General features: G+C 53.2%; 15 protein-coding genes across 15 annotated transcripts in view; 11 read left to right on the top strand and 4 right to left on the bottom strand.

Moving 5' to 3' along the window:
* Positions 1-11, bottom strand: part of AYL99_11999 (hypothetical protein) — a gene marked incomplete at both ends in the record, with an annotated part of 354 nt that extends 343 nt beyond the window's left edge. The window contains one exon of the mRNA XM_018843503.1: positions 1-11. This exon is cut by the window's left edge and continues 343 nt beyond it. Within this exon, the coding sequence (XP_018687180.1) occupies positions 1-11 (11 nt within the window).
* Positions 12-4469: 4458 nt separating this feature from the next.
* Positions 4470-5063, top strand: AYL99_11998 (hypothetical protein; the record flags this gene model as incomplete). Its single annotated transcript, XM_018843502.1, has 2 exons — positions 4470-4555; positions 4793-5063. 2 exons carry the CDS (start codon positions 4470-4472, stop codon positions 5061-5063), a joined length of 357 nt encoding a protein of 118 aa, XP_018687179.1.
* Positions 5064-9564: 4501 nt separating this feature from the next.
* Positions 9565-10781, top strand: AYL99_11997 (hypothetical protein; the record flags this gene model as incomplete). Its single annotated transcript, XM_018843501.1, has 5 exons — positions 9565-9684; positions 9742-9902; positions 9968-10019; positions 10094-10449; positions 10508-10781. The coding sequence occupies 5 exons, from the start codon at positions 9565-9567 to the stop codon at positions 10779-10781; spliced, it is 963 nt and encodes a 320-aa protein (XP_018687178.1).
* A 1597-nt stretch (positions 10782-12378) lies between these two features.
* On the top strand, positions 12379-13197 carry AYL99_11996 (hypothetical protein; the record flags this gene model as incomplete). The annotated part of the gene is made up of 2 exons (XM_018843500.1): positions 12379-12447; positions 12502-13197. The coding sequence occupies 2 exons, from the start codon at positions 12379-12381 to the stop codon at positions 13195-13197; spliced, it is 765 nt and encodes a 254-aa protein (XP_018687177.1).
* A 945-nt stretch (positions 13198-14142) lies between these two features.
* AYL99_11995 (hypothetical protein) lies at positions 14143-14487 on the top strand (the record flags this gene model as incomplete). The annotated part of the gene is made up of 1 exon (XM_018843499.1): positions 14143-14487. One exon carries the CDS (start codon positions 14143-14145, stop codon positions 14485-14487), a length of 345 nt encoding a protein of 114 aa, XP_018687176.1.
* An 8906-nt stretch (positions 14488-23393) lies between these two features.
* On the top strand, positions 23394-23717 carry AYL99_11994 (hypothetical protein; the record flags this gene model as incomplete). The annotated part of the gene is made up of 1 exon (XM_018843498.1): positions 23394-23717. The coding sequence occupies one exon, from the start codon at positions 23394-23396 to the stop codon at positions 23715-23717; it is 324 nt and encodes a 107-aa protein (XP_018687175.1).
* A 4814-nt stretch (positions 23718-28531) lies between these two features.
* AYL99_11993 (hypothetical protein) lies at positions 28532-28993 on the top strand (the record flags this gene model as incomplete). Its single annotated transcript, XM_018843497.1, has 1 exon — positions 28532-28993. The coding sequence occupies one exon, from the start codon at positions 28532-28534 to the stop codon at positions 28991-28993; it is 462 nt and encodes a 153-aa protein (XP_018687174.1).
* Positions 28994-33939: 4946 nt separating this feature from the next.
* AYL99_11992 (hypothetical protein) lies at positions 33940-35949 on the top strand (the record flags this gene model as incomplete). Its single annotated transcript, XM_018843496.1, has 1 exon — positions 33940-35949. The coding sequence occupies one exon, from the start codon at positions 33940-33942 to the stop codon at positions 35947-35949; it is 2010 nt and encodes a 669-aa protein (XP_018687173.1).
* A 2014-nt stretch (positions 35950-37963) lies between these two features.
* On the bottom strand, positions 37964-39140 carry AYL99_11991 (hypothetical protein; the record flags this gene model as incomplete). Its single annotated transcript, XM_018843495.1, has 6 exons — positions 37964-38428; positions 38493-38632; positions 38696-38777; positions 38826-38911; positions 38958-39076; positions 39133-39140. 6 exons carry the CDS (start codon positions 39138-39140, stop codon positions 37964-37966), a joined length of 900 nt encoding a protein of 299 aa, XP_018687172.1.
* A 1570-nt stretch (positions 39141-40710) lies between these two features.
* On the bottom strand, positions 40711-43693 carry AYL99_11990 (hypothetical protein; the record flags this gene model as incomplete). Its single annotated transcript, XM_018843494.1, has 2 exons — positions 40711-41035; positions 43455-43693. The coding sequence occupies 2 exons, from the start codon at positions 43691-43693 to the stop codon at positions 40711-40713; spliced, it is 564 nt and encodes a 187-aa protein (XP_018687171.1).
* A 4001-nt stretch (positions 43694-47694) lies between these two features.
* Positions 47695-49606, top strand: AYL99_11989 (hypothetical protein; the record flags this gene model as incomplete). The annotated part of the gene is made up of 3 exons (XM_018843493.1): positions 47695-47736; positions 48886-49175; positions 49210-49606. The coding sequence occupies 3 exons, from the start codon at positions 47695-47697 to the stop codon at positions 49604-49606; spliced, it is 729 nt and encodes a 242-aa protein (XP_018687170.1).
* Positions 49607-55582: 5976 nt separating this feature from the next.
* On the top strand, positions 55583-56044 carry AYL99_11988 (hypothetical protein; the record flags this gene model as incomplete). The annotated part of the gene is made up of 1 exon (XM_018843492.1): positions 55583-56044. One exon carries the CDS (start codon positions 55583-55585, stop codon positions 56042-56044), a length of 462 nt encoding a protein of 153 aa, XP_018687169.1.
* A 69-nt stretch (positions 56045-56113) lies between these two features.
* Positions 56114-56476, top strand: AYL99_11987 (hypothetical protein; the record flags this gene model as incomplete). The annotated part of the gene is made up of 2 exons (XM_018843491.1): positions 56114-56273; positions 56364-56476. 2 exons carry the CDS (start codon positions 56114-56116, stop codon positions 56474-56476), a joined length of 273 nt encoding a protein of 90 aa, XP_018687168.1.
* A 1788-nt stretch (positions 56477-58264) lies between these two features.
* Positions 58265-58582, bottom strand: AYL99_11986 (hypothetical protein; the record flags this gene model as incomplete). The annotated part of the gene is made up of 1 exon (XM_018843490.1): positions 58265-58582. One exon carries the CDS (start codon positions 58580-58582, stop codon positions 58265-58267), a length of 318 nt encoding a protein of 105 aa, XP_018687167.1.
* Positions 58583-61697: 3115 nt separating this feature from the next.
* Positions 61698-63301, top strand: AYL99_11985 (hypothetical protein; the record flags this gene model as incomplete). Its single annotated transcript, XM_018843489.1, has 3 exons — positions 61698-61947; positions 61998-62462; positions 62514-63301. The coding sequence occupies 3 exons, from the start codon at positions 61698-61700 to the stop codon at positions 63299-63301; spliced, it is 1503 nt and encodes a 500-aa protein (XP_018687166.1).
* Positions 63302-68860: the final 5559 nt, after the last annotated feature.

Genomic DNA, 68860 nt, shown 5'->3' with positions numbered 1-68860 from the left:
GATTTGGACATGCCTGGGAGGCTGGATTAATACCAAGACCACCTCCCATTTTGAAGATCCGTCACAAAGCTCGACATTTGCCCGCATACTGCTTTGCGTACAGATGCAGGCTATTTCGATCCCGGTAAACGCTGGGCGTGTTCCGGTTCAATTCGGACACCAGATGAGTTCAAGACGAAAGCAAGCTCCGTGTAGGCGCCATTGTGTGGTCACCAGGCATGGGGAAATTGACAAAGTCAGCCAGAAAGTTGCACTCCGACAGTGAAAATCGACTGGGAGAGAGACCCAAGAAAAAGCTGCTCCGACGTCGTCTCGCCGGGGAGGCTAAACTGGACATACCTGAACACCCCTCTCATCTCTAGCATGCAACAGACGGCATATTCTTCATCCTGATATCATCTTGCAAGGCGAAATAGACGATTCTGGTGCGTGTCTAAATCTACTCAAGCGGAGCAGGGTTATCCCGTTAGCCTTGTATCAACAGTCAAACATTACCTGTCGGCTTCTTCCTCGACAGTGGTCACGCTGTCGAAGCCGGACAGCCGACAAATTGGAGTTGAGGTCAGGACTTGTGAGACGAGTGTCGACTTCCCGTCTTTGATACATCCAAACGGTCAACAAGATTCGGGCCTTTTCCACGATCGATAAGAAAGACCCCAGTCTCTTGATCGGTGACTTCTTCCATCATGACCCACACCAGTCCACGAGTCGACCGGTTCATACTGTCGACCACGCCTTTCGCCTTCTACGTTGTCCACCTGGGAATCAAGATCGGGTACCAGTTCACCGTCCCATGTTTGCCCTCATCGGCCGGATGCTTTTCGTCATGGGTCCAATCGGGATGTGAGCCCAGCTCCAGTCTCACCTCATCACGCTGGAACAGTCGCCCACAAACCAAGCCCAGCGCCAGTCCTTGAATACTTGCAAAAGTGGTATTGGACATGAACCCGCTGCTTATACACAACTGAATCTGCAGATCTGGGACCATGGTAGAGACTCGTTGGGCCACATATTGGCCGACTTCCAATGCCGAGAGACATTTGGTGCAATTTGTTGCGTTTGTTGCAAGGATGGAGTTGACTTTGCTTATCGCATTGGCCACAATTGCACTCCCGTAGGTGACCGAGAAGAGGGGAGTTGGATAGAAGACGGGATCTTCACTTCAACATAGTTTATAGGTGAAAGGCGGTTCCAGCAAGTTAATAGTCTCATCTATTTTGACCTCGTGGTCTGTTTACCGGTAAATTATATCATAGTGGCCCCGTTAATCAGGCTGAAAGGAAACATCCGAATGGTTGCCACCGTGATGACTGTTCTTTGTCGTCCAGGTGCGGCGGTCGGGTGCCATGTAGTCTGTACCATGCAAAGTGCGTTGCTTCAAGCCCTGACAATTGTAATGGAGCCACCTCTTTACTTCGTAGTTGTCGTCCAGGAAAACCCGCAAACAAGCATTGACTATGGCGATGATGATCCTACGGTCGACGGGATTGTATGCAGCAGCAGTCTCTCACAAGATTGGTGCAAGGAGGTGAGGAGATGGCTGGAGAGTGGAAATGGATATCTCTATTTGAGGCTCGTGGTCATTCACACGTTTTCCAGCCAGAAACTCCAAACAAGGATGATATTATCATCCATTTGCAGCTGCCAGGGCCTTCCTCCTTCTCGGATCCGATGCGGCTGCGGCGTCTGAGGCGGCAGTCATGGTGTTCCCGTCACGCAGATCAGCGACGGCCAGTAAGTTCACCAATGCTTGTCCACCACGCCTGATCCTACCTGCAGTCCTTACTAACCATTCGTAGGGGGCACACGGCGAGGCAGCCGGATCACCAAGGTTGGTTCGGTGGGGAGCAGGGAGGCAGGGAGGGGACAATGTTTGTCGATGGTCCGATCGTCTGCGTGCTTGATCAACGACACTGAATTCACCTTGATCGAGGAGCATGTAGCGCAAGACGACTTTCAGCAGCTGCTTCCTTTAGGTGGCCATGGGGGTGATCATACATATGGTCCTGAGCGCCGTCCTGGGGATTGTCTGCTGGGAACCAGGAACGTCACCACACCGTCCACAAAGTGTAGTATGAGTATTGTAGCCAAACAGGTAGGTTCTGCAGGTAATCAGAGAGAACTGTGCTCGCCTGATCGCGGACAATAACTGCCCTGCCCACTGGGTCTTACCACCCCGACTTTGACCACGAGTCTGACCCGAGTCTGTGATGGCGCAAATCCACCTTTTCTGCCCAACGCCGGTAAGGCCATCAAGGGTGAGGATTGCCTCGAGGAGAGAGCTTTGAGGAGAGAAGATCATCTCTAGGGCCACCTGTAGAGTAGCCTTTAGAGCCATCTCAAGGATATAGGATCACCTCCGAAGCCGTCGGGTCACCTCCAGAGGCGCCTCGACAGGGTCTGTGTTGCCACGATTCTACCTTTTCTTGTCCAACGCTAGCAGGCCTCCAAGGGCCAAAGGAGAGGGAGGAGGTAGAGATTGATCGGAGGAATCGAGAAGGTATCCGACTGACCAGACGCGATTTCAGAGTCCTGCAATCCATCAGTTTCACAGTTCCACATCTTGGAATAGAGGCTATTCACAGATAATTTGAACATCACAGAACGATGGCATTGAGGCCGTTTGACGAACAGGTTGATGGCGTTGAGGTGAACTTGTTGGAAGTCCAGTTCTTGGGCGGCGGCATGGGAAGCGTCATTGTCAGTGCGCGGAGGAATCAGGACCCGAATAATCCCCCGAAAATCCCCTAAAAACCCCAAAGTCACGTCATCTGTCTTTATCACAAGCGTGTCTTTCCGTTCACGTTTGCCGGTAAAACCATCTCAGCTCGCGCTTCGCTAGATTATGCTTTGCGGCACCAAGATGAGAAAAGTCTACCAGCGTCTTTCCCTTGTTTCTGATCTTCCTTTCCTATCGTCATCTCGTTCGTGGCAATCGGCGTCTATGTTATCCCGACTGCAGGCAGGTCCCCGAACTGGATCCTGCGGTACGACTCGGGCACAATGGCGTTGGAGACCTTCATCAAAGCCACCTCGTCTAGCTGTGTTCGGTCTCGCCCTTGACCTGGATGTCCTTCGCCATACACTGGCACTGACATTGGTACTGGCTCGGGTGGCACTGGTTCTGGTACTGGTATTTTCACGGGCCTTGAGATCGGCACGGACCCTCGCTCTGGCACGGGCATGGGCCCTGGTTCTGGTTCTGACTCTGGCTCTGGCTCTAGATTTGGCGCGGGCCCTGGCACGGACCCTCATTCTGGTATTGGTATTTGCACAGGCCTTTGTATTTGCATGGGCGCTCGCTCTGGCACTGGTATTGGTATTGGCACGGACCATCACCCTGGCACGGACACGGGCTCTGGTTCTGGCTCTAGCTCTGGCAGGGACCTTTGGTCTGGCCCTGGCACTGGTATTAGCACTAGCATTGGTATTGGCACGGGCCCTGATTTTGGCACGGACCATCACTCTGGCATGGACACGGGCCCTTGGTCTGGCCGTCGCTCTGGTATTTGGTGTTCACACGGACCCTCGCTCTGGCCCTGGCACCCGCATCAGCACGGGCACGGACCCTGGCTCTGGTACAGCAAGCCACCGTCAGCGACGGGGTGGCTTTGGTGAAGGTCTACGACTCCATTGTGTCCGAGTCGTACAGCAGGATCAAGTTCCGGGACTTGCGTGCTGTCGAGAGCCAGGAGGGAATGCTGCTCTCGTAGATGGTGTGGTGGAATCACAGCAACGACGTCCCGGTGACTACTGCGATGTCGTGGTGGAAGCTGTCCAAACACACCGACGGGCAGCAGTGCATATACGTGATCGAGAGCATTCATGGCCGGGAAGATGGGGCGGAGGCAATGGCGCACCTCATCTCGCAGCTGATGATGTCCAGAAGGCATTCAGCTTCTTCCGATCGCGTATTCTCTGTTCCATGTTTCCAAATACTCTTCTCCCCAGCCGGGTCTGCTCAGACGTGTCCCATTCTTGTTCGTCCCGTCTTCCCTTCCACCAGGTGAGTGAATCAGTGGAAGCCTCCCAGAGCCGCCGCCTTCAGAAGGGAGAGGTAAATGCCTTTTTTCTTGGAGGGCCTTGCTTTGGCTGTGGCCGCTGTACTGTACCTTTGCTGCAGGAGACGCATTCGACACCATAACAGGCCCAAGCAGGGCGACAATGTCGTAGTCGAGTCCACCAAGTTGGCGGCCAACCTCCTCGCATTCAGGCCAGCCGATCACCCCGAAAAGCTCAACGAAGCCCCGGTCGCGGCATTATGGCCCAAAGAACCTGTCCCCATGGTCGCTGACACCAAAGACCAGATGTTCATGTCAATTTACGACGGTATCCTACTGCTGTGGCGCTGGTGCTCATTGCCAAAATCGGGCTGGTCACTGGGGCGTAGAAACTCGACCGCCAGCACTGTGGTGACGAGATCGACCTGGTCAGCAAGCTGACCACTTTCTTGATTGAATACAACGGCCATGACGACGGCCTTCACCATCGTCTTCGTTACCATCATATCGACCCTGGTGCAGCGGTACCCGCTGTGGAACGCGCAGACGGGAACGTTCGTCTCGGACCTCGAGCAGCTCCAAAGCAGCATAAGTCTCCCCTCGGGATCCTAGACCGTCAGGAGGAGGTCGGGTGTGGTGAGACCAAGCGTGGCCACGATACGGCGGTACCCCCATGTGCCTGACTCCACGGCTTTTCGTGCAATCAGGTCGGCGTGTACCTTGATCGCTGAGAATTCTTCCGAATGGCAAAGACCATCGAGACTGGTGGCGATGGTTTGACTTGACACTAGGGCGGATTCGCGATATGGCGAAAAGGTAAAAGCCGACCAAGAAAGTCATCGTTGCAGGGAGGTGGACGAAGCTGTACACCCGGTTGATCAACCGCATCGTGTTGGGGGCATTGGAGGAAGCATTGCAGAATGGGCAGCTCCCAACGCCGGTCTGCCTTCTCACTCCTCACCGTCCCCCAAAGTGAAAAAGAGTCTGCATGACGAGGAAATGGTCGAGACCTCGATAGACGGGCCGAAGAACACAAGCTCTGTGCGCACCAAAGAGGTATAACGGTGAGCGTAGGGCAGGCACTTTGATACGCCTCAGATGTAGTCAGAAGTGGTGATCAACGAAGGTAGCCATCGACAAACTGAACACTGACTCTCTCTTCCTTTCCCAGATTCTATCTTCAAGTGCCTCTTCATCTCGTTTCCATTTCCCGAGACAAATCCCTTCAAATCCACAGAATCTCCCCTTTGCATCGACACCGCCTTCCATGGTCGTCCAATTCAAAAGTACGGCATGGTTCCATCCCAAGCGTCGATCGGATATGGAAAGCTCACTGTGTAGCCATTGGGGGTGAACTTGCCGATCCAGCTGTGGATCATGACCACGCCTCTCCAGCCGCCTCTTCCAACTTTCCCTCCCAAGATTCGGCCAATGCATCCCTGTTTCTCCTCTAGAGGTAATTTCAGTCCGACGCCCAGCCCGACGTTAATGAGAAGCATCAAGCCCAAGCTGTTGACAAAACTCGGGTGAAGGTTCGGGTGGCGGAATTGTCGTCCCTTGTGCATTCATTCCGAGAAACACGCCACGGTTGCGATGACCGTGCCCACAATCTGTTGACAGCCATGCCAGCGACTCTTCATAATACCCAAAACCATGCCGTAAGGAAAGATCAGACCGAAGCAGACGATCATAAGCAGGATATGACGCCGTAGTCGAGCGTCGAAGGCATCGGGCGAGACGGCTTCTGCCTTGGGGGTTTTATCCGTGTGGCCGCCATGGGCAGAGACGGGGGCTAGCGATGAAGAGGAGAGGGACAGGTAGAGAAGAAGGGTTGATTGTAAACTCCGTCGCAAGGGGCTGCAAATGTCATCGGCGCCTGGATTACGCCTGGATGCTTGAGCCGTCGTCCTCGGATTCGTGGGAGGCGTTACCCATCGCGAATTGCTGCAGCCTGATAGTATTTCCATCTTTTTCCTCGAGTCCGGCTGTAAGTGCCAGGTTCCCCCAAAGGCTGATGGTTGTTCGACTCCGTCCTTGACGGCTCCGGTTGCCTTTGCTTGTTCGTCACCGACGCATTTGAGGCGTCCGCCGAGTCTCGGCCACGGAGCTGCTCGTCACAGCACCGTCCGCCATCTCAGAGTCCCATCCAGGATTAACCCTGTTTTTTTGGCCTTTTTTTGTTGATTGTGAGAATTATTTCCCGTGATATTGCTCCTTCTGATCTTGGGAAGGTATCGCCGATTAGTAGACATGGTTCCTCACTTGGTTGACCCGCCTGGACCAGGACCTGGACCTAGGAAAGAGGAGATAATCCCCTTGGTGTCTGATGCTCATCCACTCTTTGAAAACCCCTGCAGACCTTCAGACATCGATTGGTACATGAAGAGTCGGTTGCATTTGATCAGAAAAGATTTGTTTGCGGTAAGAGGCCTTCATTCGTTGTTGTGTTCCTTCCATCCATGGAAATGCTGTAAATAGAGACACACGTACAACTCTCCCTGCACACTTGAAACTCACACTCGCCAAACTGAACGACTCCCCCCGTACACCCACTCACCCAACCCCCAAGTGCTATCTTCCGTCTCATCCATCCTTTCTCCTTTTCGCACGAGTCTGCAGTGTCCTTTGTGCGTGTATGGGCTGGCAGTCGAGGCAGATGGATGTCGAAGTGTTGTCTCATTGACCCAGTGCCGGATTCTGCTGTTACCCCTTCCCTTGCTCGCAACAACGCCGTACCACCCGCACGATAGATCGAAGCCCTTCTTCTTTGCATGCTCTTGCCTATCTTCGTCACGAGTAGCCATGATGTGGTCGATATATACGTATGTCTGTCGATGAGAGATGGATGTGGATAGGAAGATACCGTCTCTGTTGAGTACCGCAATCGTCCCTGGTTTTCAAGACATGTCGGATGCACAGAACAGTTGAGCATCTCGGTCCCTGCAACCAGAGCTAGAGACCGCTGCGGCTTTGCAATCGTCAAAACCAATCAAGTCTTCGGCATCTTCGCTCTCTTTGACAGCGTCGACGTCTAAGTTGTCTATGGAGAGCGGCAGTCCGGGTAGCAAGTGAACAGTAGAAGTGGTGTGGGAGAAGATTCTGTGTTGCCTCGGGACGTTTGGTGCCTCGTCTGAGTCATTAAACATGTCTCTGCATGTATATCATTACCGCTACCGCTACCAATGTCTCGAACCAAATACTCCGGGGTCGTCTGGTTCGAGGACGGCGGCTGTTGCTGGTATCTCACTTTCAAACCCATGAGCGAGGTCATCCGGAGGCGTTCGTCAGAAGCGTTAGAGACTCTATGAGAGTATGGAAGTAGAGTGATTCTCGAATGAATCCAATGCAGGACTGCGAGCGAGAATTGTGGCTCGAGGATATCGATGACCTGAGTGGTGTTGAGCAAGAAGACAGTGATGAAGAGTTGACCTCAGCTGTATACCCCCTTCACGACGGTCTCGTGGTGGGAGAGCATTGGCCGAGTGACTTTCTATTTGACTGCATCTGGAGGACTGTGCCGCCATATCCAATTCTTTCGTATGCGCGAGCTTGGACGCGGGAATTTCACTAGCAAGACGGCCATACCAGGACAAAAGACTCGGGCTCGGGATCATCGAGGCGCTGGACGCGGTGGCTGACAGAGTCGGCTGCTATGAGAGTATTCTGGACTGCAGCGAAACGCAGAAGAACTGCACTCCACCCAGAAAAGATTCGAGGTGCAGTTTGTGCAGTTTACATCGCACCAGCCTTCATCAGCCGCCGAAGCTGGGTTGCCACCTCAACGCATACACTTCGTTGAGCCGGGTAACGCTTCAGCAAAAGTTTATCTGTTGCTAAACGATTTCCGCCTTTTTCACGTCTTCTTACTACTGCTACTGTCACGATAGCTCAATTGTCAAAACCTGAGCCATGACCACGTCAACGGCAAGAACATCTTGGCGGGCAACGTGTTGGAAACCCTGCGATCTCTCGGCTTCCTTACAGAGTCTGTCATCCTCTGCAGACTTCTTGAGATGTCGATCCACGGTTCACCTCTCACCCAGAACCGCCGGTACCACACATTCTCCAGTCAGCACGTATCGGTACTGGCAAGACCTTGGCTTTACGCATGCATCGCCACGATACTCTGAATCTATTTTCAGCTAGTATTCCGCCATCGTGCATGCGCCGATGCGCCCGTCATACAGCGCGATCGACGTTGCTCCTACCAACTCGTGGCTCCAGCGTTGGAAAGCCTCTCCCACAAATGAACGGTGTCGGCACCTCACATTCGCTCAAACAAGCAAGACAAGCACTTGGGGGTATACGATGGTGAAGAGATATGGAAGCTCTGCATGCGTTACAGCAAAATGCGAGCTGGAAGAAGAGTGAAACCTGCCATCTCGGCATCATGCAGCCTGTGTTGGTCGACGACAGCATCGGCGTGCTTGAAAGGGGAGGTGTAGGCTGCGAGCTTGACTCTACCGTCCCCAGGCTCTTTCTCGGTCCGATGAGCTGGCTTGCCATTGATGATAATACATACTGCTCGCACCAGATGTATGCACCGCAGCCAATATGTCTGCAGTTCGATCCTCACTCCTGCCGAATCGAGATGTACCAGGATAGGACAGGGCTGCCCAGGACGCATGCTCCCCTTTGCTCAAAAGAGACTTGTTGGTCGAGGTCAGGAACATCACCACGACCATCAAAATCAGCACTGCTGTCGGGAGCACAATGACGGGCGTCCGAGGAAGGCTAGTGGTATCTATGATGTGGACAGCCTCGAGGAGGCAGCACTGATCGGTGATGGTTCGCCCGAGATCTACCTGGCTCGTCTTCAGAAGGGTGGCCTTCTGGGGCGTCGAGGTCGCTTTCCTATTCTGAGCAAGAACAGGAGCTTCCACATTTTGCGCAATCTGCGTATACCGCCGACGCATAGGCGGTCAGGATAGGCCAAAAGAAGTCGGTGCTGACGCTCTGATGGCTGGTATCTACACCTTGGTTCGATCCTTTCGTCATCATCCTCCGTCGACAGCACCAATGGGCGACATTGAAGTGAAACGAGAAGCCTGTCACCATCGAGAGACTTCCGGGTGGCCGCTCCGTCTCTCCTGTGAACATCGACGAATCGCGAAGCTCACTCAAGCTCCGGTGGTCAGAACGTCTGAGACGGGCCTCCAATGCTGGGCTACGAGCAAGAATTACGGATCGAGGATTTGGATGATCTGAGTGAGCAACGTCTGCTTTCGCCTCCTGCGAGACTCCAGGGGATGTTCCCTTCACCAGTTGCGCCGCGGTGGCGGCCGACGCCCCGTCCAGCAGGTCCGCGATCGCGTCGCTCTGGATGATGCACCCGCCGCGCCGACAGACGCCGGCAATTGCCGGACGTGCGCGTTGAATGCGGAGCGAAGAGAAGCTCAGCAGTGGTCAGTCAATGCTATCCTTGTGCTCTCGTATTGGACACCTGTATCGGATGATGGAAAAAGATCTGCCATCTCCAACGCCTCTCTTCAAGCTTTTTCGCCCTTGAAAATCTCCCCAGTCCTTTAGAGCCAAATTGCTGCTACCCTTGTTCACCATCATGATGGCAGACGCGAGGTACACGATGAGGAGACTCATCGACGGGATGGACATGCAGCACAACACGAACACGGACGGCCGAGATCCTGAACCTGCCTCCGAGCTAGACGTGGACGAGATGATGGTCAAGCCGAGGGGACGACTACAACGTCACTATCACGCCTTGAGCTTGAATTGATAGAACTTGTACTACGAAGGACTGTCTGAGAAGGTCGCTGCATCGGCAGCGAGGATCACGTGGTGGCGCGTGTACACGCTAGCGCTAGCGTGGTTATGTGAAAACCTGATCGTGACAGTCATTCACATGCTCATCTACAACGCCAGGGGCTCAGACCTGCACCCGTAGGTCGCCAATGTCATCAAGACACCCGACAGGCACTGCACACTCGCGGGTACGGCCAGGACAGCACCACCAAGACCTTGTACAGCCCCACGAGCACGAACCCGAAGAAGACCACGGTCTAGGACCAGAGCAACGAGGAAGAGAGGAAGTCGATCTTTGCGCGCGCCCTGTTTAGCGACGACGACGACAGCGGCTTGAGCGACAGCGACTCGACCCCGAGCAAGCCCGCGTCCACGAACAATCCCAGGGGCATGAGCTGGCTCGCCAACCTGAACCAGAAGAGGGTAATGAACCCGACCACGGTCCCACCACCAACACCACCACGGCCGGGATGACGAACAACAACGTGAGCAAGAAGGTGGGCAGCAAGGGCGTTATAATCGAGGGCTCCAACATCGGCTCGAAGGCCTCCGAGCCCGATGGGACGAGCGAGAAGCTGGAGCAGATCGACAAGGCGTGTAACAACGTGCTCCCGACCGTGATAATGTCCAACACCCTCAGACCGGGAGCGGACCCGGAGAACAAGTACTCATCATCGCGGGAGACGTGAGTGCCGTGACCAGAGCCGCTGCCACGCTCTCCAACCTGAGCCGACCCAGCACAGCGTCGGGCTTGGGAAGCTCAAGACCGAGAAGAAGACGGGCAAGGGCAAGTTGTACTCCGACGTCATTATCAAAGGGCCGAACTGGGTCCTGAACCTGTGGACGCTCAGGAACGTGGTCATGGAGGCCGTCCCAGCCAACAACAAGTACAAGTTGGGCATCAAGATCCACAACGTCTTCCACATCAGGAAGTTGCTGTACCACAGCCCGCCGCTGTCCTCCGCGACCGGGTTCGAGGTGGACGACGACATCTTCAACGAGGCCGAGAGCTTGTAGCCGGTGTCCAATGTCACCTCGTTGATGAACGCACCCAGAGCGCCTTCATGCCCGCGGTGGCCAACACCTTTTCAACGCCATCAATGCCGTGGGCCAGCATTCGGCTTTGGGCATGGAGGGCTCTGTGAAGCTGGACGAAGTGATGGAGCTGTACACGAGCTGAAGATTTTCGGAGTGGGCGCAGACTATACCGACCCCTGGCGCCCAGTCTTGTCTACCTCGTCTCCTGCAATGAAACCTGAATGAGTGGGTTGCTGGTGAGCTGGTAGATGTTCTGCAGTTGTCCTCTCAGCCTTACTGTGATATCGTTGAGGCGTAACAGCTCTTGTGCTGGTGGTTATTCTCGTCTGAGACTCTAAAGGATGGGGACTCGAACATGCCGTTGAGTTTTTCAAAACTAAAGGGTATGCTATGCATCCCTGAAAGCTCTGAAGGTAACTCAAAAGATGGAGAGAATAAGTCAGCTCGTGAGTCTCAGCCTAATAAGACAACAGTTGTCCAAGAACGACTCCGTACGAGCGAATCCAGCAGCCCCCGATCGACAAGTGAGATGACAAGATCGGATCATACCTTGAATGTGCTGGAGGCTTTCATGTTTAAAAAATCTCAGGACTATCAAAGATGACGTCCTGCAGCAAATTGATCGCGAGCCTATCGACGACGAGACGTATCCTATAGAACGAATCATCCAACTGGTAGCCGACCTTCCTATCTCTAGCAGAACCACTGCTACTCTTACCAATGCGTTCCTAAACTAGGTGTGGATAGACTTGGAGCATCCGCCTCAGTCATATCTGGGAGCCGGTTATATTTATCGCCAGGAGGACGGAACCAACAACAATATTCTCTGGCCGCATCTTGGGACTGCAAAACAGCCTTACACGCAAACAGTACGTTCCGGACCAATGCAGTCCGTTGTCAGGCCAGACCCTGGAGTCATCTGTGGTTGCCTTCTGGCGCCTTCCAGGGGTGACGACGCCACAGCCACTGCAAGTTGCTACACGATGAGCAGAACGGGGTCACGAACGAGTTTCAAAACGGGACCACGACCACGTTCACGCAGGCGACCATGAGCAGCCATGCGGCCAGGGAGGTGTTAGCGGTCATGATGGACACCACGAGGCCGAATACGGTGCAGTCCACGATCAAGTCCAGAGCATCGGCGCGACCATGCATCTGCTCTCCGAGAGGACCGAATACACCAACGTGGCCCGGGGCTTGATGATGGTGGCGGACTCGACTGCATCAGCAGCATCTGCGTGGGAATCAGCCCGGACGGCAGCGGCATACTGCCCCCATTCGCGACCGCGCTCGCGTACTCGCCTATCTTGTGCGAGGGGGTGACGCCCTCGGTCCAGGTGCTGACTCAGGCCATGTCCCTGTTTGCCATCATGATCTAGGCCGAGTACGCCAACCAGCATCCGAATGACGACATGTCCGGGTACCTGACCAGGGACAAGTACATGCCCAGATTCGCGATGATGTTGAGGTGCTCGTACTGCTGGTGGATCGACTTCGTCAACGCATCGCCTATGACCGTGTCCAACGCCGCCAAGCCCCCAAATGCATGTCGATGTGCTCGGAGTGTTTGGCGAACATGGTCATCATACACACCGAGCAGGGTGACAAGATCACGGTCACCTGCATGGGCGAGGCCGCAGACAAGGTGATCAACAAGGCAATGAGCTCGTACGTGAACTTGCGGTCGAACATGCGCTAGTGCAGCACGGTCAACCAGGCGATGATCTCCCGCATGAACATCAACAAGCAGATGGTCGAGTGTCCGATCCCGAGTACGGTCACGGCGACGGAGCACTACATCGACGTGTTGGTGGGCGCGGAGGTGCTGCGAGAGCAGAACGAGAAGTTCGACTGGTACAAGTACCCCGACACGACTCTGCGGTCGTTGCTGAAGATGGACGAGATCATGAACATCACATCACTACTAGTTGACCACGTACCGGAACAGCTACTGGGGACGTTCGCCAAGAGCGTCAGGCAGATCCCCGTCAACATGTCCGACGACGAGCTCACGAAGATGATCGAGAGTACGGGGGTGATGCAGCTGGACGAGAGAGAGGACTACACGGCCGAGACCATGAGCAGCTACCACGCCGAGACGGTGTCCGCGCAGAACACGACGCAGACGACCACGGCACTGAGCCCGTTCATGCACATCGAGCAGGACGAGACCGGTCAGCAGACGACGACCGGTGACGCGACGACGAATACGGGTACGAACACTAGGAAGTACGAGGGCCCCTTCGGGCTCGAAGGCAGAAGTCAGCTCGGGCAGTCGCTCGACCTCATGGGCAGGAGCGTGTCCCACCAGGTGATCATCGACGAGAGCTTCAGGGAGCAGGTCCAGCAGATGCAATCGGACAGATGGAACTCACCAAGAGGCAGGTTAACGTGATCAACTGCTTGAGCGAGTTGAGGCATCCGGACGGGAGTGCGATCAATGATGTCGACAAGTTCCTGGAGATATTCAAGGGGTAGTGCAAGAAGATGATGACGGAGATAGAGAAGGCCAGGGGCCTGATCGAGGCCCTGCCCGAGGTTGTGGAATGGGACAGGGGGATCTACGAGGACGAGACCATGCCCCCGTGGCCCTGCAGCAAACCCTCAAATGTTGTGGTGATCAAACGATTGCGTTGTTCCCAGGGACGCATCTCATTCGCGCGCCAGAACGCCAAGTGATAGCGCAATTCAATTTATTTTCCATCCATGGTAGTGAATCTATCTGCCTTGGCGCTCAGCCTTGCGTTTGAAAACCTCAGCCTTGTGTTCGAAAACACCCCATAAATTACTTTTTGTGCAAAAGAAAAAAAAGAGTTACCTCTCTCCGCAACATACAAAAACTCTAACCCAAGCCCAACTCCCCGGTGGGAGTTGAGGTTGGATCGAGGTAAAACTCCCAGCTGTGGAAGGAGTTTTTTCCCGTCGTTTCGTCAGGTTCTCTCCGGCCTCGGTCGCTCCCACGCTTAGGGAGGCCGTGAAAGGCGCGGAACAACTGGGCTACCTGCAGAAGGTAGTGCCATCAGTGTCAGAGCAGTTACCTTCAGGTAATCTCGTAACTCTCAAGAGAAGCTGTCCCAGATCTGGTGGCCACACCCTCACGCCCCAGCTAGCTCCGTCTGCACACTCGGTGTGGCCATCAGAGGCTGGAACCCGGGATAGACCTGGGAATTGTTGGAGGAATTTCTGGGTCTATAATATATATGTGTGTGGGATTCTGCCAGACCTTACACGTGACATTCACCAGACGTCTTTCTTTGCTGCATACAATCTTCCCAGATTCTACACCCCGATCCAACGGGCCCAAGGGCATGCTCTTTCTACTCTCTCTATTGTGAGACTCATGAATACCCAACGTGCACATCAGAAGGCTCGTCTTGGGTACTTGGTCCTCCTCTCTGCTCTGGTGCTCCTCTGCTCGGTCCACTACTTCGCGGCGCCTGTGCCCGTCGTTGCGCAGGGACGACGGCTCGACCATGAAGCAGCAGGTGTACGGACCAGTCTAGACGACCACCAGGATAAACGAGGCGATGATTTCGCACACGCACAGTCGAAACCGACGAACGCGAGCACACCCACGAACGCAGTCGAGCTCAACCCCGTCAGCAGCACCCACAGTGTGACTGAGACCGCGGACGAGACTACGGAGACGTGTTCGAGAGCGGGGACAACAGTCACGAAAATGTAGCTGGAGCTCGACATATTCGTGTTGGTGTCCGGGTACTCGTCGAGTCCGTGTTTGCGAGCCAGGACATCCACCCGACCACGCACCGGACTACACCTGCAGATGCGTGTTCATTGGCAGCTTCTTGCAAGGGCTTCACGGCACGTCCCAGAACGTGGATGTGTTCGAGAGCCTAGACCTGATGACGTTCGGGTGCTCGGTCAAGTTGCTGCCCTCGCACTCCGGCACCGGCGTGGCGAGCGTCACCCTCGTACACCTCCGGACGAGGGTCCACGACATGATCACACTGCTGTGACCCTTGAGTGTTCTCAGGCAATATCCCGTCGCGAGTCATTCCTCGACCATCATCGCCTGCCCACTGCACAAGTTTTGTTCACAGTAACCATCATCAGCTGTTTCGACATTCGACTTATGTACCCGTATTGCTTATTGCCTTGCGGTGTGTCGGTGTTGTGTCCAAGACTGGACTGGAGGGGAACGAGAAGGCCTCCTTGAAAGAGGGAGAGAGGGTGGTTTGAGAGCCCAGGCCAAGGAAAAACCGTGGCTGATGCTCAGACGGCTGAGGATGCTGCATGGAGACGAGAGCCGGCAGCGATACTGAATGCATCGACCCCTGTGAAGTGGATCACTGGACATCTTACGCACGCAGGCACGACGTCGGACTCGGCTTGAGGATGCCTAGGAAGAAGACCGCAACAAGGAGACCCGCCTTGTTGGTGCACGCGGCCATGGATATGACCATTGTGCAGCCGCGAGGTGATCACGCAAAAGTCCCGAACGACCAATTTCCGGGCCGTCTTCCTCGATTCCATCGACCGTTGGTGCTCCGGGTCTTTGGAGTCAAAGCAGGTGGTCACTCACCTCTATCACACTCGAATACAACATCCTCACATCGCAGGTGGTGGCTAGAGCCAGAAGAGATTTGATCGAAATCCTTTGTCTTCCTCTCTCGGTCACGCTAATAACTCGACCTCCTCATGTCGATATGTGACCACAAGGTTAGGTGAGCGCAGAATGGGGTGGTAGCCAGTGGGCAGCTCTGACATCTTCTTCCTCACAACCATCTTCATGGATCCCTTTGTGCTCCTCGTTGACATCGTGTTCGTCAGGCATTTCGGTCGAGGAGGTGAGCGCGAACGCGACGGTTTCGAGGTGATTTCTCAGGATTCAAGGTACGGCGTGCTCGAAAACTTGGAAGCTCTCTCTTATATCACATCACGAGGCTCTGCTGCGGCCTTGTTCTTGAGTTCGTCATCGAACCCCAGTGCTTATCGGCGACTATTCTCAAGTCAGCATTGACCCCTACACTGGGATCCCACCAGGCTTCGAATCAACTTCTTTTTGCATCCGACAAGTAGGAAAGCGTTGAAAGAGAGCTGATCGAGGGCGCAAAACGGACGGACGAGGAAGGAAGCCGACGATCGAGGCACAGGAGGAAGAATACTCGACCCCATTCTCTGCTATCCTGATTGAGCCTCCTTCTATACATCGTCCCAAGTGCCAAAACCCGAGAAAGACCACGTTTCTACAAGCCTGGAGCTTTCTGAGCACACCTCTCCAACGTGTCGCGCGAGCCATCCCTCCCTCCGCAGCCAAACCGCACCTTGCGCTCTTTGAGACACACAACATTCAGATCTGGGGCTCTCCTACGTCGGATCGCGCGGTGATATTTGGGGACAAGCGCGACCCGAAGAAGGAGATGGATGTCTACTTCGTCGATGGCGACGGTTTGTCGCGTATACGCTGGTTGGGCTGAGAGCAGCGTCCTGCTAGCAGTCAATCTGCGTGAATGTAAGATTGCAGGTTGCAGGAATGTTGCAGGAATTCACCATTGTAAGAATACAGAAATGTAAGATTCCTGCAGGGATGTTGCCAGGAATGCAGGAATGCAGGGTTGCCCAAGAAGGCAAGACTGCTCCAGGAATGTGGGATCGTTGAAGGAATGCAGGAATGCAAGACTGTTATCACGAATGCAAGGATGCAGAAGGTGCATGAATGCATGACTGTTGCAGGGATGTAGAAATGTTGGCAGGAATGCAAGACTGTTACCAAGAATGCAGGAGTGCGGGAATTCAGGATTGTCCCAGGCATGGAGGATTCCTCAAGAAAGCTTCCGGATTGCAGGAATGCAAGATTACTCCAGGAATGCAACGATCAATGCTGGACTGCTTCAGGAATGGGGCAAGGACGTAGGAATGCAGGACCGCTCCGGCAATGCGAGACTGTTGCCAGGAATGAAGGGATGCAGCCAGGAATGCAGGGCTGTCATCTGGAATGCAAGATTGTTCCAAAAATATGGGATCGTTTCCATGGAAGGACTACGGCGAGGAGGGCGATACATGGGAGCCAGCAGAGCACAGCGCGGATGCACCGAAAGCAATGGAAGAGTGCAAGAAGTCAAGACAATGAATTTGGCGGCAAAGCAGCAGCGCAATCAAGCCGCAGGTAAAACGCACGCACACGCGAGCCAGACAGGCAAAACAAAGCCACCACCACACCTTCCGCAGGCGCGCATGAAGCGCAGGCAGGACACACCTACAACGCACCTACGACGCACACGGAACGCCTTATCATTCATTCTCGTTGTCGTCCTCAGACATAACATCAGGGTCCCCATTGGGCCAGTGCCGGCGCGGGTTGATGGGAGGCACCTGAACAGCGCCGGGCCAATCAGGAAGAGAGATGTTGCCCTGCAAAAATTAGGAGTGCGTTGCGTACACATTTCGAATACGTACACGTTGAGTCTGGACTTCGGCGACGGTGCGGAACATGAACAAGCATTTAGGTCGTCGACTCAGAAGTCGACGCCGGGGCGCCAACACCAACAGACGAAGCGGAGGTCTTGCCCTTGCGGGGCGTAGCTGGAACGTCCCTGACACGGGGGAGAATTTCAGCAGTGGTTGTGCCAGAATTGCTCATTGCAAAAGAGACAGCAGCAGAGGCCGCACGAAGATTGTCCGCTATGCACACGATTAGCAGCCGAAACGCGCAGAACGGAGGGGGAACGCGCTTACGAGAACGGCTGGGATGCAAGAATGCAAGATTCATCTAGGCATGCAACACTGTTGCAGGAATGCAGGAACGCAAAATCGTTCCAGGCTGCAAGATTACTCTGATTTCAGGAAGGATGGAATGCTGCAGAAATTTTGGAGGAATGCAACACTGTTACCAGGATTTCAGGACTTTGAAGCAATGCTCCAGGACTGCCGGAAAAATGGAGCGATGAAACAATTTAAGAATGCAGGAATGCAGCCAGGAATGCAAACGAATTTCTCACTGACCGGCTAGCCCGGAGCAGCCGGAATGTCAAAGTACGCAGCACAGACCCCGTCACACTCAACATCGAACAGTCTGTGGAATAGAATACTTCATATCTACACGGTATATGGTCAGCTCACTGAAAGGAAGGGATGGAAAGGTGATTTTTGGAGGCGGCTGGAGGTGTTTGGGGTCCATGAGTACGGACACGGGCACGCTCACGCTCAGGCGAAGGAGCAGGACAAGGAGGAGGAGAAGGTGAGCTCATCTCAGCTCGGGTCGGGTCGGGTCGACGTGCGTGTAAACAGCCTGGCGAGGCACGGCAGGTAGTGGATGGATGAGAAGGATTGATTGTTGATGTGATAATGTAGTTGATGGATATCATATTCTATTCCTTCCCCTGATATCCTTACGCTCTGACACCCCAGCATATATGTATCTGGTGTGTGTGGTGGCGGTGGAATGCAAGAATGCAGGAATGTAAGATTACCCCTGGACTGCTGTAAGAGTGCAGGACTCTTGTGGGAATGCATTGATCCAGCAATGGAAGATTGTTGCAAGGGTGCATGAGTGCAGGATGCCTCCGGGGATGGAAGATTTCCCGAGGAATTGATGAACATTTTGCGTTCCCGCAAGATTCCTCCGGGAATGCAGGGCTGTTGTATGAATACAGGAATGCACGTTTGTTCGACGAATGTGGGATTGTTCCAGGAATGCTCCGGGAATTCTCCGGGAATTCTTCGGGACTGCTCGGAATGGTAGAATACTTTACGGGAATGCAGCGGATTGCGGATTGTTGCCAGATTGTACTCGCAGCGCGCTCAAATTGCTTCAGCCATGAATAGTGGCTCGTCGTTAAACGGGTCTTTTGCTTTTTTGCTATTTTGTGTCCCCGAACCGACCCTGGGATCTCGCAAAATCAGGTCCACGGCGTGTTCACTACATTGTTAACACCATGAAAGACTTGACAGTCTTTCCTTGAGCCCGAGATAGCAGCAAGCACCACTCACTCACTCCCTTCCTATTTGAAGATGCTTGATTGACTGAGAGAGGAAACAGATACGAAATGGGAAGCCAGATCTTCATTGATTCCGTGAGAGGAGCGAGCCGACGAGGAGGGAGGGAGGAGCCTGGGAAGGAATAGTCTTGCATTCCTGGGTTCCTGGAACATTCCTAAAGCATTCTTGCATTCCTGCAACAGTGTTGCATTCCTGTAGTCCCTCGTTCCTGGAGGCACTCCTGGTAACAGCCTGGAGTTCCCAAAACAATCCTGTATTCCTCATTCTCGTAGTCCTGCATACTCGCAATCTCGCAATACTACATTCCTGCAAGACCCCTACATCTCCCGGAGGGCTCTTGCATTCCTGCATTCCTGGCTGCATTCCTGCACTCCCATAGCAATCTTGCATTCTCGGAGTAGATATGCAAAATCGGCGACGCCGAGATCGGAAGAGTAGCGACGAGAGGTTACGGCAGAAGGTCAGGAAAAGTGAGTTTCATGAAGCGGCGATAATGTGATAACGGCGAGGTATAGCAACGGCAGGCTGTGCTTCGTACACTGGTCCCAAATCAGTCTCTTCTGGTACGAAAAATCCAGTTGCTGGTTTATGGACATCCCTATTGAGTAATCACATTGCAAAATTTGGACGCTGTCCCGATCGACCGTAATTAGGCCGTGGCGAAGAGAGCGCAGCCGGGTACATTTCCGCCGCATAACTTTTCATCCCCGTATGCGCTGGAAGTGTAAACAACACTATGTTATTCGCCACGTCCGGGGCTGTCGATTGCTCCCAAATTCATAGGATTATTCTCCGAATCGAGCGAGATGCAGGCAGAAAAGGTACCTAGAATACTTTGATGGGGTGAGCCCCCGGCGAATTTTGGCTTAGGAAAGCCCTCACCTCAGCACCTAAGGACTCGACTGCGGATTATCGGCACACACGAGCCACCCAGACGGCTTGAGAGGGTTCTGTGTGCAAATTTGTGTGTGATATTCAAGTGGCACGCATGAGGGGAGGTTACCGGGCACTTTAGGTACATTCCATACGTTGTTAACGAAACACTGTTACTTTCAAGCAGTAGCAATCCCCGACCAAGTAGGAAACGCCAGGTAAGTCTGCCGCCTTCTAGTGGCCGGGCACATCAGAAGGGCGAATGCCGGCAGAGGGTGGAGTGCGCAAACTGGGAGAAGATCAGCGTTCCGCTGTCGGTACATCAACTTGGCAGAGATGCCCGATCCGGGAGCACACGACCCTATTTCGGAAAGGTAAGAAGTGATGTCATGGGTGTACAAACTGGGAGAGACTAGCGTTCCGCTGTCGGTATATCAACTTGGCACAGCTACCCGATCCGGGAGCACACGACCCTATTTCGGAAACGTGAGGGGAGTGATGTCATGAGGTGTGCGGGCTGGGAAACCTACATTCCTCCAACAATCCTACATGCTTATAGCAGTCTTGGAGCATTCTAGCAACAGTCTTGTAAGAATGTAGCGATCTTGTATTTCTGCATTCCATCTCTCCTCCCTCGGACCACGGCCCTTTCTTTTTTCTTTCTTTCTCCCGTGCCTTATTCTTGTTTCTGTCGGTCAGAAAATGTCTAAGCCCGTCCGACTACCAAGCTGGACTATGAAAGCCTTTGCCTCCCTTGTGACCGTGGTCTCCCCAATAGTTCGAAGTGCGTCGTGGCTGCTGCCGACCCTATGAATCGACACATGCAGGAACGTGCAGTGCACCCCGGCCAATATCCTGAAATGAAGCATTTGGACAGGGTTGAAGTTCTTGTACGCCGCGCTCCCATGGAATCAATCCACAAATCAGCCAATCAGGTTGCGTGATTTGCGGCGCCGGACAGTCATGTGACGCCACAGTTCCAGTTGTGATAACCTGGATATCTTTCTCATTTTCGCGCAATCCTCGGCAGAATCTATACACACCAAATTTCTATGGGACTCAATTCTTCATGACATAGATCGATTTCCTGGCGTTATCCTTGACCTCGCCGCCGCCTGGTTTGTATCGCTAGCCTTGGTGCGTATATTCAACTGAGTTCAGAAGCCCTGTTGCTTCGATTCTACCGACCTCGCAGTCTGTTTGCGGACTCGCTCGCCTCTACCACTACCACTGCCTCTGCCTCTGCCACTGCCAATGGCAGGAGGCGCGTTGATGGCGGCAGATCTTGCACCAACTCAGGAGAATCCTCAGGCGAAGGACTGCGGCGCGGCCGTGGCCGATCTGGCTTCCGCAGCCGTCGTTGTGTTGGCCCAGTCGATCTCGACGGCGGAGGACTCTGTGGTATATCTTCCACCTCTTCCGGCCTAGTATTTTCTGTGAGGATCGGAAGCTGTCGATGTCTCTGTGGTGCCTGAGCCATCGGATTAGTACGCAGGCGAACGGTGTGCATGAATGCGCTCTGGGGTCTCTCAGTTGGCCGTTGAATTGGCCGTGGCATGGGGCCAGTTAACCACGCTGGTCGGAGATGATGTCTGCAGGGGAGGAGGAATCGCGTGAGCAGTTGACCGTGGCACTGGCGTCATTCGGCCCTGGCTTCTATGAGTCTGCCGAGTTTTGTCCGGTCAGCTGAGACTGTACCAAGGGCCGAGTCACTGACAGCGAATCTTAGGTGTTGGAAAGCCGCTTCCTGAGCGTCTCTTGAAGCGCTCGGCAAATTCAACGATGTCTTTGACCACTCATTTGAAAGTCTCACCGAGCTAATAAATCGACTTTTTAAGGATCAGTTGACCGTTGGTTATCTAGGTAACAATCCTGTGACAGGACTCGGATCGCTGGCTGGATCCAACGCCCATATTTGGCAGCTGCTGTGTGAACAGCGCCATCCATCGAGACATTCAGGCTCGTTGAGCTGCGAAGCAGAAGACAGTGTGCTTTTCTTTCAATCCACCCCCACAAACATAAACTCTGTTCTCATCCGATCCGAAAGTTGCCCAACTGCGATGCCGAAGCCGGATATCGGTTAGTACGTGCCCACGGCCAACAGCCGAGCCACCGGCCTTCTCCCACCTGCACTGCGCTGTTAGACTCCATCCTCCAAGCACCAGCTCGTCCAGCTCCAGCTTTTCCCAGAATCCCTTTGTTAAGCCTCGGACAACAGTCCGCGATCTAAGGTCCACTTAGCCTGCGTCCAATGTCGCACCTGGTGCTTGGAAATATACGCTTTGTGAACACCAGGTAAGCTCAGCAGCGGTGACGGCGCCTGTCATGTCCCTCGCCCTGCTGCGGCGGGCTACTCCGTCGCAATCCTTCTGCAATGGCTTCAAGAGGCACTTTTCCAGCACCGTCTCCCATGAAATTAATGTGCTGGCTGATGGTCGAGACCTCCATTTCGATGACGAGCCTAGCGGCCACCAGAGGAATTGAAGGCCAAAGATGGCATGCAGAATTTCAAACGACTCGTACGAGAGCTTTCTAGGAACAAGCCGCTGGGTGGAAGGTCTATACTGGTCGAGAACGGGATCCCGCCCTACCTCATCGGCCACGAGAGGAACACGATGGTTCCTGGTGGGTGCCTTGATAAGGCCAGTGCGATGAAAGTGTCACCCGGGCTCCCCGGCCGACAACACCCTATGGGGCGAATAGCCCCCACGAAGGCACACACAGAAAGAGATAAATAGGACCTCTATTCTCGCACTGCTGGAGAAGCCCTCAACAGTGCGAGAAGTCGATGTCTCAAGGACAGCTTTATACAATCCAGATACGTGTTCAACCCTCTGACTCTTCGTCTAACGATCCCACCCCAAAGCTCTCTGACAGGCTGTCTGATTGGTTGCTGCGGCAGGTGTGGCTTGGCAGACACGGTCTTCGCACAAGTGTTTACAGAACCACCTCACCTGCGGCCCTTCTTCTTCATCATCCTTTCTTCTTTTCCTCCCCAGTTTAGTCTCTCGTACAATAGGAAATCACATCTTTATAGCGTTCTCCATTCCACATGTTCCTTACCGTCACACTAAGAGCAAAGAAGAAGAAGAAGAAGAAGATGAAGAAGAAGAAGAAGAAAAACAAGCAGAAGGAGCTTTGTCACTATTACGCCGCCAATTGCCCATCCCACAGCATATTGACAGAACGCCATCTCAAATAAATTTTTCGGTCGACCCCTTCTCTCTCTCTCATTCCTTCTCCGGCGCCACCTCCTAAGGTCTTTCTATGTTGCGTGTCTAAGTTCCTCCTCCGCGGTGGAGCGCTTCACGAACATCGAGAAGGCAGAGGTCCCGGCCGGCATTTGTCTGTCGGATTGGCTGGGGGTGTCGCCCGTGGATGGCTTTGACAAGATCGACTTGAACAATAAAAACCAACAAAAGCACGAGAAAACGCAGGAACCGTGTTCAAATGTGCATTCAGCAGGCGTGCTTACTGGCAATATGTGTGCTGTCATGATGAGTGGATCCCACGAGTCGTTTTCGTGGTCGTTCGTGGTTGAGCACGGTGGAGAATACTTTGAAGCTCCTTTGACGTGACGATGCCGAGGACGAACAGCTGTACCGGCGACAGATGCCTGAGACAAAACGTGGTACGTGCCTCGAGTCCCATTGTCGACTTTCTGCGTCCCGTCTCATTCTTCCAGCGCCTAACCATGCTCTCCCCGAAGACACCTGAGAACATCCTCTTTAACCAACTGCATTATCCTAGGATATATCGATGAGGGGAATCCTGTTACGGACGTTCACGAGTCACACCGACATCCAACTCGGACGCCTTAACGGGACCAACGTCAGTGTGATCGAGATGGCTCCGGCGGACGTGCGCACCGACCTCAACGCCGCCGTCTGGCTGACACGGTTTGACCGAGTTTTCGGCTCTAAAAGGTCGTTGCCGACCTCACTGAGCCATTCAATCGGTGGTAGCGACGGGCGGTCGTCAAGAGCACACCGGCGCTCTTCGTCAAGATGTAAGGTCAACGGCAACCTCGTCCCCAAATTCGGCGGTAATCTCCTCAAGCGGGAGCCTATCGGTTTCTGGTAGACGCCGTAAGTATGGAAGGCTGGCCGCAGGAACGATAGTCCAGTGCCTCAGTGGGTGCCAGTTGGGTTATCCGTTCGAGCCTAGCGTAGTGCTGCTTGGAGAAGTACCGAGAAGTGATTGTCAGGACACAAAGTGAGATCTAGGTTTTGAAGAACGCGATGACGAAATCCGTCGTCATAAGGATATTATTTTGGTGATACCCATCTCGTAGTAGTTTTTGCGAAGCTGAACGAGAGGAAAGCGATAGTATTCATACACCCGACCTTATACTACTTACCAAAGCTACTGGAAGCTGAGAGACTACTTTCAAAGTATCCTACGCTAATGCTCGAACTCTTTCAAAGACGCCCTCCTCGCCCCAAGGTATGCATTTCTGGAGACAATCCTACTAGTGAACTCGCCATGTCTAGCCATATCAAGTCCATTGACGCAGAGGACCATCCTGGCAGGGCGAGACTGCGTATACACGCGCTTAGTCTTGTGTGGTCCGCCCGTGGAGGCTAGTCCTACCTTGCCTTTGGTGATGCTATTTTTCAAGATGGAGTCTAAGTCAGCTGGCGGACGATTCCAGCTTGGTCTTGTTCGAAGATGTATTGTTCCACTATAGTTTCTTGGACTTTATCCCTTCCTCTCATCAACGGCGCGACGTACTGCTCTTCCGACTTGGCTCTCCACTCGGCCTGAGTCCGCTTCCTCCGTTACTATCAACACTTGGCCGTTGCCCCAGATCAAAACTCGTCCTAACACTGCTCGAGCTACTTCGTCTCCTTCACATCCTAATTTCACTTGGGCCCGCCACGTCCGTAACGCCACCCGCACGGGCGAACAAGATCAAAAGCACGTGCGCGTCTTTGCCGATATCTCCAAAGTAGACGGTCTCTCTGCCCTTTTGGACTTGTCGGACGCAAAAAGGAATCGATTCGAAGCCTGGTGGGACCCCTGTGTTGGCGTCAATGCTGACTTTGAGAACAGTCGCCGATGAGCACCGGGCTTCGATGGCGAACCCAAGAACAAGGCCGCAGCAGGGCTGACTGGACCTTGGGGTTGCGGAGAGGTAGGCTGGAATTGGTTATTGATTCCGTTCTGTGGCTGTTGCATTCCTGGATGTGACGTCGGCATGTATTGATTGTTCATCTGAGCGATCATGGGAGAAATGCTCTGCTGATAGGTGGTTGGGGAGGCAGAGTAATTGAATTATCCCTTTGCCGAGGGGGTCTGCACTGTGACAGCGAGGCTTCGGACAATTCAGCGCGGTCGACCATGCTGGGTTGATGAGACAGGCAAGCGTAGAGCTCCCTGCAGCTACTTCGTTTTGCCTGCTCTTGTACTCTGCTGCAGCCCGTTGAGCAGGCCGACATCACGAGTTGAAAGACATACGCGTCCCTAGCCTCAGACACCCCCGGTGTGCGAGACGCCCCCAGGCTCTTCAACTCCGACGCATTAAACGCCGACAGGCAAGGTCACCTGGTCACTGGCTCGACATATGGCCAAGTTATGCTGAGCAATCTCGGTTTACCATACCAACTTGAGGGACGTCGGGAGGGTTGACGGGTGAGAAGTATTCTCATCGAGTGAGACACCAGGACATTGCCCTGAACTGTCTGCCACAGCGAGGGAAGATTCCAGTTTGGCCATCCAGTTAGGTACTTGGTTATTTGGCTACCTGGTGGACGCCGAGGAACGCACTGCCCGTCACGATCAATCCATTTCCTACGTGCAGCTGCTCCGTGCAGGCAGAGAGCGTGGCGTACCCTTTGTCAATCGTGGGCGTTCGGAGTTATTCGAACCCTGGCGCTGCTCTCGTGTCAAGAAATCCTTCCATTCCGGATTTTCCTCCCTTCTTTCATTCAATCCGCATTCTGAAGGCGGGCAGGTCTTTGAGACATACACTGACCTGTCTTGCATCAGCAACAGGGGCAGGGGCGCCAGCAAGCTCAGCCGCTCCAGCTTGCATTCCGTTGTCAGGCAGAGTTATTGCCCCCTTGCACACGCCGATGTCAGACCAAGAATGCTCCTCACTCAATGGTCCGCGGTAACTTTCGTTTTCCGGCGTGAGCCAGGCTATGACCCAGGCATGAGGCACAGTGCCTTCTGCACCGCGACTTCGGTGGGGGTGGGCAGCGACGCGCCCTCGACATTGGCGGTATCGCCCAGCGCGAAGACTGGAATGGAGGAATGCAACAATGCAGGAATGCAGGATTGTTACCAGGAATGCAGGCAAGCAGCAAGGACTGTGGAATTGTCTCATGAATGCATGGCTACGGGAATGCAAAATTGCTTCAGGAATGTTGCAGAAATGCGGCAATGCAGCAATGCAAGAGTGTTACCAGGAATGAAGGAATGCAGCCAGGAATGCAGAGATGCGGGAATGTAAGATTGCTCGGGGAATGCAAGACTGTTTGAAGAATGTGTGATGGTTCCAAGGTTTCAGGAGTGCAAAAATGCAGAATTGTTGCAGGAATGCATTGCTCCAGGAATGTGTGATTGTTCCAGGAATGCTCCGGGAACGCTGTAATAATGAAGGACTGTTGGGGGAATGCAGGAATGCTGCGTGTTGTTGGCAGGTTGTACTCGTGGAGCGCAGAACTCGCTTCAGGTGTGAATATTAGCCACTCATCGAACGGGGTTTTTTCGCTTTTTTTTTGCGTGTTTGTGTCAACGAACCGACCCTGGAATGTCGCCAAATCAAGTCCACACCGCGTTTAACACATTATCCGAGGATGTCCAGCACGCTATAATGAGAATCTTCATTCACTCCGTAAGAAGAGCGAGCGGGAAGAGGAGGGAGGAGCGAGTCTGGGCAGCAATAGTCTGCATTCCCGGAGCAATCCTGCAAGAATGCAGCAGTCTTGCATTCCCCAAAACAATCTTATATTCCTGGCTTCATCCCTTCGTTACTGCATTCCTGGCAAAGGTCTTACATTCCTTGAGCAAATCCTACATTCCTACACTCCTCCATTCTTGTGGGCCTGCATTCCGGCAGTCCTGAAGCACTTCTGGAGGAATCCCGCATTCCTGTAGCAATATCACATTCTTGGTGAAGTCCCACATTCTTAGAAAATTCTTACATTCCTGGAGCAATCTCGCATTCCTACAACATCCCTACATTCCCGGAGGAACCTTGGGGGAATGCAAAACACTCCTGCATTCCTGGAGCGATGCATTCCAGCAACAGTCCCGCATTCTTGGAACACTTTTGCATTCCAGATAATATTCCTCCATTTCTGAGTGCATTCATGGAGCCATCTTACATTCTTGCATTCTTGTTGTAATCTTGAATCCCTCCCTGCGTCCCTGACTGCATTCCTTTATGTCTGCATATCTGCAACAATTCTGCATTCTTGCATTCCTAATAATCAGTCTTACATTGTTGCATTGCTTCATTCCTGTAGCAATCCCGCATCCCCGAAATAGTGGCGCAAGAATGCAGCAATCTTCCATTCCTGCCTTCTGCATTCCTAACTGCATTTCTTCATTCCCGCAATCCTGGGAGCACTCTTGCATTCTCACATTCCTGCAGCATTCCTTGAAACAGTCCTGCATTCCTTCATCCCTGCAACAATCGTCCATTCCTGGAACGGCCCCATATTCTTGGAACGGTCTTGCATTCCTGCATTCCTGGAATCGGAGCAATTTTGTATTACAGCAACAGTGGCGCATTCCTGCGGTCCTGGGTTCCTGTTGTCCGCATCCCTGGCTGCACCCTTGGCTGCATTCCTGCAATCTTGTGGCCCTGTATTCATGGATTCCTGGAGCAATGCATTCCCGTAATGGTCCTGCGTTCTTGCAGCAGTCTTGCAACATTCCTGCATTCCACCGCCACCACACGCACCACATACATACTTGCACATACACTGGGGTGTCAGGGTGTGAGGGGAAGGAATGGAATGTAGAATCCATCAATCACAACAATCATATCAACACTCAACCAATCAATCAACATAAATCTGAATATGATGAGCTCATGCCGTCCCTCCTCCCTCGGGGCACGGCCCCTTCCTTTTCCTTTCTTTCTCCCTTGTCTTGTTCTTTGTTTCTGTCGGTCAGAGAATGGCTGAGCGCGTCTCACCGACGAGCTGGATCATGAAAACCTTTGCCTCGCTCGGCTTCGGACGGGCAAAGTGGCCGTGGAACAGTCGGAAGTGCGTCGTGGCTGCTGCCAACCCCGTGAATTGACACACGATGCCTTGAAATGAAGTATTTGGACAGGTTGAAGTTCCCGGACGCTGCGCTCCCATGGAGTGAATCAACAAATCCACCAATCAGATTGCGCCGTTTGGGGCGCCGGACATTCACGTGACTCCATCGTTCCAGCTGTGAGAAGTTCATGGAAATTGCGTTGCACTGCGCTGCGTTGTTCATTTTCCCATCCGTTTTGGCCGCAGCCTCTCTCGCGGGATGTCAAATTGAAATTGCTCCAATTCCAGGGTTGCCGGATTGCTGCAGGGATGCAGCAATGCGAGAATGCAAGACCGTTCCAAGAATGCGGTGTCGTTCCAGGAATGCAGGCAAACGGCAAGGAATGCGGGGATGCAAGATTGATCCAGGAATGCAAAAACGCAACAGTATTGCCAGGAATGCAGCCAGGAACGCAAGACTGTTCCAAGAATGTGAGATTGTTTGAGGAATGTAAGATTGCTCTAGGAATGCCTCCAGGAATGCAGGGCTGGTCCGAGAATATCGGATCTCCAGTCTTCCCACTCTTTGGCACCCGGAGGCGCTCGTCGGTCAAGATGCGCGTGAGGTCGCACTGGGACAGACAACTGTCAGCATAAATCGACTGTCCCGTGCCAAACGACTACCGCTGCTGCGATATGGATGTCGCTGTGTACTTCGAGCAAATATGCCAACATCGAAGGACCCAAATACTTCCGACGGCAGCAACCAGAACCTCTTCGCCCCTCGCTGACTGGCTAGCGAATGGGATCCTCCTTCGGACAATCGTAGTGTTACCATGGTGCTCCGGAAACACCCAAAGATTTGTGCCTGCGACGCCAGGACCGGACTCAGATGTTTATGGTGCCAATGGGCTTTGCGCTGCAGAGTACTGCGGCCACGACTACACGTACGTGAACGTCGACGACATGGCAAGCAGCACCCCGAACAACCACAGCAATAGCAGCAGCACGAGCCCGAGACCCAAAGCGTTCACACAACGAACAGGAAAATCTGCCGCACCAGGAGGTGATCCTGGGGCCGGTCCTGGGATTGCCTGCCGGGCACCAGAGATGTCGCCATCGCCGCTCACAAAGTGTAGAGGTATTGTAGCCAAATAGGTATTGTTTTGCTGGCAGTCACAGAGACCTAGGCTCGACTGACCACGACGATTGATAGCCCACTGGGTCTTGGGACCGACTTTGGGTGCGAGCCTGGCCAGGTTCTCTGATGCCGCAGTTCCACCTTTTCTTTCCACCGCTCACAGGGCCTTCAAGGGCTCAGGAATGAGTCGAGGAGCAGCTTCGAGGAGGGAGCGTCGAGGGGGGAGCTTCCAGAGGAGAGGGCCACCTCCAAGGCCACCCCTAGGGCCTATCTCAAGGATGCAGGATCATTTCCAGAGGCCCCTTCATGGCTGTCTCAAGGACACAGGATCGCCTCCAGAGCTAACCCCAGAGCCACCTCCAGGGCCACCTCAAGGACGGAGGATCACCTGCAGAGCCATCAACAGGGCCACTCCCAGGTCTATAATCCCACAGTTCTCTCTTTTTCTTTCCAAGCCAGTAAGGCCTTTAAGGGTTGAGGAGTACGTGGAGGGGGGAGCGTCAAAGAGAGAGCTTCGAGAAGAGTCGACCACCCCAGGACCACCTCAAGGATGTAGGATCACTTCTAGGGAAACTCCCAAGCTCTGTATTGCCACATTTCCACCTTTTCTGTCCAACGCCGGCAAGGTTCTCAAGGACTGAGGGCCGTGTTGAAGAGATTCGAGGGGAGGAGGAGGGTTCGGTCTGACTGGGGCGATTTAAGGAGCGTAAATAGACTATGAGACGTGAGTCCGTTGGGTCTCCCCAAGGCGCCAAAGAAGCGAGTAGGGTCTTATCAAGGATGCAATGGGCCTGAGGGTCGTCCCAGGGTGGTCTTGAAGGTGATCCTGGAGTTGACCCTGCATCCTGGGGGCGGTCCTGGGATTCCCTGCTGGGCACCAGGCACGTCACCATCGCCGCCCACGAAGTGTATAGGTATTGTAGCCAAATAAATATTGTTTTGCTGGCAATCACAGCGACCCGTTCTCGACTGACCGCGACGAATGGCTGCCCACTGGATCTTCCCACACCGCCTTAGTGTGAGTGCGAGTCTAACCAGGGTCTGCGATGCCACAGTTCCACCTTTTCCGTCCAACGCCAGCAGCGCCTTCAAGAGCTGAGGATTGCTTCGAGAGGAGCTTCGAGGGAGCTTCGAGGGGAGAGCTTCGAGGAGCGTTTTTCGAGGACAGGAGACGGGTTTGGACTAACTGCGAGCGATTTGAGAGGCCTTCACATGGTTAGTTTCACAGTTCTTCAACCCAGTGCCCACGAGCTTTTCGAGGGAGAGTTGCCACAGACGAACTGGATGATGCTAAATGAGGAGACCGAAACTCTTGAGTGACGATTTGACGTCGTGGTCATGGGACTGTGGATGAAGACTGGGTCTGAAGTGGTGGTAGCGGCGATGAGATGGAAATAACATAGCAAAAGGGAAAAAGGGAAAAAGGGAAAAAGCGCAGTCTCACGGCCATGTGATTCACACAGTTACTCCGCACAAGGCTGGCTACCCCACACGAGGCTGGGTGAAATTTTATCAACTTTCTATTTAATCTACTGTGCGGCGCGGTGACAGTGGTGGGATGAGGCCGGGGGAAAGAAAGGACAGGGGAAGTAGAACGGCAGGGTGGAGAAGCAAGAAACTAACTACCATGGGGAAAAGGTGACGACCGGAGATGTGATGGAAAGTGCTCAACACACGTATCCGTATACCTGCACCACGGGCGTGGACACTTGCGTTTTCGTGTGCTCGTCGGGCGACGTGTGTATGACCGGCTACCATCTCCTCAACTGCGAAAACGAATCTGGGTGCGCCTGTGGAGGTGTAGATCTTCGAAGCCATCGGTGATGACTCCCGTCAATGAACAGTAGATACGCAGAGTGAAGCCACTACCCCGGACAAGTCACAGCCTCTGCTGCCATGATCTCAGCCTCCAACTCACAAGACCCACGCTCGACAGGCTTCGTTTGCTGCGACATGTCAACGGCCCAAAACCATCTGCCATCTTGATGGCAAAATCTCTGAGCATCTCCACAAAGGAAGCCGGTTTTTGTAGCAAACATCCCGCAAGAGCAAGGTAAACAAGAGAAAAGGCATAGCCTGCACCAAATCCGGAGGTGCCCAACCCTCGGTTCCTCAGTTACATCTCTCGCAAGGGAATTGAAGTGTTCACCCTTGACTTCTGCATTCTCTTGTTGATCTGCATTCAAAACCAAATGTCTGCCGCAGTGCCCGGATAGGGCTCGAGGTGCTTCACCAAGCTAAGTCGTCTCGCAGAGTACCGACCGTATATTGATAATTATCCTTCGACTCTTGGAAAGCGTATCACATTCCTCACTGGAATAGATTTCGAGACTGCTCATTCAACCTTCGTGGTGGCAATGGCCGACAAGGAGCACCATTTCCTGGCAGGAAGCGTTATTTTCAAATCAACACATGTCGGAACAGGACAGTATAACTCTCTCCGTGTTCGACCCTGGATCGCGAGTTCCCACTATCACGCCGAGGCATATGTCAGAGAGCCTTGGGGTGGGATCGTTAGACGGAGAGTCAGAGGGTTGAACACGTATCTGTATTGTATAAAGCTATCCTTGAGACATCGACTTCTCGCACTGTTGAGGGTCTCTCCAGCAGTGCGAGAATAGAGGTCCTATTTATCTCTTTCTGTGTATACCTGTTGGGGGTAGACTTGGCATTGGGGTCCGTCTTGGCGTTGGGGTCCGCATTGGTGTTGGGGTCCGCCTTGGCATTGGGGTCCGCCTTGGCATTGGGGTCCGCCTTGGCATTGGGGCCGTTCACCCCATGGGGTGTTGTCGGCCGGGAAGCGTATTGTAACAGTCATTGTAACAGCCCTGCTTCCCGGGTGACAGCATACGTGAGAAAGCCACAATGTGCGATGCTGTTTGACCACGCAGTGGACCGCGCTCGGAAGGTGGCATAAGCCTTCTTGGATGTACCTGTCTGCCTGCTTCAGCCTGAGCTCCTACCAGCAGGTGCAGAAGCTCAACAGCGCCGTACGTGCAGGCCTCTCAGATTCTGCGCGTTCACGACGCTCGTGGAGATGGGCGTTGGGGTTGAGGTTGAAGTCGAGGTATGCCGCGCCTTGATGTGGTGTCCAGGAATAGTGATGTCATGGGTTGCGCAAACTGGGAGAGATTCAGCGTAGCGTTGTCGGTACATCAACTTGGCACAGATCCCTAATCCAGGAACAGACGTCCCTTCCTGGAAGGTGAGAAAGTGATGTCATATAAATCAATAAGGTGGAGGGGGTGTGCAAACTGGGAGAGATTCAGCGCAGCGTTGTCGGTACATCAACTTGGCACAAATACCCAATCTGGCAGCGCACGGCCCTATCTCGGAAAGGTGAGAAAAGTGATATCATGCAAATCAGCAAGGTGGACGGGTGTGCGGACCATTGTTGCATTGTTACATTCCTGGCGACGTTCCTAGAATTGAGCATCTTGCTTCGTTCTTCCATCAGTCCTCCCAACACCACTCTCTGAACCCCAGTCATCTCTGTTGGCCGCTTCTCGCACTGTTTGTTTGGGGTCGCACCTCACAAGTCTTGATCCTCGGCACCAGCCGTGGAGATCTGCCTCGTTGAAGCGATTCTTCGCTCCTGGATTGGCGATCTGATGTTGCAAATACGACGTCGACTCCACGCGTCTTTCTGGCTGGCGTGTGTGTCTCACACTCCGGAACCAGTGTCTGAGAGGGGATGAAGCGTTCCGGAATAAATTTCAACCGTTGGGGAAATATGCCTCGCTCTGGTGTATCATGTGCGCGACGGGACACAAATCAACCCCGACCAGGGGCCATTCTTTGCCGGTCGACGGATCAATCGTCACTGTTTCCTTGACGACGGAGACTTCGTTGGCACGTTTCAACTTCCGGCAGGAAGGTCTGCGACTCGACCAAAGACGCATTGAGCAGGATACGTTGCGGGGATCTCACCAAGAAGCTATTTGCCCTCCTATGGTCCCTCTGGTCTTTGCGGGAATTGGGGGGGGAGACCTCCCAAGAACATAGACACGGGCACAGGCGTGGGCAGCAGCAGCTACCTGGCGCACGAGGATGTGTTTTTGTATGGCGGCAGTCCAGGGAAAACACGAGGGGGTATGGAGACGTTGTTGCTGTCAGCTTGTATTTGCCTGGGGAGGATAGTAGGATGTGTCCAAGGAACTGATCTAGCGTGCTGACGGTGAAATGACAATACCCCCAATAGCTGGTGGGGATGCGCAAAGTTGGAAATAGTCTTCTCGCGCTCGAATCTCCCCACGTTAATGTCGATTGATAAGCGACGCTTGCCTTCGCGCAATTGTGATCAAGAATAGAGTCCTTTCGCAGTGAACAAAGAGCAGCTTGCCCAGCTGATGGCCGATATTATAAGGGCCAAACATGACGAGATATGTCGCCTTCGTTGGGATTCAACCGTGGAAACAAGAGGATGGAGTCGTCTCGCCTCGAATCGTCAAGCAGCGCAGCGTCCCGCCCGCCATCGGGTTCCACCCTTTTGAGTCAAGGATGCCTTATTGAAGATAGGCAGTACTCAGCGATAGGTAGATTCCGTAGTAATAAGTATCCTTTACGGACAGTAATAACAAGACTCCATGCTTGAGAGAAGGAAGCTTCCTGGGTGCGGGAAGCGTACCTTTTCTCATATAGGCTTAGTAAGCCGAAATGGCTTAGGGTCGTCCGAGGAGTCCCTTTACTCCGCTCTTCCCCCTGAGCTACGGTGGCGCATAGGGGTGCTTCTCCCCTGCGAGTCACATGCTCTTCTGCTCTGTTTGTGACACTACCTAAGTGGGAATGCGCCAAGACGCCCAACCAGCGGCTGCCCACAACAGTGCCAGTGGCGCGCAGTGTCACTTCCCTGGATACACATGAAGAATAACAAAGGTCCTCACCATCTTTCTATTTTAAATTCCTGATTCTTTCCCACCTTTCTCCTCTCATTCTCTTCAGCGCAGCATCACCAATCTTCGTCATGGCGTCCCCCACGTCGTCGCATTCATCCAACGAACCACCAAGTGTATTTTCACCTGCAAAGAAGCGAAAACGCGGCGACAACTCCAGCTCCGAGGAGTATATTCACGATGATGTTCTAGGCGACATAATCAAGGGTCGTATCCCTGGGACAGCCACCTACACCGATAAGGGGCTTGATATCGAAGCCTACCGAGTAGGAGGACCGGAACTCCCGATGCTACCTATAAGATATCTCGAGACTCCCGAGGATAGGCGCACTCTATTTGATAGTCACATTGCCGGAGATTTGGTCAAAATTTTGAAAGAAAATTCTCTTTGGCCCGCGGACCCCGACTTTAGACTGGTCACGATGGTCAGCCAAGCACGACCGAACGCAGAAGCCTATGCATATGCATTTATGGAGCTACAATGGAATGATGGCTGCCAGCAACGGTGGATCAAAGCTGCCGATACGATGCGATCGAAGCTAGAAGATCTAGGATACCCGTGGATCAAAGTGCTGCTGGCAGATAGGCGTGCTATGGTCACACCATTTAGTAAGGTGATCTCTGCCGACGACCCTCTCCTGAAGACATGGCCCGTGGTCGCCAATAAGATTCTTAACGTTGTCTCCGTGAAAAATAGTTGGATTACTCTGGACCTTTTGCGACGCGGGAAAGAGTGGGCCGGGGGAAAAGACGAGGAAAAGACTAAAGCGGTTCTTTTGATACGATACGACGCTCAAGACTTTGACGGCCCTACACTTCAGGAATGCAGAAGCGCTATCAGCGGCGATCCTCTCTACCAGCAGAGAGGCGTTGAACTCGAAATCATACGAGGATTTTTGGTAGGAGGTACCAACGAACTATCCTATGAGAGAGAGCCACCTGCACTGTCGCACGGAGATGACATTTTCAATACTATCCCATATATGGGCGCCAGTATCTGCCCCGACTCCTATGTCGGATCTGGTTCCTTCGGCTGCGTTGTTACGCTGGGAGGCTCAGGCACGTACGGTCTAACCGCCTGCCATGTCGCTCTCCCAACATCCGACGGCCAGGTTTCCTACGCCGATCCCGAGGCACAGAGAAACATACCGGCTAAACTTATTGATTTTTTGCCTACTGGCGCTGCACTCGGGACAATTCCTAATGCGCCCGTGATCAAAATGCCGTCCAGAAACGACCTTGAGGACCTAAAGGAATACTATCAGCAGAGAATAGATAAGGGAAATGAAGCCTGCTTACGTCTCAATTACGTGGCGGAAGTACTAGCAATTGGAGATCCAGAATTGGATAGGACGCTTCCTCGGGGAGATCTCGCGACATACAAGCAATTCAAGCGCATAACAGAGCACGCTGAGGACTCCCTCTCGAAAGTTAATGGACTTCTCGCAGAGATAGATACACCACGGTGTTCGCTTGGACCTCTCCGATGTTTTTCCGGCTTCCGTAAGGACGAAGATACTGGAATGATCCTTAATTGGGCTCTCTTTCCAATCGACTCTCGAAAGGTACCGATCGAAAATAGAATACCTGAGCAATCTAGGGAGTATATTCAAACCTGCTTAGTTGGGTATTCTCGTCCTCTGACTGGGTATACTCCTCCTATGACTGAGGAGCCTGTCTTCAAAATTGGAAGAACAACCGGGTTTACCAAAGGCAAGATCAACCCAGCTGAGTCATTCGTTAGTGTCCTCGAGGCACCATATACGAGAGTTTGGCCGGCGGAGCCCGGCACCGAGCACCAGCAAATTCCAGAACTCAGCAGAGCTTCTGCAGTATGTGTCGTTTCGTGGGAAAAGGATAGAAGGTTTGCTGGCCCGGGGGATTCTGGGGCTGTCGTCTTTAATACGAGAGGAGAGATGAAAGGCCTCGTTGTGGCTGGAAATTCCGACCATACAGTGACCTATATGACACCCTCAACCGTGCTGGTGAACGACATCAAGAAGATGACTGGAGCGAAGGATGTTTTCTTTCCGACACCTGATGGTCCGATGGCCCGATGGCCCGTCGGCCCGTCAATGTAACCGATGGCGATTCGGAATTGAGGAGAGAGGTTCGAGGAGAGGAGAAGGGTTCGATCTGACCAGGGTCTGTGATGCCACAATTTCACCTTTTCTCGTCCGACGCCAGCAGGCCTTCGGAGGCAAGAGAGAGGGAGGAGAGAGACATTGATCGGAGAAATGGATAATGTTTCAGATTGACCGGGTATGATTTGGGGTCCTACAATCAGTCAGTTTCATAGTTCCATAACCAGTAAGAGAGGCTGTTCACAGATAGTCAGAACGATGAGATTAAGGCTGTTAACGAACGGGTTGGTGGTGTTGAAATGAAGTTATTGGAAGTCCAGTTGATGGGCGGCGTCATGGGAAGGGTGATTATCAGAGCGCGGACGCAGGATCGGGAAGCCAAATAATCCCTCAAAATCCCCCAAATTGCCCCCAAATCTCCAAAGTCACGTTATCTGTCTTGATCAGAACGGTGGCTCTCCGTTCATATCTGCCGGTAACATCACCTCTGTCAGAGAGCCGTGGGGTGGGATCGTTAGACGAAGAGTCAGAGGGTTGAACACGTATCTTGATTGTATAAAGCTGTCCTTGAGACATCGACTTCTCGCACTGTTGAGGGCCTCTCCAGCAGTGCGAGAATAGAGGTCCTATTTATCTCTTTCTGTGTATACCTTGTGGGGGCCGCCTTGGCACTTGGGGGCCACTCGCCCCATGGGGTGTTGTCGGCCGGGAAGCGCATTGTAACAGCCATTGTAACAGCCCTGGGGTGTTGTCGGCCGGGAAGCGCATTGTAACAGCCATTGTAACAGCCCTGGCGTGTTGTCGGCCGGGAAGCCCGGGTGACAACCTCAGCCGGCGCTTCGCTGGAAATCACCTAAATAATTACCACCCCAGCGACGGAGCGACAAATTAGAGAGAAGAACAGGATAAGAACATCTTTAAGTAGCCGAATGTAAAGTGTTGGATACCTCCTACAGAATATGCAGTGGTGGCGGCCAGGCTGATCTCCCCTTCCGCCCGAATGGCCCCCTTTTTTTTTCCCGGCATTAAATTGGTGTGGGAACACGGTTAAATTAGTTAAAGGTTTCGTTAAGCCTCCCTGTGATATAGTTAAAGGTTTAGTTAAAGCTCCTCCCCCTAAAATCTCCCCGCACGGGCACAATTTCCAGGTCGAACGTCATCATCTGTCTCGACGAACCACGAACTCCCCCGTGTTCGGATGGCATCTTTTCTCGAGCTCCGACACTATGTCTCTCCAGAGGCTTCATTGAGGGGACGACAATGAACCCTTCTGGCTGCAGGGTGTGGTCCAAATCTATCTCTTCACGGTAGAAGTCCAGATAAAGGCTGAGCTAAAGACCCCCGTGAACATGCACACCGTTTGCTCGCTGGCTCACTGGGCCTTTCTGTTCCCAGGACACCCTTCAAATCGCGGGGGAAGATCCGACGGAAACACTCGACACCGTACCGTGGGCTTGTGGAAGACCCGGGAACGCAATCGGGAACCCGAACGACCGAGCGGGACGAACAACGATGAGGTCCAGTACCGCTCCTTGATCACGATTCATAGTTGGTCGAAGGACTGGAGGAACCAAACGAGTCCTGTCCGTGAGCATGGCCTTGGAATGGGACTTGGAGGGCGTGAATAGTGCGGGCGCCGTCGACAGACCTGAGGATATGATGATCCAAAATGAGATCCTGCAGGTGAACCACGATGACCTATAGTAGGGCGGCTATTTCATCTAACAGTGAACTAAAGCGTCGGGAATGAGTCCCGGAAGCGTAGTGGCATACGAAAGGTAGGTTATAGAGGCCCAGGGGGATCTTCCTCGGAGGCTTAGAATGGCTTCTAAGGAAATTGGGAAGAAGGTTCGCTGCAAAATAGAAAGTAAAAGTACTGTTTGTGCGTGCTTTAAGGGTGCTGATCACTCTTATAGCTATGGAGTAAAAACACTTTCCAAGCTCCGACTCCTGTTTCCTCCTCAGGCCAAGTCGCCATCACGACATGCCTTTCATGACCTAAAAGCAGACCTTACTCACCCTCACTGTCTGTCCACACGCGAGCCTCAATTCTGACACCGCTTCTGTTTGAAGTGCCAGGGACCAATCTAGGTCTCTTGATGGGACATTTGCGTTTCCCTTTGGGATGGCCCTGAGTCTTGTTGTCATCCTCGTTGCTTGTGGTTTTATCTTCGTCGTTGTCACCCTCGTTGCCTGTGGTTCCACACTCTTCTGGGGAGCTGCGATGTCCACATGGTTCTGAGCTTGCTCTCGCCTTGCGTTTGCGTGACGGTGTCCAGAGCACCAAAGCAGCATCTGCATAACTCAAACGTTGGTCGAAGTCGAGCTCACCGTCACTCATGCGCTTGTAGACTTTGAGACGTCTGCGGCCGCCGTCGTCGATTGCGGTGAAAGCACACCCTGAGTCACTGATGCCCACGGTGCCAGGAAAACACTCCTGAGGCCCGCCCGACCACGGGGGCAATTTGATTCCGAACTGCTACTGGGTTAGTGGGCCAAAAGCAGGGGGAAAGAAGAGGACTTGCATGGTGGGCCATGACCTCTGTGGCTGTCTTGATGGCCTCAACACCCTGTGCAATCACACTGCCCAGTGCACGGATTTCAGGTCCCACCTCATTCTCAGAGTTGGAAGCGGTGCACTTCTTGTCAATGCATCTGGCCATGGCTTTGATAGCATCGCCTATATCAGGATGTTAGCTGGCTCAAAGCTGCCTGAGACTGGCTGGAGAATGAGGTTGCATACGACTGAATTTGTGCCTGACAGTGAAATTGTCGAGGGCCGCAATGATCAGTTGCTGGGTCATACCACGACAGTTGGGAGGAATCTGTACTGTCAGCTTGAATGAAGCAACATTAGAGCCGGCTGAACTCACTGCTCTGCACTCAGTGTTCGAATCGCGGCAGTGCTGACAAGCGCCACGGCGTCTGTCACATCTGACTCGAACTGTCCTGACGCCGGCTGCATAGGTTAGTATGGACAAGGCAGACTGAGAGCAGTTGCCTACGCGTAGTGCGCGGCTCGATCATGACTTGAGAATCTCGAGAAAGGCTGCGGACGCATCTCTGGCAGACTTCAAATTGCAAGACATCGCCTATCCTGACAAGTTCATCAATGGACTCGGAACTGGCCTGCTGTCAGCATGCTGTCTCTCTGGGGGGCATGCAGTGGTGTGTACTCACGACGCCATTGTCAGGGTTGGGCTTGTGGGAAAAGATAAGGGGGGTCTCAAGAGATGCGCGGGGGGAGGCAAGTTACCCATTGTGTAGAGGGAGAGAAAAGGAAGAGGGAAAGAAATTGAAGAAGGAGAGAAAAGGAAGAAGGAGAGAAAAGGACGAGGGAAAGAAAATGAAGAAGGAAGAGAAAAGGAAAAAGGGCGGAGGCGCCTCCCTCGTTCCTTATATGGTACGCCCTCAGCAAGGGTTCCTACACCGCCTTTTCCCCCTTGCCGCGGGTGCAGTTCTTCTTTCGGCATGGTTCACCTCCTTACTGTGTCATGTGTTGCTCGCTTGCGGGTGCAGTTCTTCTTGCGGCATGTTTCTCCGCCTTAATGTTCGATGTCTTTCCCCCTTGCGTCAGCAGGCTTGGCGCTGGTTGATCGGAACCGAACCCGCCCCGTTGCACGGTCACGTGACTGTACGAGTCTTGATGTGCCACAAGGTCGTCTCGGCGCTGGTTCTCCAGAACCGAGCCTTGTCCTGGGTTCAACCAATCAAAGGCAAGTAGCTGAAAGTGCTTCCAGGCGTCATAAAGCTCTTGGATTGAGCCCACACCCCTGAGAGGTCTCCGATTGCCGAGAGTAGAGTGACAGGAGGTCGGGAGCAGAGGGGTAGAGCAAGGTGGAGGTCCGCATGCTTAGGCTTCAACGAGAGAAGCGACCTAAAAGCATTGCTGTGGCAGGCTATTCAATACCTACATGGTGGCTACGAGGCCTCAGGACGATTCTTGGATGTTGAGAACAGTTCATCCAGTGACAACAGAGCATGGATTGGCAGAGGCCATGAAGTCGAGGCCAAAACGGTGATACTGGCAAACATCAAGAGGGAGGATGTCAGCTGGATGTCCAACAAGCTGCCCGAGTATGATTTCCAAGTATGGCGTGGATGTGAAGGCGTAAGAGGCGATGGGACAGCGAGCTGGCATGGCCCTGTACAAAGGGCAGGCATGTTATATCGGCTGGGCTGGTGGCTTTTCATCTGGCCTTGAGAGCCCGGCGAAGGATCGCCCCGCGTTCGGTGTTGAGCCCTGCGACCAGGTGCAGGAGCGTCGAGAGAGCTTCCTTGGAGGCGAACCGGTGGGGAGCGTGTGCTTCGGACTGGGTCGGGCAGTGGCGTCTGGGGGAAGACCATGTGTGGAATCATTGTTATGGTGCAATATGTGCAAATGCGAGTGCGAGCGTTGATGCCACTGGAACTGTTGTCTTTCTCTTTGCCATGATGGTGCTGATGGGAAGCCCTAGGCAGGTGATGGCGCGAAGTCGTCTTCTTAAATGCACTGGTCGCCGTGGGCAGGGCGGCTGCATTTCTGGCTTTGGGCTCTGCAGGCGAGAGATATGGTTTCGATCTGACATATGACTGCCGCGTACGCTGAGGTTGGCTGCAGATGAGGCCTTATCGTTCATGTTCGAGAAGCTCCTGAAGCGGCGGCCAGCAAGCTCTCCGCCAGCATCTACGCCCGCGCCAGCGATGTGAACACTAGACCAGTTCCCGGACAGGAACTCGTTAACGTCGATCGTTACGTGGAGACGCGACTCTCTCCTCTCACACAAGCACGAGCATCTCCATCTTCAAGCACTTGGCGAGGCCCTCGATGTAGCACTTGTCCGCCGTATAGAGCGACACGTACGCCGTCGATACTGGCCAAATTGGAGTGTTTGAAGTGTTTGGGGAGAATAGACTTGGTTGACTTTGATACTGCATCAGGACTTTGCCGTTTGGAGTATAATCGCCCTTACGCGGCACCAGACGGCTTGGGCGTTCATCTGCGACGCTTGTTGGTCGAGGAACGGCTCTTGGACTGAAGTCGTCGTCATCGCCGTCCCAGGGGACCTTCTCATGAAGTACCGGAATAATGTCGTGAAGTTTGCTCAAGCGAACCCATCAAAGTACCAGAAAAATTATGTCCTCTGGGTCACAAGGATTAAAAGAAGAAATCAAGCTTCCTTGGTGCCAACATGGTCGGCGACAGCAAAATTGCCTACACAAGCGGCCACAGCCCCAGCTGCGAAGGTTTCGGATGTGTCTGCCCGACTCCAGTGCCGAGCAGCCCGTGCCAGCATAGCACTGGCAAATATTGCATTTTGGCGGCGCTTTTGCGGAAACATTTCGTTCACGTCGCTGGGTTTGATCCAGGCCTGGAACAAAGTAAACAGAGTAAGGAGGAGTGGTAGTACAAAACTTGAGAAATCAATGCGAGTCTTTTTCCGTATCCATGATTTGGAACAAACCGCCTTCGGTGGCCGGGAAATCTTCAACATTCAGGTCTATGGCCGTCGCCGAAGAGAATTCCTTTTTCTGGTGGTCTTAGGAATGACGAAGTCCGGCACCGCCGGGCTGCAGGAGGCTGTAGGTCGAGGTGCTTAATGGAGACCAGCACACACACCCCGGGTCCCGCTGATGATGATGTCCACCGGGAGCCGCAAAGGCGAGTGCAGCTTTGGTGAGAGGTCCGAAGTTGTAACCAGTCCTCGGGGGACATTGTTGGATCTTTCCTATCATGGCAGGACAAGGACCAGAAAAGCGCAGTTTTCTTGGTTATGTCAGTTCATTCACCACAATGCGAAAGCACGACTTGCCGCATCCGCCTGGTACCCAAGAACGAGCCCTGTCGAGGACACTCCCATAACGTCGCGTCCGTCCGGTACATCCTTGCGCAACCACCGAAAATGTTTGCGTGACCAAAGGCCTTCCGCACGCCGGTGCACTTGATTGCTTTCTTTCTCCGTCTCCGAGGCCAATCGCCAGCGAGAAGACATTGGTGCAACTAAAGGCTCTGCAACTGAGACTCCATTCAGCATCCTGAACGAGATCAGCGATAATTCGACCTGCCACCTGTCTGTGTTTCGGCGATGATCGGGTCTGTGCAGATATTTTCTTCAGATCCATCCGTTGATCGGCTTGGGGAGGAAACATCCAACGGCATATTGCACCCTTTGAGTGGTGGACCGCCTGCCTGGACTTCTAGAACACCGAGGCAGTATCAGAAGCCGTGGCGCCGCAGGCATCTTTACGGGATGTCGGGCGGTATACGGCCTGTGCTGGTGTCTCAAAATTTGTTATCCGGTTTGAGAACATTCAAGTGTCTGGCTTCCGTGCGCCCTCTTCCAAATCGTGGATACTCATCGTCTCTCCGCCGACATGCCGTGCGGCAAAAGGACATCTCTTCTCGGTAAGAGGCCTTCAGAATATGAGCGCCCAGGTCACCTAACAACGCGACCTAAACAGTTTGACTTTGACGACCACCAGCGCTGGCCAGTCCACGCTGCGAGTCAATAGCAGTCATGATCACGCCGCAGGGAATAGTGAAGTAGACGGGCCCCTCGGTGCATCCGGTCGTTATATACCAGGATGGAGTCGGAGGTTAGCAGTAGAGGAGCTGGGTGAGGGCGGAGGAGCTCCTGTCAAGGGGCCGCCTGTAAAGGCACCAGATCGGGGATCGGGAAACCCTCCTGCCTATACTGTAATGGGTCTCAGAGGCGGTGGTGGCTCCAGCCACCACTCTGCAACAGGGTATCTTCACGTTTTGGAGGGTACTGGGGTTGATAGACGACAGGTAACAGTGGTAGATCAAGTATTAAGCCTTTCTTGACAGAGAATGGAGTGCCGGTTGCATTGAGACATCCTATCTTGCGTTTCCAAGAGCCTGTGGCCACCTAACGCGATCATGCATTGCTGTTGTTGTTGGTGGTGGTGGTATAGTCAATGCCAACCTGCGGGACACACCCCTGTGCGTTCTCGCAGGTGTATGCCAACTACCCATCGATTTCTGGTACAATGCTTTTGCGGGAGGTGCACCCTGCCGGGATAGGGAGAACGCCTTCATCTTTGCCTGAATGTCGGAATTCAACCCGCTGGTACGCGAGGGTAACGTGCCTGGCCTTCTGGCTGCGTTGACAGGATCAAGCGGGGCGGATGAGAGGTTCGTGGAAGGAGACATGCTGTTTCCAGGCGAGCCCAGCGATAGGAGCATGGAAGGGGACTGCGGCGGACGCTGTCGGCGAAGCCTTAAAGGACGATTTGACTCTGAAGGTGGTTATTCAGGAGATCTTGAGGTTTCGAGAGAGAATGGCTACTAGAGCGGCGATCGGGCAACGGTATGGTTGTGAGGGTTTGGAAAGGGTTCTGTATCCAACTAGCCAACCTAGTAATAAGGAGGACAAATCCGAGGAGAGGAAAGCAGAAGGAAGAGTCGTCTTACTCGCTCTTTATATCGTACGCCTTTAGCAAGGGGGTTTCCGATATTGTCTCTCCCCCTTGCCTCTCTTATGTCTTGCTCCCTTGCGTACGTAGATTCTCGGCGCTGATTCTTCGGAACTTCTCCTTGGTTCAACCCATCGTAGAGGGGGAGTTCATGGAAGGAGACATACTGTTTCCGGGTGAGCCCAGCGACGATGGTTTGGAAGGGGACTGCGATGAGAAAGCTGTCGGCGAAGCCGTAAAGGACAGAGTTGGACTCTGAAGGTGGTTGTTCAGGAGATTTTAAGGTTTCGGGAGAGGATGACTGCTGGGGTGATGAGTCGTCCATGGTGACTGAGATGGTGGTGGTTCCGTCCTCGGAGGGAGTATCCAGTGTGAGAAGGTGAATGTACTGTATATAACTCGCTTCACAGAATGGCTTTGCCAGTGGTGAGCTATGGGGATGCATGTGTTGCTGTGCCCTGGTGCCCACGCAACTGCCGTTCCACATCACGATTTATCAAAACTGGCACCGGATGATTAAAGGATTTCATTCATCTATACTCGTATCTCGTGCGAAGAGCTAGGCTTCTGCTGTTGATTATGTCTGTAAGTCGCACAACCATTAGCCTGCCATCCTGCTCTGGCTGGGTGCGGACTTTGCCCTCGGTCAAAGTGAACTGGCAGGCTTCGCCCGAGAACACTGCTCCATATACTTAACTTTCCCCATATCCTTTTCATCCAGGAAGGACGGGCGCGGGTTTGCAACTTGGACTCTGGCTTCTCAACGACTATGCACAATAACCCGCCGTGTTTCCGCAAGAGGACGCCTATAACCAGTCGTGGCGGTGGGACATGGCAGCGGTCACGTGGCAATTGGGAGGGAATTTTCTGTTACATTATTAGATGTGCATCCATTCATACAACGTGTATGTATGGCCTTGTTTGAACAACAGGTTCGTGGCCAGGGGCCGACAACGAGGGATGAGAGTCCTCGAGAGCAAGCGCCCCTAGCGTCCGTCGCTCTTCGAACTCCACCCAACATGGGCGAGAACTTGTACAGGGCGGTCTCAATTTCTCGAGCATAGGGTTCTCAGAACTCGTACGGTCACAGGGTGGGGAAGGACTCGCAGAACACGTGCCACAATTCGTGGTCGCAGTAATCGTGTTTATTGAAGATGAACGTTCCCGCACCCACAGAGGGACTTGACATGCAACATGGGATTCCCTCAGACGCTCCAGCCGCAAACACGTCAAATCGTGTCCTGGCGGACTCCATCGTTCACCCTGGTTCGTTAATACACAAGGACCTCTCGTTCACTCGCTCTTCCATGTCATTCACGACCGCACGCCTGCTGCCTCGAGCTAGCTCTTTGCCGCCATCATTGCGCCAATTTTCTTGATCAACTCGCTGGTGTCGGAGAACAACCTCAGCAATTCCACCCTCCGTCAAGCACCGCAAGAGCCCTTTGCCATCAAACCAAAACGTGTCCCCCGTCATACAGGGCTCGATTTCCAATCTTTCCACGATGTAGTTGTCCACGAGGATTGAGACGCTTATTCAGATCGTCGAGGGTCGACACCACTGAAGCGTCTCTGGCGTAGGGCGGATAACGGGTAAGGAAGCTGCGAGTATGAAGGATCGAGGCAGAAAAAGATCAAAGAGTCGACAAGATTCCCCATCAAGACCGTAGAGGGCAGCATCCAGATAGTAGAAGAGAAGACCGATCGAACAGGGTGAGGACTCCGATAGTTTTCTGGGACTGGCACAGGCGACGAGGGAGATGAGGATACGACGCGACACATCTCGACCGCCTTGTTCCACTTCCTGCACAACCGGTCGGAATGGGGGACTCCAACAGTTGCCGACAGATCCGAGCTTAAGAAAAGCAGGATCGCTAGTCTGTACCGCGATCCAGAGCATGCTGGCCAGAAGTGCCGGAGTACAAGGCATAGGATTGGTAGGATGCAAGGAAGACTTCTTTCGGAAGATGTAGCAGTGTTATTCGCAACCGCCATTTCTCTCATGAACGTGGCTACTTCTTGGTATCTTCCGAAGTCTGGAAGGGTGGAGCTGAATAGGTAGAGACAGCAGAAAGCTATCAGCGCATACCCAAAGTCGGCCATACATAGAATATTCTGACGCCTGAAAGGGGTATAGCCAGGAGACATCGAGAACAAGGATGGGTAGATTCCACGGATTTGGCCAGGGATTCTCTGGCAACCTGAGCCAGGACGCGGTGAGATGCGGGATGTGCGTCAAGAGCTGATCTTGCCTTTTCAGCCTCCCGCCTGCGAGAACTCCCATTCACAGCCGGTATCAATCTGGATGAGTACCAGAAGATGGTCCAAACCCACAGCGACGCCATCATCACTCAAGCGACTCTGCCAGATCTGCCGGAATCCATCACTCAAATTACCTGCGAACTATTCGGGCTCGGCTTCCCTGGCACCCCACTTTTTTTCACTTGCCACACATCAGCAGCGTTTCATTCTTCAGTTCTTTGGTCGACGGTCTCGACGATTCATCCCGGAAGGACGCAGAAAAGTTGTTCGAGTGTCTGCTTCCTTGTCTCTTGTCTCTTGCTTGCAAATCCCAACAGCCTGCCATGCTGGGCAGCAGCTTTTCCAGAACATCCGGAAGCCTAGCAGTCCAGGCTGCCACTCGTTGCACGACGATCGGTGGCTTCGCAGCCCGCGAACACCGTTTGAGAGGATGGTGTCAGCGGGGGTCGTTCAGGAGGTCGGATGCGAAAGAGAACTGGTTGCGGCGAATCGTGGGCTCGTGCCTGACGTGAAACGTTTGAGAAAAGGAGGGAAGGGGGGTTCGTTCTTTGTCCTGATGAGCATTGTCGAGGCCAGTGTTAGCTGTCTTGGTCAATAGTACATTGTTGGGCCTACCTGGAGGTCGATTAAGGATTCGACAGCTGGGCTGGCATTGCTCCCAGCAGGACGGTTTGCTGAAAAGACCAAAACATTACATTGTATTGTTATTCCTCTTCTGCCCCAAAAAGCCAAGGAAAAAGGCCTTAGGCGGCCTTAGGCGAGCCCGGGCGACCGCGTCTCGGTGCTGATCACCCCTGCGCAGGCCTTGTGAGCCTTCGCCGGAACTTTTACAGTAGGTCCGCTAGAGTCACCGGCTTGGCCAACCACTACACCCCCGTGCTTTTGAGAAGGGTTTTTTCTATATATTTGCTATGGTAGAATAATACATTTAGGATGAACCGATAGCTCAGTAGAGACACTCTCGGAATATCGCGCATCTTCCAGATCAAAATCGCGTATACCTGCCCTTGGCTTCAATCACAGCGTTGACTCTCTCATCCGTCGACTTGATAGTACTCTTGATCTTCTTCCTATTGATCCTCGCCCATGCCCTTGAAATAGCAACTTGCAAATCGGTCGAGAGTCTCGTGCGAGTCTCCGGTTGTCTACTGAAGATCTGGATCAATGGCGTTAACCAGACATTTGAGCCCAAACCAAAGGTTTTCGATGGAGTTCAAATCTGGCGAAAATGGTGGCAATTCCATCACAGTTGTTCTATTGATATCAAGCCACTCCGTGACCTTTTTGGCTTTGTGAATATGTGCATTATCTTACATGAAGATCCGGTCAGGCTCCTAGACTGACCGGACATTATCTGCAAGGACTTTGGGATAGCAATTGGCTGAGTAACCCATATTTGCTGACTCCTAATCGAGCGACAAGATGTATGCATCAGAAGATGCGCTTCCGAAGATTGCAGCCCAAATCATGATAGACACATCTTTAAACATACCCCTAGTGTTTGCTTTGTTCCTATCCCATTCTTGATCAGGCGTGTAGAAGACCTATTCTCGCTTGTTTTCACTGCCGCGTTGGATAGAGCATTCATCGCTTCAGATGCCTTTCAGCCAATCCTCCCGCGTCCGGCCCCTATAGGCCATTTCCCATTGCAAGTGCTGTTTAGCATGTTCGTCTGTAACTCTGGGACGCGTTTTCGTAAGCTATTGCTTGATATTGTGGTTTTCAAGCAGGCGAGAAACTGTGTCATCGGACATTTCAAGTTGCAGCCCTTTTCTCAACTCTGGATGGGAGATTGTAGGTTAACGCTTGGTGGTGCGTAGATTGGATAGCCCTTGAGGTCGTCCAGTGCGAGCGTTCTTGTCTGGTTGTGGATTTTGTAGGATGTCATGAATAGTTGATTTTGGAATCCCAGTGATAGCAGCGATCTTGCCGACGGATGCACCCGACAAGTGCAGCCCGTATACAAGGCCACGCTGAAATTCAGAATGCTCTTTTCTACCAGACATCTCTCAAACAGATAAAACATCAAGTGAAGCATTGGTAGTTGAGAAATAATTGTTCGAAATGTCTACATTTATCCGTGGTGGTGGTAGTGGGTGCCAAGAGGTGAGTGTGCGGTGACGTTTGCGGACCTGCAACCAAACAATCATGCCTTTTGGTCACTCGGCACCTCTCTATCTGCACCACTCGTTCCCTTTACACATTCATTATCATGACTCTCAGATGTAAACTATTCGGTAATCTAAAGTCCCTCCTCCTCTACCTCCAGGGTAAGTGAGCCACTCCCCCAGATGGCCACGCAGTGCATTCTGTTTCGCCCTAGCGAAGTGGACAGAGAGACGTGCGACGCCGAACATCGGGTTGGGGCGGTGCATGGCGGACAGTCACTCATCGTTCGAACCGCTTTTGAAAGGCACCTTTTCTCCCGTCAAACTGCTGCTGATACAGTTCACTGCGTAAGATTCAATAACGAGGAGATCTCGTTCTGAGCACTCACCTACCGACCCATTGCCTCGAACCTTGTTCACCGCACAAACAAGCAGCAAGCCAGAGTCGACACCACTTCTCTCATTCTCACCCTCGACGGCTCGACCATCGAATAAAGCGGCTAGCTCGTCGGCGTGGCTCTCTCGCTCTCCGCCATCTGCGAAGCCCTCCTTTCCATGTACAATACCATGTACAATATCCGCACCGGCAGGGGAGCACACTCATTCCAGAGCGGGCTCGCGACGGTCGAAGAAACAACCAGAGCGACCGTCCGAGCCAGGGGACTTCTTCCCATCCCAGGGTGGGAATGGCCGAAATCGAAACAGTCCCGTCCCACTCCGAGCAGGTCACACCCTTTCATCAAAGGACCTGTTCTTTCCCCGGAGTCTTTCCCCGGAATCTGCCGATCGACCAAATCCACCTCATTACAGCGGCTCCTCTTCATATCTCTCCCAGCATCGACAGAATCCTTTGTTGAACGATGCAGCCAAGATTGAGTTCCTTCACAATAGCAAGGCATGCGAGATGAATGGGGCCCCCAACCAAGAAACCACCTACTCGTAGGTTCATTGCTTAGAGGATTCCGGGCCCGGCTTGGGAGCAATCTCTCACAGCATCGACGAGCAAGTGAACGAGAAAGGACACAGACAAGTCGGCACCCTCCTATGGCAGGATTAACACCGGACATTGCATTTCGAGGGCAGTAACGAAGCTTACTGGACAACGCCAACGGCTAGGTCACGCCTAGGGCACTCACCTGCTTGACAGGATCTCGGGTTCTGGAAAGACGACTTTACTGGACATCCTCGCACAGCGTCATCGTACAGTCGGGAAGGTTTCGGGCAAGATCACGTGCCTCTCAAGCCATCGTTCCAGCGAAAGACGAGATATGTCCAGCAGCAAGATCTCCGTCTGCCCTTCAGCACAGTCCGCGAAGTCCTGCATTTCCCGGCTCTATTACGCCAACCTGCACCAGTGCCACAGGCAGAGAAATTCGAATATGTTAAGGTGATCGAAGCTCTCAAATGCAACACTTCAGCGATGCAGTCACTGGGTTGGTCAGCCCAGCGAAGAACTGAACATTGAACAAAGGAAACTTCTGACAACAACCCACGCCGATGCGCAACGGGACATCCACCTGCTGCCTAGCCGTCTTGAAGAAGGAGAAGGAGAAGGACTCCTCGAGCGGGACGTCGACGTGTACATCACGTCCGTCTCCTCTTCGTCCACGACCGGGCCCGTCAACTGGGTGGTTGCGCCTCGCGTTTCCATGAGGAAGATGAAAGAGGACATCATCAACGTCCGCCCACTCGGCCACCGGCCCAGTCTCGGCTCGATCGTCGACGAAGTCTTGAACTCCTCTTCTTCTTCCTCGCCGTATCGCGGGGAGCGAGTGCCGCTGAACCGCGACGACGAAGCCACGGTCTTCGTGTGCGGTCCGCGCACGCTGTCTCGCGACCTGAGGGCCCTTGTCGGCCGGCGCGTCTGAGATCCGTCGCCTCAGAGCCTGTAATTGGGATGAGATTGTTGATAGGGTCACGTGATGGTGAGTTACTCCGCTGTCGGTGCTGAGTCTGGTCGATGTTGCCCTCAAACATGCCTGTCAACACTTTGGTCGTGCCCACGATATTAGGGACGATTGATGGCAAACTGGCTCGTTTGAGATGTCTTGAGCCACTGCCCAATCGCCTCTGGTGCCGGCGCGACTTCTCTTCCTCTTCTTTGGCCCTAATGAAATCCACGTCTGGTGAAATGTTCGTCGCGGATTCCAGAATGACGTCTCGTCACGACTGACGAGTTCTATGCTAATGATGAAAAGGTCTTCAGACAAGAAGCATATGAACAAAAGTTCAAAGAGCAGGTTGAGAAACTAAAGACCGGGCAAGGCGTCCGAAGACAAAGACCAAGGCAAGACCGGCACTGGAGCCATCGAGCGCGGCACCGGACGAGTGGATGTCCTCGCCGGCGATCTTGTGCAGCCACTTGACGATGTACTCGGCCGTCTACGTCATGCGGGTCACCAGCGCGGTTTTTGATGAGCTGGCTCGCAACAACCGCGTCTTGAGGATCTTTCGGCTCCGGTTCGCTAAGCAACGATTGCACCGAGATCATCGTACCATCAAGCGAGAGCAAGGATCAGACATGCCAGCAGAGAGATCGTTTTGCCCCATTGAATGGCCATCATGCGGATGCCGCCTGCAATGGCGGGAAGGCACCAGATAGATCCTCAATAGGTATTGCGCCTGAGAGTTATCCTGGCCACTATGGACTGTCGCTCGCCCGCCGGTGTGAAGTAATGTCAATTCTGTGATCGTCGCATTTCGGTCCCAGCGACAAATCCAGGTAATTCATATCTGCTCCCGCAGCATGTCGAGCGGAGCTAAGGGGACAAGAGACGTGAGTGCTCGCTGACGAGAGGAACGTCCAAACCCCTTCAATCCGTGTCCTTGATCTACCATTTCAACCTGTCAATGTGCCTTGTCAATCCAGAAGGTTCCTCACAGTAATCTCTACCATCACCAAGTACGAGGACATATCGCAGGAAATCTCCTCGAGTGCATGAACCTCATCGCCGCAGAGGGCCAGGCCGCCGGGCCAGCAATCTCTATGACTAGTGGCACTACTTGTCCATGGACATCATCTACGAGCTCTCCTTCGGAATTGGGTACGATATGCTCCACAAGGGAGACGAGAACCCGCCCACATCACCGGAGAAGGGACAAATTTCTTTAACCAAACACTACGGAACCTCCACGGAGACAGGAAGAAGACTGCAAAGGGGGTCAGAGAGTCCAGATGTCAGATCATTGCGTGCGGCGCCATGTCGATTGGATCTCCACCTTTGCATGCTTCGTACCCATTCACTGCGACCACGCACAACCCATCCATCCCACAAAGGCGTCATCGTCTTATCACAACGGAGGTCATCTCCGAAGTCAAGTACATGTATTACTCTGCGGACTTGGCTCAACGAGTCACTAATGCTCTCGCCGACGAGGCATTTGCCAGGCCTCTCAGCGCACCGAAGCCGAGATCAACCACAGAGGGGCCGGCGCCCATACCCACGGAGGAGGATGGAGATGTCCAGAACACGGCACCCTAGCAGCAGCCGCAGCATCGACAGAGGGGCGAGAAGAGGAGCCTCAAGCAGCGCGCAAAGTACACCGACGAGCCCGAAATCAAACAAGAATTATTGCCGCCACCCCGTCGAAGCTCTCTAGCGACCTCACTCGCGAGTAGCTTCAGTCGCGAAGCGGGCAACGAAGTCGTTCCAGTCTCGGGGGATCCCAACATTGTCGTACTGCCCCGATTTCAAGACGTTATGCGACGCAGCACCTTCAGCTCCAATCGCGCTTCGATCACCTATATCTCGGACACTTGGACATGCAATGGTCAAGGACGAAGCAACTATCAAGGTGGAGGATCCGGAGGAAGCTGTGATCAATTTTGCCAGTCAGAGCGATCTGTGATCTCATGCCTGTGAATATCTCGACTCTCATGTCGGCAAGGCATTTCCTCTGATGCAAGCTAATTCAAGTGGATTTCTGTCAGTGACATCTTGGCTGGGCCGGGATGTGCTTTCCTCGTTCCCGGTCTATGGATATCATCTAGATGGGTTGGACCAGGGAACGGTAATATACGACAACACCAGTGCTCAGTACCACCTTCCATACCATCCGACATCCCACCCGTTCCGCCTCTATATCCAAATCCATTGGGAGTCACTCAAACAACCTTTTCCAGTGCTGGTAAGCCCGACCCTCTTGAATTCTTCCCTATTGCGATGCAGTCCACTCGATCGTAAGGAAGATATGAGATACCCGTATCGCTCACCTCATTCGCGAGCACGAAAAACCAACTCGATCAATAAGTGACTCATATGAATATCAATTGTTCCTGCCAACTTTCGTGACCGCCCGAAGAACAGGCCCAATATTCAGCCGCCACACGAACAGACTGGCCACCTTGTCGCCCCGCCGCGCCATACAAAAGATGCGTCTTGAGGATGGACCATCCTTACCCGTGGCTATCCACATGCCTGGGCTTGCGGAATTACAAGGCATTTGTCCTCTTTCTGATCTATGCGTCTCTGTTCTGTTGGGCCTGCTTTTTCAATGCTCCTGAAGCCTTCAAGCCATCGGTGGCTGATCCGAAGGGGTGGCCAGCTGTGCGAACGAAAATGACCAGGAGGTGCAGATTAATGTGATTGTCGTCGACTGCTGGGACTCGGAGGTTGTTTGCATCGGGTTCTTGAGGCAAAACATCACTTTTGGCACCATCCGACTGACATGGTGACGACCTCTTGCGAGGTGCCAGTGTCATCAGCTCACCCAGGTCTATCACACCTCTCTGTTTGCCTCTTCGTGGTGACAACGAGAATTGTGCGAAACAAACTCACTCAATTGTCCTTTGCTTCGTGCGGGCGCCCTCCCCTCCCCGCCCGGTCACAAGCACCTCCATTTACTCCGTATTCCAGCTTCTGACAAGAAGCCGAGCACGTCGCTTGTTGGCAGCTCAATGTCGAGGTGACTACTATGCTGCAAGGGAGCCTGGTCGTCGAGATTCAACCCGATGCAATGACAACAGGATGTGCAGCTAGCAGCAGGTACCAACCTTCTCTCAAAGAGCCATTGCCTACTGCAACGATAACGTCTGAACAGGATGGTTTTGAGGGAATAGAAGGAGATTTGGAGGAAGAGCAGATCCAATTCGCCGAGAACGCAGTGGTTGGATGGCCGTCATGAGCTCCTTGATCACGGGATGCCAGCAATCGTCCGTCGCCTCATCTGATGATCCAGGGCTTTTCGACAATCCGAATTGTGCTATGATGGTTCGGCTCCCAGTACGTGTCGACGAGAACACGCACACGGGTTCGGCAGTGACGGCCTCGAACGACGTGCGCAGGGTGCCGCAGGAACTCGTCGGCGTCCTTGTCGGCGACGTGGAATGTTACGTGGAAGCGCCGGATCGCTCAATGCAAACCGCCAAAACTGCAAATGAACAAAGGTGTTCCTGTCATCGGAGGCCGACCACGCTCTGACATGGAATGTAAGCACAACGCCATGTCGACTGAGCTAAAGGGGAGCTTACCATCTTGAGGGTCCACACTTTGAGTTCACCGTCGACTCCCTCGACGTCTGTCAACTCAACGCCCTCCCGCCGCCATCTGCGAGCAGGGTTGCACCAATACAGCAGTAGCTTTCGAGCCATCAACACCTGCATCAAACCGGCCGCCGGTGACGTGGGAGGAGTACCTATTTGTTGGCGTAGAAGTTTGCTTCTCGACCTTTACGAGGGCTCTATCAGGACATATGTGGAATCACTATCCAACCAAGTCGCCCATCGAAGTCGGCTCAACCGCAAAAGACTGGTCCGCCAGATGGTGAGAGATGTGTTCTTCAGAGTATTAACATCCGTCTTCGAGACGGCTCCTCCACCGCTCGCTTCTCCACGACCATAGTGGAATATCGGCAGGGGCCAGCCAAGCCCCATCTCCGTCCATAACTCCGGACTCGGATCCAGAATCGTCACAGGCGCCGACTCATGAGACCCTTCCAGGAACAGAAGAACCAGCATGCGCAAAATTTGCACACGAGACTTACCTGTTGCTTTGCCACTATTATGGGCGGGCTCCCTGCTTCGTCTCTGGCGGCGTTCTGGCAGGTCATGCCAAATCGCACTCGGCCGGACTTCAAATTCCAACTGTGTACCATATGGCTGTAAGCATCTTTCCAGCCAGTGAACTTGCGTAGCACTGGCCCACCGTCTAGGTACCGTGAACCGGTCAAGGAAAGCGCCAGTACCGCTGTCTGTAGGTCGCCGAAGCGCTGAACACAGCCGCTCATCAGGTCGAAAGCAGTCTACGTCGCCGTACCAGACACAACAACGTTAACGTACGCACCGTCACCTGGAGGGATTTGCGTCAGTGAAGTGGATTTCCCTCATGTCTTGCTTGCCACATGAACCGCTAGAGGCCTGTTCTTACACTGAGGGGGGCTGCGAGTCCGCTGTAGCAAAGAAGAAGTGCTGAGCTTGACAGGTTGTACGCATTAATCGTCTCATAAGCACGAAAAGGATATGGACCGCCTCAGGGAGAGCGCCTTGGACGGTGTGTTCTATCCTGAGTGGTAGAGATTGGAGGAGCATACAGAAGGCAAACACGAAAATAGCGTTCGTACACACGAGAGCGTGGAATCACGGATGGGAACCGAGGAGGAACAACTCCACGGAATACGACTGAGTGGTCATCAAACTCGGCTGTGTGGCAAGACGAGAGTCTGGATAAATGTGTGGGATCCTGCATCACAGAAACTGCACGCTCGGGTGCCGGAGTCAGATCCAGCAGAGATCCAAAAAGCCTTGACGGTGGCGGAAGCGACGCAGTCAGCTTGGGCGTCGTTGCCTTAGCGAAACGGAAAGCCATGGCCTTTTCGCTGCTGCGTGTTTTACAGCAGCGCACAGTCAGTTCACTTTCAACAGTTGCTGCAACTGGAGGTGGGCAAGACACTGCAGGGTGCCGAGTCCGTGTTCGAGAGAGGAATTGATGACAAGTTAATTTACGGGAGTCCTGTTGACAGTCGACGTTGTTTGGTCTTACAGCCAGTCGATTTCCATATCGTGCGTGAACTTGGCAACAGACTCGTCACAGACGCGATCGATGCCGATCGTTCGACTCACAAGCAGGAGCTCTATGTCTTTTGGATTTTGAGGGATGAAATTGTTGGTGTAAAAGTTTGTCAAGCTGGTTCTGTTAATGCCGCCCGTCATCTGCGTGCCCATCCGAAACAGTCGATATGTAGCTGGAACGCAGGGGTGGGCGGCTCAAGGAGACATGTTGTTGAACAAGAGGATCCGGCTCCTAAGATTTTTCCCTGGCCTGCAATGCAGTCAGCCGGCCACTGACCCTCCGAGGGTTGTTGTAGGTCCTTTGTCGCGCCCACCCAAAGATCTCGACACACTCGCAAGTGATCTTTTTGCCTGGGGAGCCGGGGGGGGGGGGGGGGGGTCCTTAAAGATCGGATCACCCTCATTTGCCATCACCTACATGCATAAGACACAATAAGGAAAGCTAACATGCCTCTCCCGCTAGACTCGAAATTTTGCAAAGTGCTGGAGCCGCTGCTCCCGCCGGTGGCGACTGCGCCGAAATTGGCTTCAGAAGATGCTGCCGGCAGGCGTCAAGCAATGGTCATTTTCTTTGGCCCATTCTTTCGCGCAGTGCCTGACTCCATAGACGTAGGCGAGGCGGTGTTCAATGTCAAATCCAGCGACGATAGATCAGAACAATCTTAGGCGTGGGGACACCATAAAAGGTCCGCCTCTGCGTATTCTCTCACTAGGTATGAATGGTCATGTCTCGGCTTTACATCTCTGTGTTATCTGCGCTCGGCTTGCTGATGAAACTAGATGACGGCGGTTTTCGCGGGTTTCGATGCTTATCATCCTCCAAGAACTCATGTTAGTGATGGATATCGTCTCGATGCACTCCAGCTCCGTCGAGTACGTGTCCCGCGCGTACTTGACGTCGATGCTGTTGCTCTTGATGATGGTGCTCAACACCACCGGCTCGATAGTTCACAAGGTCGCCACGACGTCGGGGCACTCCCACCTGACTAGCGGCATAAACTTACGCTCGTATCCCTCCACGACCGGGTGGAAGTTCATGCCCCCCCTGAACACGTCTACGATCATGGCGGTGGACGACGGTACACTCCTCTGCCTGAACATCATCGACAGCACCTCCGACGCCGTCAGCAGCGACAACTCACTCATGGTGGCGTTCCTGATCGTCCTCACAAGCTCGCTAGCGTTATTCCTCCTGTACCTCTCCTGCTACGCGTGTCCGGTCGAGGTCTTGAGCCTCGTCGAGCTAATCCTCAAGCTGTCGAAGCCCCACGTGGAGTACATGTCGGCGACCTCGGGATGATGGTCACGTATAGGGTCGTGGGTGCGTCAAGAGCTAGTCGTGCCTGCACTCGTGAGCGTCACCGTCAAGATGTCCATGAACGTGATCAGCTCCGACATCAACACGATCGGCGCGGAGATGAAGTGGTTGGAGGACAAGCCAAACACCATGCTGAGAGGCAGGTTGGCGTTCAGCGGCAGGATGGGAGACCCGCTGACGGTCCAGGAGTTGCTCACGATGGCGCAGGAGAGTAAGGGGTGCAGCCACGCGACCAACCTGTGCTTGGACCAGAGCTTGTACTTGACCCATTATCTCGAGCGCGAGCACTGACACCTTGCAGGACATGGTCCGTTCGTCCTCATTGACCGCGATCGTCAGTGCCAGTCGAGGAAACTGCCGGAAAAGAGCCTCGAACAATTAACTGAGGCCGGACGGTGTTTGATGCGTCCATAGCATCCAGCCACACCAACAGAGCAGCAAGACGACGGAACAGACAGCCGCCACACTCAACAGGGCTCTTGAAGAGCTTGGGAGGCAGGGCGCGCCCTACCGCGTTCGGCGTTGCCCAAACGGTGGTTTTTACCTTGAGGTTGGGATCAGAACCGCCTCGGGACGTCGAGAGCACATCCACGCTTCTTCCATTCCTGGGATCGCGCGCTGTCAATCGGAATTGCCCTTCGCCTGTGGGCCTCACCAAGAGTGTTTCGAAAAGGCTCCCGCTCGATTGCAACGGTTCATGGGCTGAATGAGGTCGCTCGCTGGCTGCTCGAACTGGGTTTATGGCACATGCACCGTCTCTTCCTCTTATACGCACACAGGACCGGAACGATAGAGGCTGGACACCACATGCTTGACTGGGTATGCTAGATATGCGGCTATCTTTTGTTTTTCCAGCCTCGCTATGCTTTGAATTGCCCATGATCATGCACACCTCCCGCTCCACGTCGTTCAAAGAAGCGCCCTCCAGAGTCATTGGTCTCGCTGCCGTTACTGTCAACCTGTCTCGACCTTGCCGCTATCGTACGCCGGCAGAGTTCGTTGCTCACATCACCCCCCCGCCCCAGCTCCCGAGCAGCGTGGAGTGATCCTGCATTGGCAACAGAATTTGGTGTCAACCATAACTTCCCTGATCTTGGGGCTCGCAATGTGAAGATCTCTCTGGGCCACCATACGCCAAAGAAGCTAGCATGGCTTCTACGACCACCATAAACAGCGAAGCGCGTTTCATCACTGATCATATCCGCCGGCCCAGTGATATTGATGAAGCTCTTTGGCGTTATGAGAGGGGTTTCCTCCATCTCTGCACAACAATCAAGTTCAACCCCAGCAAGCCGCAGCAGCCGCAGCAGCCATCGACGACAACGACGACACCGACTCTGACTCCGGCATTCATCAACTACAGTCTCGAAGGGAAAGCGTTGTATGGGGACTGAGTGTAACTCCAGCATTCGGCGCGTCTCGATGGCATTGGCTGCACAGTTCGTCGAATTGGGTTCTGATTTTGGCGGCTCATAAAAGATGAAAACGACGAGATGCTGGCAGGATTCATCCCTCGGCAGCCTTACAACCAATACCAAACATCGCCGAGGACAAGCTCGAAGATTGAAACGATCAAAGAGATTCGAAGTAGTCAATTTCTCCGGCAAAACCAATTCCCGGAGCGATCGTCGGATCTCATCATGTCCATGTCGATGGAAGCGGGTTCATGGGGAGTCGGCCGAGAAGTGGTGGGCAGAAAGCAAAAGGGAGTGGCGCACTGCCTGATGCCTAAGTTGAAGGGGTTTGCTGGCGATCATCTGAACGAAGGCGCAGTCCCGCCATGACCCTGTTCTTCGACTCACCCGCCAACATCACCACCCACGTCTTAGTACCAGACACCCTCTGAGATGAGAGGCTAGTGACCAGTCTTCGAAATACGGTCTCAACTACGTAGGCTGCATACAAGCAATTTCTGCCGATGTATGCCGAAGCTCAGATGGAACTCGTCCACTTTCTCTGCCAGACGGAGGATCAAGTGGTGCGCGCGGACTGCTGGTGAGCGCAAGTAAACCGGTCGTACGCAGCGAACCAGATATCCGTCAAGACCAGAGCATGCATTTCGTTTTCCCGTGTCCAGATTTCAACCTCCGGACAGCACACAGTATATCGAAACAAGCGACATTGGTTTTCTCGAAGTATTAATGTCGTGCAGAACCTCTCAACGTGCGAGCAACATTAGCTTTCGGCATGGTGAAAAGACCATCAGGAACCAATGCTTACCGGCGCTTGATCGGCGGTGAAGTGCTCCGTTAGAAAGCCTTCGGAACACCAGTACCGTTGGATTTTCGTGGACCGTAATTCGACCTGCTCAACGTGGCCAGCATCCACGACGCCAGCGTCCCGCTCCTCGACGACGCCGACTTCTTCCAGCTGCGCATCTTCATGGCCTTCTTCTCCACCTGGAGGGGTGCCGGCGGCCTTTTCCTTCTTCTTCTCTTCCAACTGTCTTTGCTTCTTGGTGGCCGTCCATAGCAGAACTGAGAAGGTCAACCGGTCAGGATGGGCTATAGAGTCTTTCATACCGTGAAGCTTCCTTTGTCTCCGAATTCCCCATGGTGGACGTGTTTCTAGGTCGATGGGCAACCTCTTGCTACTGAACGAGTAGTGCTACTCGCCGAGCTCTCGCGCTTCAAGTATCGTGTCATTACACGGTCTCCGGACCTGAGATGATTGTCATGGACTGCACCTGCTGGATCCTCGCTCTCCAGGGCCTGATCTTTTCGTTCATACCTATTTGGCTACAATACCTCTACACCTTGTGAGTGCCGATGGCGACATCTCTGGTGCCCGGCAGACAGTCCCCAAGACCGCCCTCAGGACTAAATGCAGGATCACCTACAAGATCACCTTCAACCACTCCGAGGCCCACCTCTAGTAGACTCTACTCGCTTTGCTGGTATGATGTCAGTCACGTGCCATAATTACGCTGACGGAGTTATGGCACGTGATATTCCGCTCCTTAAATCGCCCCAAGTCAGACCGTCTTCAGGATGACATTCAAGACCACCACCAGGATCATCTGCAGGGACCCCCTCAGGTCCACCTCCAGGGCAACGTCTAGGACTGCGTCGAGGAGGACCTCGAGAAAGACCCTCAGACCCATTGCGCCCTTGGAAAGTCTCTCCTCGCTTCGCTGGCACCTTGAGGAGTCCCAGTTGGTTCACGCCTCACAGTCTAGTAAAGATATCGAAGAGTGAACTGCCTCCGATTGAAATACCTTCGGAAATGGGTGAGCGTCATATCAAGTTTGCCGTGCAATGTGAAAGGCAGGGAAGACCTTTCAAGTCGACCGAGTGCGGGACACACAAGATTGTGCAGAAGGTCTTCCGTCCAGTATACATAACTGACTGAATATGTATCGCGGTATCACGGTATCATGAGGCTGACGCCACCCGCAGAAGGCTGGATGCCCATTCATCTACCCTACTGCCACCGCTTGCATTAATTAGACTTCTTCCGTACAATTGCACTTCTGACAGTGATTCCTCCTGTTCCAGGTTGCGCCGTGATACTCCACTCAGTCACAGTGTCACGGTGTCACGGTTAGCCAGCACGCACAGGCTTGGCTTGGCACACAGGCGAGGTATTTATACCCCTGAGCTCTCTCCCTCTCTCTCGTCTTCTCTTTCCTCAGCTCAATCTGCTTGTATATATATATATATGGCAAGCCACAAGCTTAGAGCTTTCTCCTTGCCCGGTTGCCTCGTCCGCACCCTCCGCTCAAAGCTGGGACAGTCCGAGCTGCGATGTCATCGTTTTCGCACGGATTCCTTGTCGTGCCGTCTTGTACTCTGGCGCTCATGTGCTCTCTGGCATGTCCATCGAGGACATGGAGGCTGCCGAGATCTTGAACAATCTATCTGAGAGTGGGCCGAAAGAAATGCGGGTTTGTTGATCGCAGGAACGGTGACCAGAATATCAGGTACTTGAAGTGGTCTGCGCCGGGCGCTACAACCCAACCGCGATGGGCGACCTCCGAGTAAAATCTCCGAGGTCGAGAAGTGCTACTCTGACACCTCCGACGGCACCAACGGACGGACTTCTGAGGCGGGTCGCTCGACTCTCTGCCAGCCTACAACGACGTGGCTCGCTTACCTCCTTACACTGAAGAGCAAGTGCCCTTTAAAAACCGCGACGATCGCCAGCCGCCGCCTAGTTGGCGCCAACAACTCATGATCTCCACAAGCGGTCTGGACCTTGCCATGAGCAAAGAATCCATTGCAGCCTGTGATACTGTCAGACGCTACACCAACAGAAGATGGATATCAATCGGTTCGGGGCTCCCGAACTCCTCCAGCAATACACTCCTTCCCCACGGTCATCCAGGCGCTCGAAGGAGTTCCTGTTGCCCGGGACACGGGCACTGAACACGGGGTGTCGTGAGCACACTGACAGACTAAGAATGAGAGAGTGAAGTTTAAAAATCCTTCGCCTTGGATAGTTTGGCAGATCCACTCACACGGCCGGCGAAACTCACCGTCTTTCGCATGTCCCTACTTTTCGTGCCAGGCCTCTTCCTTCTCCTGATCCTTTCCGACATCATGGCCAACAACGGCGACAACAACGTCAGCAGCAACGAATGAAGTTTCCTGCCAGGTGGTGAGTCCCGACACGAGCTGTATAGCTGTTTTCTCTAGAACAGCCGCGCCGGGGTCGAGGCGGTCTTATACAGTGTCTATATATACTTAGTTACGGAATACGTTACTCTATGTGACCTTCCTCACTTCATCTTTACCAAGAGACGAAATGAGATCAGTGCAATGAGCTGGTGGGCAACATGATGGCCAAACACCCGAATCCTCGATACGGCGGCCTTCACGAAGTGTTGATCCGGCACTTCCTCACACCACCTCGACAGCTATCTACAGTCCTTTCCAAGCCAAAATCCCATCCATCGAGATATCAAACCTCAGAATCTCTCGCTGAACCTGTCCCCTGACCGTTGGAAACGATGTCGGCTTGCAACCGTAGTTCAGCCGGAAACTGGGCGAGTTGCACCACGAATTCGAAGAGATCCACTAGAAGCTCCCTACTTCTTCCGAGGAACTTTTCGCACACGGCCGAGGGGGTATGTTGTGCAAAAGGCTTTACCAGCAATCCCCCACAAGTCGGCGCTCCCCGGTTGCTTTGCGCAAAACAACAATCCCATGGACGAAAGAAACAACCAACCTTGACCGTTTCACTGCTACCGTGAATGGATTGGAACGAGGATTATTCACGGAGCGTACTTCCACTCCGCCTCAATGCCCATACGGTTGGCCAGCACCCAACGGCATGGCTTGGCGCGACCGCGGTGAGTTCAACCCATCGTATCAACGCTGTAAGTTGCATTTTCTCTTTCTCTGTCTCTGACTCACTTCTTACCTTTCCTCAGCCGGATCTGCTCGTGAATATATATATATATGTACATAAGCAACAGATGCGTTGAGCAAGCATCACTTTATCTCGGCTTCGGCAACGCAAAGCTTGAAGTTCTTCCAGGCTCGAAACCTTCGGACGTAGCCGGCGTAAAGTTTTTCAGATCTGCGAGTGAAAAATTTTTCGCGACTCCTTTTCCGCTCTTAAAGGACCTTTTTTCCTTCCTGTCTTTCACATGACCGTCATCCTTCCTAGTTATCGCCACCAACTTTACAACATGTCGTCCGCGTCCACTCCGGAGCGCACGCCTGTCGCTGAGCTACTGCTCGTGTCGCCGATAGCGGTCGGTGGGCTGAGCGTCTCTCCTACAAAGCGTCAAATCACGCCCACAGCGGAAGCGACGTCACCAAAGAAACTCGCAGTCATCACCAGCCACGGAGCCGTGAGCCCCTTCGTCAACAGTATTGCTCGTTCTACGTTCCCGAATCCGTTCGGATGGCCTGTTCAGGCGGAACTGGCCCACATCGGTAAGGACCTGCCCCCTCCTACAAATGCAAATAATAACCTGGTTCTCTAGATGAGCGGTTGTGTCTCTATAATCACATCGAGGACCCGCTAGAAATGAACACGCCAGAACAAGTTCTACAACAGTCACCACCCCTGGCACACCACCTGATTTTCCCCTTTGACCTTCGAAACGACGAGGGCAGCTGGGCTGATCCGGATAAAGAGCCTCTCCTGAGAAGTGTCTTTCCAGGAACAACTGGTATCGGTAGTAACGGGTGGTTTATACTTCTTCTACTACGTTCGTTGCCTCCGAAGCCTTGGCCACTTACAATTGCCGGATTACCGCTGTATTTCCACACGCACGATACTTTCGGCCAAAGCCCCCTGCCAAACGGAAAGCGTGTGACTCGGAAGAATGGTTCCGTCGCTGAAGATCAGGATTACCGAAACATAAAGGACTGGGAGCCCCTCTTCCATGTCATTCGGAAATTCTTCGAAGATATTGGCATCCCGATAACAGAGGTTATGTACTTGGGTAACTTGGTATATATCGTCCTGGAGTACCGTCAGACTGATATGACTATAGTGCCGTGGTTGGTGGGTAGAGTCGCGTGTGTCTACCTATACGAAGATGAGATGGGGAGACCGTCGAACCTATATACCCGCCGCCAGCTTGACCCTACGCCAGAAAGCCCAGATATGAGCAAGTACGATACTCTACAGCCAGGGTTGAGAGTGGTGTCAAACTCCCCACCACAACTAGGCGATCCCGACACGTATCTCGAGACAACAACCGGCGTTCTTCTGAGGGATAGTGTTGGCAACGAATTCATGACTGTCGCCGCACATGGATTCCCTAGCGAAGCTGGGACGGTGGTCATCCACGCATCACCTTCCGGCCGTGTGATAGGCGAACTTATCTCAGAGGTTTCACCAACAGACATTGCTCTCGTCAAGTTAGCGAAGACGGAGAAATTCTCTAACGTCACGTTCCCGAACGCGCGAGTGCCGGTGCTTATCCAGCTCAAGAGATTAGGGCGAGCCAAATGCTTCAGTGAGATCTACCTGGATTCACCCGATACAGGCCTCATTGACGGTATCTTTATGCTTCAGTCACGCACCAGGGTCCCCAACGATGATCACGAGCCGAAACCGGAATGGTTGTTTACAAGCTGGACCTACATGGGCGTAGACGCAGCAGCTAACTTACCTGGAGGCATGTGCGGTAGTGCTATGTGGGATGCGGAGGGCAATGTCTTGGGCTTTTTCAAATACGCTCCGGTCGAAGGAGTGATGACGGACTGGTGCGCTGGAGTTGCTGCGGATGAGCTCATCAACAGAGGGTATACCCTCGTCGACACCGACGCGAGATAAGGTTACCTTCAGGCATCGTGCCGGTGCACTGCCACCCATAATTAGTTTACGCACTCTGCTGCTTGCCTGGCTATTCATGAACTATCTTACTCTTTGGTGATATGGCTTCTCTTTTCATACTCAGATTTTCCCTGTGGCATACCATGTGCTTCGCGGTTACTGACACCATTCTCCTTGGGATTGCCCCAACTTCATATATGAACCCACCCAACTCCCACGAACGAAAGGCTCAAGAACGAAGGGGGCTGATCGCCAACCTCGTTGTGTGGATGGGGTCTGACGCCTCGAGGGGGTGACCTCTGAGGGATCTGGTAACGTCCAGCGCTCAACGGCCAATCATTCCACTTCCTGCACAAGAGGAAACGGTCTGAGTGCCAGACGAATGCACGATCGGGAAGGCCTTACCGTCCTTTGTCCGCATTGTTGACGATGCGCCGTGGCTGGTTGGCTGGGAGAATGACCGGACCGTCCGAGAGGAGCTAACCGGCCGAATCTGGGGGACGCCAAAGACATGGGGGACGGAGTATCATTCTGCAGAAGCCCTGGCTGCGGAATTCGGAAAGACTTGGGATGGTCTGGGTCGAAGGAGGGGAAGCGCTTTCAGAGTTCCCTGGATACAAGGCCGGGAAGGTTGGAAAAGGATATGGCTACGTCGGTAGTGCCGTATGGGTGGGGAGACTAGATGGAAACAGCCTGAAGACGAGTTTGCGGAGTTTGACGAAGGCAGTGACTGAGAAATCTCCTGACTGTGATCAAGAAGATGCGGGAGAAGAATATGGACAGTTGGAGGTGTAGATCATTTGAGTGGTAGCTTTGACCCGCAGAGTCTAAGTGCGACGCCGAAAGAAAAAAGGGCAAGCCACTTGGCCACTTTGGTTTATCAATGGCTCGCTTGGGGACACTCCGAGGGGCTCGAGGTTCTCCGGGGTTTATCATGAAGCGAGACCCTTTGAGCTTGTTTGCCGCGAAGGATTGGAAAAAAAGGGGACAGACATATTTCGTGCAGCAACATGGTACCCTGGATTTGGGAAAGAGACAAGTGGACATGAAATGCAAGGGGGCAAGATAATAAGAGTTGTGCTGCGCATGGACTAATCTAACTGACTTTGAAACATCTCATGCAAAGGGTGTACAGATAAGTCAACAAGGCTTGACATGAGGAAGAGGAATCACTGACAAGGTATACCGCTTACTCGAATCTAGCAGCCAGAGAACCGCAAGAGAGGCACGGCTGCATGCCCCTTTAGTTTCATCCCCCTTCCAGCCCACGAGTTCCCGACACAACTACGCAGCATTCTCGGTCGGACCTAGCCTGGAGCCACACAGTCTAGCCTGTCAAACCGGGTTTTGTGTGATCATGGGATACGGATGCCTGGCTCGTCCAACATGCGGCAGTTGAACACCTCAACGACAACTTGGCGCAGGGAGAACACTTGTCACGCGGATATGAGCATGGACAGCACATCAAAACCATGCAACAGGATTACCGAGCTCGAGTATTGATGACTCTATTCCACCATTCTGTGGGATTTTCAGTGCTGCAGAAGTAGACCTACCGTTATCATTTGACAGCTCTGCCACATGCAACCTCGTCGCTTTCAGCCAGGTTTTTCACCTCATACATGATACTCCTTGCACAGATCCAACGAACTCATTCTGAGCATTCAGGATGACCGCTCGCGGCCCTATGTTGTAGGGAATATTAGTATGGATGCAACCGCACTATCGCTCCAGTCGACGATGAAGTCCCGCCACATCTTCAAATGGTAAGGTGTACCGAGCAGAGTTTGCAATGATCTCCAGCAGCCCTGGAGTTCGAGGCAGGGTCTCAGTCTTTCTGGAACAGGTGAAAGATCGATGATCATCATATATACGCATCGCGCCAGGTGTTGGTCGGGATGAGACCGTCGCCTCACAGACTTCCTTTGGAGCGGGGGAGCTGTGTCTTTTGGAGGAGAAGGTCGGCGTTTGACTGCTTGCGAGGACCGCTCTGGTGTACAGCCCCAGGTCAGCGCCGGTGCACGCCCTCGGAGAGGTTTACCAAGTCGAGCGAGTATGATGACTTTCACACTTAAAAGTTGCATCCAGAATTCTTCGACACATCTTCCAATCTAAGGCTAGACAAGGCGTTTACGCCCTATAAAGTCTAGAATTTGCCTGCTGTGCGGCGTCGACACCTCTGGGCTGGGACCCTCTGGGCTCGCATAGAGACTGGTGGTGATGGGATCTAGAGGCTGAACAACATAATCAAATATTCCGCATCAAGCCTCCGAATCATTCTCCGGCTTAAACGAAGATACCAACATCAGCGAGTGATCGCGAAGCCTAGGGAGCTGTGCGTGCCTGTGCCCCTAATAGCTATAGGTGCTTCCGTGGGGATGCCTTTTGAAACAAAGGCTAAGCAAAGGATTTGAATTAATGGGCCTGGTCCCTGCAGCTACCTCTTTGTCAACGGGGGTTGATTCAAGGCAGTGAGGTGCTGAGGCTCTTGGGCGTCACAGGCAGTGAACAAAGGAAGGGAGACGGCAACTCTTTCACTGCCAAACACGTCTCAGTCACTGGTACGCGTATCACAACATCACAACGACACCATTTCACTGTCTCACCTGCCAACAAAGTCCGATTTCAGCATAGCGTCCAGTCCTGGCTGCCTGCACGTTCCGATTATTTATATCTCTCCTCAAGCCCTGCCCACTCTTACTCCTTCTCCTTCTCCCCCACACACAACAAATATATATATATATATTCTCTTCTTCCTGCGCTAGGCTGGGCCAAGGCGACTCCCACCATAAGGGGAATGAGAGGGAGGCAGCAACCTCCTCTCCGAAGCGAAGACCACCGGGTGCGACACTATGATGGTGAAAGGCGAACGTCAACAAGAGCATGACCATCTAGCATCAGCACCGTCAACCCCGGTCGTCATCCGGCCTTCCTGGTGCTCTCTTGCAGCAAGTCGCTTTCGCCTCCTCCACCCACATGGTGGTTCCGGTCCCTGGCTCCCGTACGTCAACCCTCCCTCTGTTCAGAACGATCCCGGTCATATGGCTGCCGCACGTCAACACTGACTCTTTACCAATTTACCATGCAAGGCACGAGACACGCTTTCATCATCCAATGGCTTACTACTATAGCCCTAGCGAAATTGGATCCGTCGATCGAGGATAAATTCTACCTAATAGGTAGCGGCGACGAAGCCTTCCAAAGCGAATGGAAATGGTCTATGAAGCAGCCAGACTTGGTTGGCTATTGCGTGGAACGAGGACGACACCGCATTCGAACTACACACTGTTGTTGAGGTTCGTGTTTCACAGTCATACGACAGTTTACTTAACGTTCGGGATTTACACTTGAGAGGCACATCCACAGTCTCCAGGTTCGTCTTGGTTAATATTGTCACGGACCCCGAGTATGGAAGCCCAAAGGGTTTGAATATCGACGAACTGAAGGATATCCGGAAAGCGGATGTCCAATTGGATTCAAACCAAGGGCCACTTTGGTATAAGAGCGTCCAATGGATAGGGAAAAGTACGCTTGTGTGGGAAGTCTGGGAGCAAGGTCCGAATAATGGAAAGCCGAAGCGGGTTTTTTCCGTAACTGTCGATCCCGACGACAACAATACCGAACTCCCATTCTTCGAGATACCCGCCACAATCGCAACAGGTATAAACACTGTGACAATTACGCCAACGGATATTAAAACGCTTTTCGCTGATCGGTTCAAACATCTAATCGTTCAAGAGGCCTACCCACGGATGTTAAGATATGTCAAGAATGTGGAAGAAAGCCGACAGTATACGGCGGATTTGGCGAGATGGAGGGACGAGGTAGACGAGCAGAGATCGAAAGTCAATGAGGCGCGTACGGAACGTTGGAGAACTCGATTCGAACGTCAAATCGTGCAGCACTTTCAGCCCTTCTATGAAGCGCGTCATCCTCTTCTCCCACTCTTCCTCGAAGGGACGTAATTCGAAGAGCCGGCCCAGAGAGAGTCGGCAGACAAGGTCAACTCAGAAGCACAAAAGATGTTAGGCGCAGAAGGACGAAGTGGACAAGAAGAGATCAAAAGCCATCGAGGAACGCATAGAGCGCTGGAATCGTGAGAATTCCGTCGATTTAGACGGTTTGGCAGCTTAATTCTCAAAATCCATGTAACTCACCTTCATTCGCATGTCTTTCCCTTTCATATCCAGCCTCTTGCTTTCCTTATCCTGTTTGATATTATAGCCGACGACGATAATATCGACCGAGTCCGGTCTCCCTACCTCATAGTCTGACCTGACAGGGGCTACATGTTTAGTTTTTCCAGAATCACCACGCCAGGATTGAAGCCACCCTCCATAAGCGCCAAAATGACATCCTCTGGGTGGCTGGCTGCCTCGAAAACACATTGCCCTGCAAACCGGCACCGAACAAATTCACCAGACACACAGCGCCTCAAAAGCACTTTGCCCTAGATGCTGGCACTGAGCGCAACAAGGGTCCGATTCTTCTTCGTTACAGTGAGAGGAGAGGTAATGGACTGCCGGTAGCCTGACTAGCAACAGTAGTGTGACCCAACTACGATAAGCCGGCCGATTGCATCAACTCCCCTTGACGCTGCTGCTACCCAAGGCGACTTCGAGCCGAGCAATATATATAAATATGAGCTATGAAGCCTGTCATGGCCTTCAAGGACAACCAGAAGAGAAAGGATAGGCACACAATGTCCTCAAGAGCAAGGATGGACACCACGGTCTACACCAGCTTTCATCTACCAACTCAAATTACCTCATTGACGTTACCTCGTCTAATACACGACGGAGGACTCTGAAATTGGCACCGCAGCCAGAAGAAATGTAGGAGAAGATATCTCTATAGAGACGACCACCAAGAGTATCGAGACCGACAGCGAGGACGGGGAGGGCCCCCACCACCATAACGCCGCTGCTCGAGGCACGTAACGACAGCCCTTGGTCCTCGACTCGAGCAGCCTGCAGCATATGCCTACGAGCGTGCGTGAGCTCTCGCGGCTGATTAAAGTAGAGACACTCTGAGCGTTGGTAGTGTTAGAACTTGCAGGGAGTATGGATGAGGATGTCTACATAATCTTGCAGACGTCGCAGACGTCGCAGCAGCAGCAGTCCCCGCCGGCGGGCGGTGGTGGGATCCCCACAGGTCGTGGAGATCGCGGAGGTCTACCTACATCCCGCTCTCGGTATGGACGTCCCAGGCACGAAAGCCGTTCGCAACTGACGCTTTGCCTTGGGCGTTTGTCTTTTGGAACTAGCAGTGATAGGCGATGACGACAAGCAACGGCGGAGGTCTTTGAACTCAAGCTCTCCTATCACACGTTGATACCGCTTCTGGCGGACGGCAATATCCTCCTCAACGCTATGACAGAGGTTAGCGCTCGAGTCAACACTCGATTTGACGAGATAGACCGAAAGTCTGATTGTCAGAGAGCTTTGGGGTGGGATCGTTAGACGAAGAGTCAGAGGGTTGAACACGTATCTGTATTGTATAAAGCTGTCCTTGAGACATCGACTTCTCGCACTGTTGAGGGCCTCTCCAGCAGTGCGA

Source organism: Fonsecaea erecta (assembly GCF_001651985.1).
Source record: "Fonsecaea erecta strain CBS 125763 chromosome Unknown Scaff21, whole genome shotgun sequence".
Classification (NCBI taxonomy): domain Eukaryota; kingdom Fungi; phylum Ascomycota; class Eurotiomycetes; order Chaetothyriales; family Herpotrichiellaceae; genus Fonsecaea; species Fonsecaea erecta.
This window is presented reverse-complemented; position numbering and strand designations above follow the sequence as displayed.